At 39.5% G+C, this 60948-nt stretch overlaps 8 protein-coding genes across 12 annotated transcripts; 7 read left to right on the plus strand and 1 right to left on the minus strand.

The window, feature by feature from the left end:
- The first annotated feature begins 14248 nt into the window (after positions 1-14248).
- LOC112571217 (lazarillo protein-like) lies at positions 14249-18006 on the plus strand. Its single transcript, XM_025250072.1, has 7 exons — positions 14249-14568; positions 15510-15640; positions 15984-16078; positions 16211-16426; positions 16597-16617; positions 16920-16943; positions 17299-18006. The coding sequence occupies exons 1-7, from the start codon at positions 14443-14445 to the stop codon at positions 17385-17387; spliced, it is 702 nt and encodes a 233-aa protein (XP_025105857.1). The 5' UTR covers positions 14249-14442; the 3' UTR covers positions 17388-18006.
- Positions 18007-19433: 1427 nt separating this feature from the next.
- On the plus strand, positions 19434-22428 carry LOC112571314 (NPC intracellular cholesterol transporter 2-like). 2 transcript variants are annotated; one of them, XM_025250224.1, is made up of 5 exons: positions 19434-19721; positions 20077-20155; positions 20802-20909; positions 21413-21597; positions 22040-22428. In XM_025250224.1, the coding sequence occupies exons 2-5, from the start codon at positions 20077-20079 to the stop codon at positions 22124-22126; spliced, it is 459 nt and encodes a 152-aa protein (XP_025106009.1). In that variant the 5' UTR covers positions 19434-19721; the 3' UTR covers positions 22127-22428. The 2 variants fall into 2 exon arrangements, with proteins under 2 accessions (XP_025106009.1, XP_025106010.1); XM_025250225.1 differs by having other exon boundaries at positions 20123-20155.
- A 3425-nt stretch (positions 22429-25853) lies between these two features.
- On the plus strand, positions 25854-29020 carry LOC112571299 (NPC intracellular cholesterol transporter 2-like). The gene is made up of 5 exons (XM_025250189.1): positions 25854-26107; positions 26369-26514; positions 27507-27614; positions 27943-28127; positions 28640-29020. Exons 2-5 carry the CDS (start codon positions 26433-26435, stop codon positions 28724-28726), a joined length of 462 nt encoding a protein of 153 aa, XP_025105974.1. The 5' UTR covers positions 25854-26107; positions 26369-26432; the 3' UTR covers positions 28727-29020.
- Positions 29021-30425: 1405 nt separating this feature from the next.
- LOC112571342 (NPC intracellular cholesterol transporter 2-like) lies at positions 30426-32794 on the plus strand. 2 transcript variants are annotated; one of them, XM_025250271.1, is made up of 4 exons: positions 30426-30726; positions 31249-31361; positions 31548-31709; positions 32297-32794. In XM_025250271.1, exons 1-4 carry the CDS (start codon positions 30654-30656, stop codon positions 32384-32386), a joined length of 438 nt encoding a protein of 145 aa, XP_025106056.1. In that variant the 5' UTR covers positions 30426-30653; the 3' UTR covers positions 32387-32794. The 2 variants fall into 2 exon arrangements, with proteins under 2 accessions (XP_025106056.1, XP_025106055.1); XM_025250270.1 differs by having other exon boundaries at positions 30435-30726; positions 31249-31356; positions 31543-31709.
- A 2342-nt stretch (positions 32795-35136) lies between these two features.
- On the plus strand, positions 35137-37433 carry LOC112570612 (NPC intracellular cholesterol transporter 2-like). The gene is made up of 4 exons (XM_025249142.1): positions 35137-35365; positions 35816-35917; positions 36885-37060; positions 37314-37433. The coding sequence occupies exons 1-4, from the start codon at positions 35260-35262 to the stop codon at positions 37401-37403; spliced, it is 474 nt and encodes a 157-aa protein (XP_025104927.1). The 5' UTR covers positions 35137-35259; the 3' UTR covers positions 37404-37433.
- Positions 37434-38937: 1504 nt separating this feature from the next.
- On the plus strand, positions 38938-46200 carry LOC112571225 (triokinase/FMN cyclase-like). The gene is made up of 15 exons (XM_025250086.1): positions 38938-39070; positions 40237-40421; positions 40735-40813; positions 41387-41476; positions 41758-41792; positions 42222-42306; positions 42702-42791; positions 43064-43180; positions 43460-43612; positions 43924-44058; positions 44352-44470; positions 44832-44935; positions 45096-45129; positions 45292-45378; positions 45561-46200. The coding sequence occupies exons 1-15, from the start codon at positions 38977-38979 to the stop codon at positions 45708-45710; spliced, it is 1557 nt and encodes a 518-aa protein (XP_025105871.1). The 5' UTR covers positions 38938-38976; the 3' UTR covers positions 45711-46200.
- Positions 46201-47883: 1683 nt separating this feature from the next.
- LOC112571047 (triokinase/FMN cyclase-like) lies at positions 47884-55228 on the plus strand. Its single transcript, XM_025249838.1, has 16 exons — positions 47884-48600; positions 49637-49747; positions 50106-50290; positions 50536-50614; positions 50835-50924; positions 51460-51494; positions 51758-51842; positions 52095-52184; positions 52337-52453; positions 52647-52793; positions 53210-53344; positions 53472-53587; positions 53785-53885; positions 54328-54361; positions 54703-54786; positions 55025-55228. The coding sequence occupies exons 1-16, from the start codon at positions 48393-48395 to the stop codon at positions 55190-55192; spliced, it is 1785 nt and encodes a 594-aa protein (XP_025105623.1). The 5' UTR covers positions 47884-48392; the 3' UTR covers positions 55193-55228.
- A 379-nt stretch (positions 55229-55607) lies between these two features.
- On the minus strand, positions 55608-60596 carry LOC112571048 (myo-inositol 2-dehydrogenase-like). Of its 3 annotated transcripts, none has more exons than XM_025249841.1 (8): positions 60269-60595; positions 59306-59581; positions 58081-58151; positions 57676-57784; positions 57285-57409; positions 56608-56849; positions 56141-56297; positions 55608-55758 (listed from the first exon to the last, which is right to left on the minus strand). In XM_025249841.1, the coding sequence occupies exons 2-8, from the start codon at positions 59515-59517 to the stop codon at positions 55643-55645; spliced, it is 1032 nt and encodes a 343-aa protein (XP_025105626.1). In that variant the 5' UTR covers positions 59518-59581; positions 60269-60595; the 3' UTR covers positions 55608-55642. The 3 variants fall into 3 exon arrangements, with proteins under 3 accessions (XP_025105626.1, XP_025105624.1, XP_025105625.1); XM_025249839.1 differs by having other exon boundaries at positions 55622-55758; positions 59306-59569; positions 60269-60596; XM_025249840.1 differs by having other exon boundaries at positions 55622-55758; positions 59306-59573; positions 60269-60596.
- Between the last annotated feature and the right edge of the window lie 352 nt (positions 60597-60948).

Genomic DNA, 60948 nt, shown 5'->3' on the forward strand with positions numbered 1-60948 from the left:
ATGCAATGGGTTAAAACTGGTGCTTGCTGATTACACTTTTATTTCGTGGACCTGAAAAAGAATTGTTTTGTCATGAAACGGCTATCAGTGACTGTGAGATAACGGAGAACCACTTTTGTTCTCGCTGCAGACCTGGACATCTTGGGTTCCTGAACTTTCACGCCCTACCTGGGCTTCACAAGAAATGTTTGTTCCTTCTCATTCATAAAACTGTCCGTAAAATGTTTTGCCTGTATTCTACTAAAAAAAAAAAAAAAAAGAAACTGTTACCTAACACAGTCCGTTAGTGTGGACCAACCTGTCTTTAAAATGTCTTTGTTAAAAATACTTGCTTAAAATCGTAGACAAAAATCCTCGATTTGACAAAAAAAAAGTGTGGGTCTGCTTTTTGGGAACAATTGTTACCGAACAAAGGCGAAACATTCATCAGAATAAATAGCGAAAACGCAGATTTTAATTTTTAACTTCAGCAAGGTGCAACGACAAAGAGTTTTAGTGCTTTGCGGTAAAAAATTGATGCGGAGCAACATTTCAGCTTTCTCCATTGACAGCCGGCCATTATTGTTTGACCTTAGCTTTAACTGGAGACGTAGAGCAGATAGGCTTGTATTTGCTTTTCAGCAGCCCAAAAGGTAAAGGAGAGGTTTTCAAAACACATGCATCGTAGCTACAGAGCCAATCACAACACCAGCGTTTGGCGACTCTGATGGCAGGCAACAGAGAGCGCTGGCTGGTCGAGACGGCTTCGCTTCTTTCTTGTTTGAAGACAAAAGTCCCAAACCTTTGGGAGCGCGTGTCGAGAAAGTACAAAATCGCTAGTTGTCACGTTTCGCGTGTTTGCAGATTGTTTACACACCGAAATATAATGGGGTTGACACATTTGGAGAGCAAACATCGGAAGGTCGCCTTATAAACATGGATATGAGCTAAATGGAATGGGTAAAGCCTGCCTTCGATCGCCCCTGCCCCGTGAACAGATTGCAAATGGCGGTACTTCCGGTTCAGAGCCAGGGTCGGAACTGTACGCGATCATATCATATTTTCAAAGCTTTCAAATCGAAGCTCTATCGGTTTTGTCAACACGGTCAGAGCAGAGTTTCATTCTGGCAAACATTTCCACTGGCGACACGTATCTGAGAGAGCCGTCTCCAGAGAATGAGGTATTAATCGGGTGGGAAGAAGGGTGGTGGGGGAATTAAACATGAGGCGAGCTTGTGGGTAAGTGCACATACAAAGCAACCAAAATATAAATCAGAATGTCTAAACACAAAAGGAAAAAAGGATGGTTAACTTGATGGAATGGAAAGACTGATTGGCATTGCAATAATCAAACGGGACAGCAAAAAAAAAGAAAAAAATGTAAGGGCGCACAAATTAACTTTGACTCTAATAATAGAAAGTGGATTGATTTTGTATAGTCTGCGTGTTTACATGTGTATGTGTGCGTGACTGCTTGCCTGCCAGTGGGCATGACAACGAGCTTAGACTGACAGAGACTTGGACACGGCAGAGAGAATTTGGAAAAGGACAATGAGGAGGAGGTAAAAGGTGGACATATGTTCACATGCACGAACCCTCCCATGATGGGCGCTTTCACGCCCACACACACACACCACACGTAGGAGCACATCCACACGCATTTGAACACACATAAATACATCAACACCCAACATCCGGAGGAACAGACTGACATCCAAAAGAGAGGGGGTGGTAGTGTGATACTCAATAGGAAGAGGAAGCCTTGACATGGCCGGAATAACCATGCAGACCTTTCAAAAGAGATCGTCGGGAGAGAACACGCATAAGCTGGTCGTAGTGCTCGCTGCCCTGATCGATGACACACTCAATGTGTGTGGCGATGGCAGAGTTTGCAGTGTTCTCCATCGCGTGCTTTCTACGACAAGTGTTAATTACTGCGCCGCCTGACTCCACGATTCTCCACAGCTCTCTAGCTAATCCTTAAGCTCATACTTTACCCAAGTCCAGAATAAAATTAACAATAATGGGGCTTTTGTATCTATTTCTGTGCCTAGCGTTTCCTTTAAAGTTCCGTATGTTCCCCCAAGGGATTCCATGTCCTCGCCCACCAACCTGTCAAGTCTGACAGTCAAATATCAGCGGTCCGACATTATCAATAAGTAAGTTCAAACATGTAATATTCTTTTTTTCTGCGTTGTGTGGGCTGTCATGTGATAATAAGTCATCAGATATTATTAGCTGAAAATTCTTTAAATCATTCTCTTACAGTTAATCTACTCAGGTAAGATGTATTGCGATAGGACACAACGCTTGTCCCTGAAATGTAAAGACTTTTTTTTTCAGTCTGGATGTCTAATTTTACACGATAAAAAAGCATCCAACAGATTCTGTATATCTGAAAATAGTTTCTATTTTCGGATATGTATTTATTCTGGTCCAAATTAGAACGTATGACTGTACATGCGCGTGTTTGTATGAGAGAGAGAGAGACCATAGGTTTTGGTTCCTTTGCATGATATGGTCTCATTATCCAGGATAATTTCTTTTGGATAGTCCAAAGGGATCAATCTACAATCTAAGGAAGTTTCCATAATCAATCTGTAGTACTGCAAGGATATCATAAATATTCAGTTTCTAATCAAACATCGCTTTTTCACTCCCACAAGGAGTCTAACTGTTGGATATCTCAGTCTCTCTCTTCCTCTCTCTCGGGACACACACACACACATACAGACCCACTGCTCCATCTATACCATTACAATTCTCACCATTCCTCACCTTTCGACGATAAAGAAAACAAAATAAATACGAAGACCGACCACATTCAGGCTGCTCCACCGAGATACAGCAAGACATCCACAACATGCTCTCTGTAGTGCTCAACACGTATCGCTCGTCGGCGAAAAGACAAGTCAACAGTCTGAGCTCTGAAGCTGTATTGAAAATCTCTTCTGCCACTTGATTCTCCGGAGTCAGCGGAGTGGGCCGCTACACACGAGTTCAAACAGTCGGCCCCGTCTGCTCTTTTCACCGCCGGCCATCGTGCGTGGGGCGGCTTGTCCGGGGCTCGAGCGGTGGAGAGGCGTTTGAACGTGTCCTCCATGCCCCGCTCTTTAAGATGGAGAGCATGTTGTTGAAATGGGCGGGAATATCAACACATTTATCCTTCAAGGCAAGATTATCGGGCGAGTGCGGGCCGAGCTTTCTGCGCCTAAAGAGAAAGCAAGGGACAGAGAGAGAGAGAAGGAAAAAAAAAAACGATTACACAAAATGTTTAAAACGATTGACTATTTCAAGAGTGAATAGCATGCTCAATGGAACACAAGTCTCCGACTTAAGTATAAGCTTCGTTTGAGAACCTGTGAGGATACCTCTTGAGGAAATCACGTGTTTTTAAACGATTTTCAAAAGGTCTGTAAGATGACAGGATGAAATAAAATGTCAAAGGACACTTTTAAGACCCTAAACATGTGTCTGGGATGGGGTAGTGATCTCTTTTCAAAATCAAAATGGCGCATTTAAATATCATGTATCTATTTAAAGCATGTATACTTCAGTATTAAGTGCACAAAGGGAATGAAATTAGGGCAAGAAGTGTACTTGTGTATTGATGTACATGCTCTGTGTGTGTTTGAGAGAAAGACCTTTTACTGTTTTACAAATTTGACAAGCGTGGATCGCACACATCTCTAACAGGAAAATGACTGAACCTCATTGCACTTTGTTCCTTCGCAGCTTATCAGGTTCCGAAACGCACGCAAATAAAATATTTCCTGCTTAAGCCCGCTTAAACATTCATTTTCGCCGCGTAAATTCTCGGCCTGCAATCCGCTGCACGACATCCGCGAGGCCAAAGAAATCCAAAAGGGAGAGATAATGAATCCTTCTGACATCTTTATGGCCACCTACATTGTTTTCTCTTTGAACCCGAACCTCGGTACGGTGACCAGCCCGTTTAAGTGGTTTAATTTTTCGTATCATCTGCAGGATATTCGTGAGCCTGTTGTATGTTGACAGAGATTTTGCACAAACACCTGCTGCAAAGAAGTAGTATCTGTTCCCGAAAGAAAAACGAAATTACAGCAGTACCTGTCGGCCATCGTCGTCTGCATCTTATGGCGCTTACGAACCGAGGTCTTCTCGAAGGGATAAGTCAAGAAAGTATTACCCACGACAAATACAGCCATCGAGAGATAACATTTTCACAGCTTACTGCATGGTTACGAAATCTGTCCTCGACTATATCGCGGCGATAAGTAAGACACAAGGGTGTATGGGGCCACCTTCTTAGAGGAAATGCTTGCCGATTTCTTCGATACAGTACCCGGGCAGCTGTAGCGAGGGGTGTAAACTTGCAGACGGTGGACATAATGATACAATTTTACGCCCAGCAGCTCAAGACCTTGCTGCCAGATCAACACCATTAAGCTGAAGCAGAAAGCAGGCAGGTCACAAAAATACAATCAGTTAAAAACACCCGGCAAGGAACAGTCAATGGCAAGCAGTGTACAAACTCTCTCCTGTGTCCTGGTAAAGGCAATAGAGCAGTGACTGAGGCAAAGCAGGTTATAAATCAAGACATGAACAAGGCTTTGGACGCCATCATGTCAGCTTAGACTCCATCTCTCGGCTAACTCTTGCCAAACTTTCTGCACCTACCAACATCTACGCAAAAGCAAGCCAGGCACGGTAAATTACATTGAATGTTTTTAAGGAAACTGAACATAAATTTTTGTTGTGCAATTTCTTGGAAATCTTGTCTCGATAAGAACATAAATACTGAATTTATCTCCTCCCATACCCCAAAACATATTCATTCTTTTTTGTTTGTCTTAGGCGAAGGATGTACAAGAGGCCTGCTTTTAAGAAAATGTTTTTCATGTGTAACCATTAAAAAAGTACTGTTTACAAGAATTGATGCAAAACATTTGTCAGTGTTTTGTACAGAAGATAAACCAGAAGAAATACAGTGTGTCTACCGTTCAACTCGGCTCCATTGAGTGTGGTTCTTGTTAGACCAGCTGAGTTGTGAAAAGATACATTTACAGAATCCATCTTGTGAAGCTGCTTGTTTTCAGGCTAAGGTTATAAGTTATGTTTCCCTCGGCGTGAGGAGCTATTGCCGAGGTTATGCTCCCGTGGAAAATATGAGTAATGTTGCATAATTTATGCTGCCGTCTTTTAAAATGTCATCCAATATATCCCTCCGCGAGGGCACTGGGTGTAGGTGTCTCTAACGGACAAGATATCTACATTTCTTCTTCTTGCTTTCTTGATGTCGAACTGTAAATGCTACGCCCTCGTAGATGATGAATAGGACGTTTTAAATTTTTAACAGAAAGTAAGAGATTTAATAAGTTTTTAAAAGAAAGGAAAAATGTCTCGACATCTTCACGTCTATTTGTGGATGCCGCCGGTTACAGACATAGACGGAGGAGAAAGAAGCTGAATGAGGGTGTGACTATATAGACATGAAGGCAAAATGGAATGTGGAAAATAGAAGTAGAAGAATATAAGAAATTGGAACTTTCTACCGTTTTTTAATGCATGCTTCTCTTTTTGTGTAAATGGAATACTTTGTGTCATATTTCCAAACTCAGACCGACTTACAAAATATCTTTTACCTGACACAGAACAACCTGCCTTTTGCATAGTCTTGCTAACTCTCCCATGTGAAATAATCCAGACACTAGCACGGTGATTCCATCACTATCGAGTCTATTTTTAACGACAGGTAGAAAAGATGACAAGAGTATTGTCGGGGTTAGCTTCTGTGGTGTAGAGAATGACAGTTACTGACATCGATAAAAAATTATTGCTTCTGATTATTTACACACCTACGCCTTTAACTCAGCTGTTTGCTTGTTTTTAACAGCGTGTAAAATTCGCATGTGTTTTATTTTCTGTCGTATCTCAACTTACTGACCTGCATTCTGTCACGTCTGCTGTCGGGACACTAGTCTCTCATGAAGGGTGGGGTGGTTTTACCAGCTACTAAGGTTTATATCACGGCAAGACAGCCAGCCCTGTAAAGGGATCCTATATGAAGAGAATGAACAGAGTGTCCGAGACTAGATTCGAACCCAGGACACCCAACCCTCACTGTATTGGTGACAGGCGCTAACCATTGCGCCACCGGACCGCCCCAAGTCTCTCATGAGACAAACCTTCCATGATTGTGATGGTTGTGATGCTCTCAAAGAGGTGATCACCAGGGTCACTTTAGCATGATCTCAGAGTAGATGAATAATAAATTGTTCTTCTAGAAGCCTGTCAGTTTCTGAGCGCTGCTGCTGGGTATTGTTGCTACGAACAGCTTGAGACAGTCCCAAGCTACAAACAGGTGTCGCAAAGACTTAGAACTAGAAATGATGTATAAAGGGTAGCGTACGCAAGAGCAGTTAACCTATAATTTTTAAAAAATCACGATAAACTTACCTGTCACTTTTACGCCACGTCCGTGAAAGGTAAGTGTTAGTAAACAGGAGAGTCGTGCCAAGGGCTGACAATCGACTTTTTTTTTTTCACCGGTTAGTCCAGTTTCTTCCCTTTGCATTATCTCCCATTATTCCTCTCCCACACCCCACACCCCCATCAATTACCGTCTTTTGAGTGCAATTAAAACTCCACATCTTGGTGGAGAGCAGGTACTGTGTGAACTGTTAGGCTGAGAGATTTCCACATGAGGCTGAATACAAAATGAATATTACAAAACCACTTTGACATCCTCATCATCGTCATTATAATCATTAATATCATCAGCAATTTCTTTTAAATGTATTCTTTCCAGCAAAGTGTTCTGAAGCTTCTGGCGGAGTTAGATGGTATTCCCTACTCTTGCCTATGAAACTTTGTCATGACAATACGGCTTGGGTACGAGAGGTAACTAAGTTAAATTTTCAAGAAAAAAAGGTAAAACAGAAATGTACCGTGTGGAGGGAGGGGTAGGAGGAGGAGGAGTGGGCAACGAGAATGTGAAACGTCTGTGTCAGATCGTGGTTGGCGTTCACAAAAATTAGTGAGCAAGCGAACTCCCTATTTTTTGGCCATTACAAAATGAGCACTAGAACACCTGACATTATTTATTGCCGCCATTGAAAAGGTTCTATGGAGTGCAAACTATAGTTACGTAACATTTACGACCCCACACGTCACGTGCGAGGGCTGCTGCTGCTCAGCGTCTGAAGGCGGCCATCAGAGGAGAAGTAGACGCACCCAGTCATCAGATGTACCCGGGGTTTTCTTTTAGCACTTCACTTCAAAATATGTGCCGTCACATAAACAATTATTAATGCCGTTAGCAAATGTCATTTTGCGGAGAAGGGTGGGGCATAGAAGTAATTGTGTGGTAAGATGCGTCTATATTTTTATACGACGATAGATGACGATAGATAATGACAAGTAAAAAAAAAGATTTACGCCAGTGTACTGCCTGTCCTTTGAGTGATGGACAGTTCTCGAGTGTGCTAACTGCAGGTGGGTTTGCCTCAACAACAACAACAACGACGACGACGACGACGATGAATAATTATATCTTGGATGAAATGGGAATATCTGAAATCAATAAAACAGATGAATGTATATGAAGATATGTTTTTCATCAACAGACTACTTTAAATTATCATCGAAAAGAAACATCAACACCTAAAATCTCTTCTTGTCTCTAGCTTTAAAACATGGTAAGGTTATAGGACGACAGGCCGAAAAAAAATCTATGTATATGAAACAGGTATGCAGACAAACAAAATAATAAGAACAAATGAAAAAACATTCATGGTTCAAAGAAGAAATAGTGTCAGAATCAGTATAAACAACCGCAGTACCAATGTAAGTTAGAAGAACAACTAAACTCAAGGCGGGAGGCAAGCTCATGGACAATTCTTTTTTCGACGAGAGTTTTTTTTTTTCCTACGGCTAAGGGGCAAGCGCACCCTGAAAACTGGTAAAAGAAACACAAAAGACAAAAGAACTGTTTCCTGCTGGGTCGCACACCTGACCAAGTTGAAACAAACTGCTGCACAGCCGCCGGCTCTAAGCTCCTCATCAAAAGAGCATTTCTACAAAAATGCGATGAGTTGTATCTGAGCATTACACGGATTACAGAAATAACACGGATTAATAATAAAAAAAATACAATATAATTACCTAATTTTAATATTAGGATGGAACATAAGCATTGAATATGAGCATATTAGAGCTCGCTGCTAAAGGTGGTCCTTGATAATTATTATATTGTAATTCTATTCGTGTATTTGCTCGTGTACGTTGGTCAATTTTCCCGATGTTAGGTGCATGGGGAGACAGAATGTCGGACAAAGTGCACGGCGCATGTGCAGAGCTGGGCGGGGCCAGAAGCTGGAGTGTGGGCGATGCCGAAATGCCGGGTCTGTGAGGTATTGCTTGCCATCAGGTCGATTGGTGCCGTTCTCCAGGCACGTGGTGCCCTCTACACGGCCTCCACACTTGGTCTGTGATGTCTGCCCGAACCTTCTGGTCCTCCAGGCTCAGCATCATGCTGGGACAAACTTCAGGCCCCTGTTACACAATACGACAACTCTAAGAAAATCTTACACATCCCGCCATCAGAGGACCAATGGGAGTTTTGTTCCATTCAAGAAATTATTGTTTTCTCCCAAACCTAATATTATTGCTAGATTCGGCTTCAAAAAAAGGAAGGATGTAGGATGTGCCTAGTATTAAAAAGTACGCTGTATACAAATGTTTGGCAGCAACTAAAACATTAAGAGAGTGAAACACTGCGCAGCCTCAACCCCGACTTCCGGTTACATCTTTGTGTAAAACTCTTACAAACACGTGAGGCGGTCATTTAGCATTCGGTCTGTTTCTGACTTTTGACATTTATCTGCTAGAGACCATGCTCGTGCGCATGACACTGAAATCCTGAAGTGAACATTTTCTATGGTCAGAGTCGAAAATGAAGCAACAAAAAAGACTATCACTTGACTGAAATAATTCAGTGTCCACGAAGAACTTCAGGCAGTGAAATGTTCCCAACTGCGAGTACTGCCCTCTTAGTGTCGACAATAGTTGTGTAAAAACAAAGTAAGAGAAAAATATTAAATGTACTGAAACTTTAAGCTTCAAACTAGACCAATAAAACTTCAACAAAAATCTGCGCTACTTTCCGAAAAAGTGCCAGCAAAAAAGCCACTTCTCTATATTATATCACAACGATGAGTTTTAATTAGAGAGCTTTTCGTCGCAGCCCTTGAAGGAACATCCCTGTTCACATCAAAAACATTCTGTCAGGAAACTGACTGCATGACCAGTCAACACTCATGATCGTTGCACGTGCTGTGACGGCTGCAGCTTCCAGACAACGCCAAAGCATGGCTGACGGATCACCTGCCCTGCCGGAAGTCATGCAATGAACCTCACATCCTTTGATCGTGCAGGTGAATAGAGTGTCGGGCCAGCGCCTTTTGGGATGCTGCTTCGTCGGTCTTTTCCAGTAAAAGTGTTGTATTGTCCATGTAAAAAAAAAAAATTACAATTGTTTATTGAAAGGTGAACTTTAGTCAATAATGAACTGAATCGGTTTGTTCTGAATCAGTTGGCAAATTGAGAGGAAATAATTTAAGACAATAGCCTGTCTTTCGTGTCAAAAAAAGTGCTAAAATCCTGGAAATGGATTTTTTTTGGTAGTTTTCCTGTCCGTCTTCGTTTGTCTCGAATTTTGGTTGTCTACTTCTCTGTCCAGTTCTATTTTTTCCATTCTCAAACTAACCATGCAGCTATGACATTTTTAAAATTCAGAATCGCACCTGACTTCGATTAGTATGTTTTACGTGTCTGCATTACTCTGAAGCCGATTTTTTTTTTTTTTTTTGTAAACCCCGAGTCTTGTGTCCCTTTACCGGTGCTAATAGCATCGACGACAAAGACGACGATGATTGCCGTGTCAGTTGCTGTCCCACGTCACTGAGGTTCATCGACGTTCAGCGCGCGGTGAGGCGCACGACAAAGTGTGGCCGTCGGCTGGCTTTTTAGTCGCTGAATTATCTGTACAAATACTCGCTATCCACGCTGCTTAATGCATGTTTGCCCATTTGTACCTGCAAAATGCAAAACACAGCCTCTCGTCCATCTATCGTCCTCCCCACCTTCTCTCTCTCTCTCACAAGCGAGGAAAGGCACAAAGTCACTCTTCCCCTCTCTTGCTCCCTCCATGAAGCGTGGAGTCTTTCTGTTACTCTCTTTCTCAACCCAGATGTCCCCACATTTCTCTCATGGAGGGCTTTGTCTACATGACCTCCCAAGAACCGAGTCCTTTGTCCTACAAGCACATTGTCCTTCGCTTGCAGAGCACAGGTCTATGGAAGGTCTATTAAACAAAGACTGGACTCTCACTTCACCAATGACTCTCGTGCCAATGCCGTCGTGGTCCTTTTGTAGTTTTTTACATAATCTAATTCCCTTTAATTCTTAATCCATTATTTAATAGTATCTAATACTTAATTCCCGGCTTAATACTGTATAATACTAAATGCACTACGCAATGTGCTGTAAAATGTTATTTCGGTATCGCCTGGGGTAAATTTTAATTTAAGGGGTTTGGGGGATTGTTGCTGCCTGTAACTAATGGGATATCACGGGGAAGCTGGTGATCTTGCACGCAGGTGCCCTTATGCAGAGAAAGAACAGAGTAAGGAGGTATAAAACTAGCAGCCAATCCTCATCATGTTGATGACAAGGGGCTTAGCCGTTACACTTCAGAACCATCCTAAACGTTTGGCTAACCAAATGTCTGAAATTTGTGGTATTATCGTTAGATGTTTCTTATGGTCAATGATGATGATGATGATGATGATGATGATGATGATGATGAGGAGGAGGAGGAGGAGGAGGATGTGATTAAAACATCGAGAAAAATGTATTTACCAGATGTGTGTATAAATATACCTTATAAATGAAACAAAATATTTAAACTTAATGATGTTGACGTAACCGTATGCCAGAAATGACCAAATAACAGCAAATAACAATTCAATGATGAATCGTTCAATGTTTGTTGAAGCGTGAGTCAAGTTATAGAACAGATTCATTTCCCCGTATAATAATAATCGCAGGTAATAATTGTTTCAACAACGAGTACCTGACAAACGTAGTTAACTCGTTTTTCTGTTGAGGTGGAACGTAGTGTACATCCACAGACTCACAATTAACACTAATCAAACCGTTTTACTCAAACCCAGAGGTCGTGACTGTCGGGTGTTCCCTCACTCTCAGCAATGTGCACCAAACGTGATGAAACAATAGAGAGACACTGCCACTCGGCGAACAAGATGACAAATGTTCACATTCATGACGAAAGTCGATTTTTAGCACCTGAGAGTTGTTTGTGAAGGGAAAGAAATTGTAATTGATGGCAGTGTGAGCACGACACGAGAATCATGAGAGTTCAAAGCTTTTTTTTTTATCTCGACAGAGACAGACATAAAGGTCTGCTGCAGTGCACGATATTTTAAGACTAGGTTGTGTACAAAATAGTATTTCCACAAATCTGAGGAAACAACCTTTGGACTGAAGTCAACAAAAATTCGGTTCATGGTGTATACACAAACATTGGCTAAAAGCAATCTGTTCATCACGGCTGCTATTTTTAAATCAAATTCTAACTTCAGACGACTGTAATTAATTCCCTTTTCAAAGTGGGGAAAACAGTTTCTTTTTTCAATTGCTTCGGATCAGGTTTATTTATCTTGCAATGGACCTAAATGTAAGTGGTAAGCAGATGGTATAGACAGAAAAAAAATCAAACTGTCTAGCAGCAGCTTCAGTATAATAAATCATCTCCATATTAATCTCGAAATCGCTTATTGAAGCCACTCCCTTTCCTCCCAACAACATGACAACCACCCGACGAAGACCATCATAAAATGTTTACTATTTATTTTTTATGTTCATTACGAGGGAAAGAGCAGATCTCGCCTACTGCCATCTCTCCACCTGTAGTAATCCAGCTGTGACCAAAACTGTAACGGAACTGAGCGTCAAATGAAAAGGACATCAATCGAGTGTTAATGCGGAGGGCGGGCAGACAAAAGAATCGACGATCTCCATCCCTGTTTGTCAATATTTGTTTCTCGGGCAAAATAACCCTCCTTTGTAGCCTTGCGGTCCCCATTTCACGAAAGCCGTTGAGTGGAAGCGAACTCGTTACCTTTTGGAACAGAGGCCTCCGTTCGTCCCTCTTCGCATCCCCCGCCACAGTGTTAAACTCCGACCTTACGAGCTGATCTCTGACCCTCAGAGGTCACGGCTCGTCGGTGAGGTCACAAGGTCCGACACTTCGTTCCGATACGGCCTTCCTGGAAGTGTCGGTCATTTTTCTTGGCTCAGAGGACGGTCAAGCTTGTCCTGGGGACTGTTTGTCGCCGATACAATGGCCTTTGGCCGATATTATCTTTTCTTTCTCCCCTCCGCGGCTATTTCTTCCACTCGGATGCGTTTCCCCCTGCACTTGCTTTGAGGATTGTTCATTTGGGACTGAGTGTGGGTTTGAAAGAGGCAATTAAAAGCATGTCTTAATGGAACGGGACATTTCTCACACTGAAGTTCCTCGCTGGCTATTCATCTACGATGTGACAAGTGGAGGAACTCGAATATGCCAGAACATGATGAATTTCCATTGTCTTGGGGGAGACTAGTTCTGACCATTGCTGGGGATCTCAAGCTGATTCCAGTGAAAAATCATTTAAAGGGCAAGCACACCGATTGTGACAGCGTTAATTGAAATGCAGATGCAGTACTTGAAACTTTCTCTGCCTTTTGGTGGCAGGACAAATATATCGCTTTTTCACATCTGTCGGAGGTTCGGCTGTGTACAGGGATATTTGGGGGGATCGGTCATGTGACCACTTCGTCATGTCTGTCAACATCTTCCCTGTAAATGTCACCTGCTACACTCTAAGGAATTCTTTCCCTTACTTTTAATAACAATGTTTTTTTTCCCCTATAAATACGACGCACTCGTTGTTTTTTCTTATCGAACTCATAAAAGTTTTTATTCTGTCTCGATGTTTCAAGACCTTGTTTGAACTTGTGTGATGCGTTGTGACTGGTTCTTATTAACACTAAGCAACATAAGTCGTGATTGTGTAAGAAAACTCAGAACACTAAGTTTTCTCGGGTAAACATTCTGGAATACTCTTTGCTATGTTGTCAGAATAGCTGATAATTCAGTTATCATCATAACAATAATAGATAATAATAAATAAATGTCCTGTAGGTTTAAACAATACACCTAGGAATAATCATCAAAATAGCAGGTTTATGTCCTTATATGATTTCATTAAGTCTGTTTATGTTCCTCAGCTATTTACCATGGATACAATATACGAATGATTGCATCTTCAACATAAACAGAGGTCAGTGTTTTTTTAATTGTTTAAAATCACACCCGTTAATAGGAAAAAGTTGTGAATGATTTGGTGTCGAGTCTTTTAGAACTAAATTCTAGGACCCAGTGGTCACCGAAATAGGCAACACTTGAAAACAATAGAAGACCTAAGTTAGGAAGGTTTTAATATAAACTGATTTGGTTTACAGACTGCATCAAACACCGTAATACTATCATGTCTTCATGGAAAGGTTAACTTGTGCGTACACATGATCTGGTAATGTGTGTTGACTGTAGTACTAACATGCGTAAAGAAAACCCTTCATGAATTTTGTTTGGCCCCAGGACACGAGACGAATTACCCACGGTACAAGAGAGGCAATCCATGATCGACAGAAACACCAAGTGTAATAACCTACCTTGCTTCTCGCTGCAGCTTCTTCAACGGTCTGGGCAAAATATTATGTAACAAATGTGTAGCTTGAGTCTTATTTCAACATTCCGTGTTTACTATTTAGCATCCCTCCCCTATTAATATGTGTGTGTGTGATCAGATACCATTGCTTTATTCCTTGTGGAAGGTTTGACCTTTTGTACAGACATTTTTGAATATTGCTTCACGCCCAAAACTTCTAAACATTGTAGCAGGTAAAATCGTGAAAAGACGAAGTCGTAAGAAAAAAAAAATTATTTTTTTTTTTTTGTCATCGATTGATAAAATCTTTACAGTCTGTAAAATGTAATTTTAATAAAATGTAATTTTACTAACTGCTATTTTCAGAACTCCATAAACATGGGACAACATCTACCAGCCAATATAGTATATACTATGATTCTGGACCACATCAATCCACTAAGCTTATACTACAATGTCAAACTAAAGTCAGAAACAGGAACATAAATATCCAGTTGGTGGTCTTGTGGATTACGTCTATTCATTTAATGTTTGAAGAACAAGTCATTCACCGGTGAAATGCCCTTACATTCGCGTTTGAGAAATTAAATACCTTTGTGGGTCAGTTATTTTTAGCATGCGAACGTTAGGTGGGCATGAGACACAGTGACACACGTTGGCACTTGGTGGCGGTGCGTCCATCCTGATGGCTGTCCTACGAGTTGTGTCGATGTTGGTCCTGTTGTGGTCACCGGTGTTGCAGAAAGTGGGATGCCAGGCGCCGTGTACATTAGAGGATGTTGTCACTTTGTCCGACTTCAACTTGACGAGGGTAGGTTGCCCATATGACCTCTCTTTCGCACGTTTGGTTTTAAGATCAGGTACATTGCTGAACTTACAAGGACTTTTTTTTTTTTGCTTCTTATATTTCATATTTCTCAAGCCAGACTCTACACATTACTGCAGACATTGCACAACAAAGTAAGACAATATTTAGCTAATGCTCGGATAGGTCTACGAATAGCAATATGCTGCCAAATGTCCATTTTTTTAAAAAAATGTAAATAACCGAGAGAAATACAAGCTGTTAAACGGGTGAAGCTGAGTCTCGTCAACCAGACCTGACGACCATTGAGCTCACCTGACCTCTTCAAATAAAAAGTAAATACGGAATTCTAAAGATCTTTGCTTCAAGAGCCAGGAGCTCGCTCTTGATATTTCTTTCGGTGCGGCGACACTCGCTTTTCTTCTTTCAATCATTTTAAATTTATACTTTCAGTAATCGTGTTGCTCTTCATTTGAATCACGTGATTTCTGACATAATATATCTACCGAGTACTAAAGCCTTGAAAAATGATATGGAAGCGATTCCGAAATTTTGATGTGTACTTGTGTCATTGCTCACTGACCTGTGTCACATTCATTGTGGCACGTGACTAGGACACTTATAGACCTGTAGCCTTTAGTATTAAATTACTACGACTTATTCGTTAACAAATACATCCTTCAGGTCTTTAAAAAAGGTTACAAAGTTTGAGGTGAGAAAGGCACCTTTACTGACTCCGCGACGCAAGATCTTTGTCCTGGTGCGATGGTACCCTGGGTCGGTTCACTTCTCTTTAAATAATCTGGATCTTTCCGATTCTCCAGAGATACCCATACTAATCATTTGATTGCTAGTTTCTGCACGAACATTGTTTCATTGTTTCTTTCAAGGCATGTCTTCGGATGAATTCAGTTCCGCTCTTCAAAGATCGCAATGTTGTCTGTCAGTTCTTAGGCAAATGGAATGAGGTCCAGTGGATTGCCCCTGCTTTTGAAGATCAGGCCTCGATGTGGACCGACTATTACCACGAGTACAACTCTGACGACTACGGTCAAGTCACGGGCTACTACTCTGGCAAGTGAGTACCATGAAAGGGAAGGTAAGATGAATGCATCTTTGGGACCACCAGTACTTTGATGACTAATATACTGAACGTAAATTTTATCAACCACACCATGAAGGTGTATTCAATGTGATTTTGAGATGTTAGTTCTTTTTCGTCATTACTCAGCTACAACCCTCGGAATTAGCGCTATATTAAATAATTATTATTATTATTATTATTATTATTATTATTATTATTATTATTATTATTATTATTATTATTATTATTATTATTATTATTATTATTATTATTATTATTAAGCCACATCAATAATTTCATAAATAAATCTAGCAAGTGCTGATATATTATACCACAGGAGCCCCAGTACAGGCCAGTGTTTCATCAACGGTGTAATGCTGCTACCGACAAATAACCCTGGAAAACTATTTCTCTATCAGATCGGTTCCAAAAGTAAGTATAAAGAAGCCTTATTAACTAACACCCGACATTTGTTAACAATCCGTTATTTGTGCTTCCGTAGCCACTGCTAACATCTTAGAATGGAGAAAAACATAAAAAATAGACAGATGGACATTGTTTCAGGCATGATCGACTACTGGGTGCTGAACACGGACTACACGAGCTACGCCATTGTGTACAGCTGTGTAGCCCGCACTAACAACACATGCGACACGGCGAGGTCCTGGTTGTGGGGCAGAATGACATCACTTCCGGAGCAAGTGAAGGAGAATGCAAAGACTGTTTTCCAAAATCTGTGTATGAATCTTACCCTTCTCTACTCCACTACGTTTTCCACCAGTAAGTATTATGTTTATTTATTTCATCTAAGTATTTTTTATTTCTTAAATTTCTGCACAATGATCAGTGTAATATAAGATACTTAAGTATCTTGTGAAAGTGCCTTTTATACAAAAACGAATTTTTTTAGTTTCTGTTTAAAAGAAACATACTCTGGAAATATGTTTCAGGCTGCGTCCCACAGAATAAAGGTAAGACTTCTGAGAGACTTTTGTTGGCTTCATTATTTATCTAACCATTCAATTAGTGGAAATGCCAATGGCGTTGCATCTCATGGTTCATTTATTCTTTTGAGTTACCGAGTGTCGTAGTCAATGTTTACAGTCCAATTATCTTGTAACCAGTAAATGGTCGCGGAGGTTTCTGAGGACCCATGTGGAATATACGTGTTAGACAAAATGTCTGCTAACAATCCTGTTAATTCTTACCTATCTACCGTTATACTTTTGATGTCTTAAATAAATAATTTGTGAATTTTTTACCCCTTTTCCAGATCCATGTGCGTCGGGAAGCCCAGGTAAAGTAACTTACAGTCCGCTGTACAAGTTGAACAACACAGCTAAGGGCAGAACTTAAAATTTTTCTTTATGATTCTTAGAAGAAGACTGTGTTGTTGTGTTTACTGAGTCTAACCAGTAGTTTTTGGCTCGTATGGAAGGATATGTTTAAATAAGTAGTTATAACAGTTCAACAATTCAGCTGCATTCACTGATAACAGAATAATAAATAAATAAATAAATAAAAAGCAAGAAATGGAAATATAACGTTAGATACCATAAATACAAGACAAACATAAAAATATTGGAAAATGCAAAGACACACACATTCAAAAAAATAATCACATTATTTTACTGACTTTTTGTCGATTGCAGGATTGGCACAAAATGGAAGACATACATGGCCGACATGGATAATATTTTTTAATCATCTTGCTGTCTTTACTTGCCTTCATCTGAACTGACAGCATACGTTGATTATTCATTTGCATGTGTTAGAACACATACTGACAGTTTCTCTCTCTCTCACACACACACACACACACACATAAATAAAGTTTAGTCTTATACTCAGCTTTAAACAAGAAAGACGAAAATGTCAAAAAACTCCTAAACAGCTATCAATACGAGTGTAGTACAACATTAAAGTATCTTATACAAGACTAATACAGACTTTGAGGTGCGCAATTCAGACACAAGGTTCACGAAGTTTGAACAACCCACTGATCCTCAAAAACCGATGTCGGGTCATTCTTTGAAACTGGTAATGTCAGCATTTGATTTTAAACAATACTCCACGTGCATATAAATTCAGACCACTCTACAAGTCACTATGGGTATTTCCCTAACTGTGGCCAATGGAACACCTGCTGTTTGTGAGCCTGTGTACCTGGAACATAGATAAGACACGTCCTTCTGATGTTGTTTCAAGTTGCACCGACCAAGGTTAAAGGTTACAAGAAGTGCCGATGACCGAACGAGCAAAGTTATAGTGAACCTTAAGAAGCCATGTTGAGGAAGTGTGTAAGGAAAACGAGCATGGAAGACACAAAAAAAAAAAAAATAAATAAAAAAGAACTTTGATATTAGGAAGTTATTTAAACTGTTTTCAAAGACAGAGCGAGAGAGAGAGAAAGACAGAGAGACTCTTCAGTTTTTATTTTATTTTTCTGCATCAGTAATGATTTAATGTGGTTCTTTTAAAAAAAAAAGATAAATACACGTTCGAACTCTAAAGAGTAGTAACAGTAAGAAAGGGGCGGTTGGTGCTTTACAGTTTACACCAAACCAACAGGTAAACCTACATCACGACACAGCAGACGGGCCTGAAAGCACGTGTCATATCCAGATAAGTCCTCTTATAAGAGGCAAAATAAACGAATATGTAGATCAAAATGTATTTATGAAGCAGCGGATGACATCACAGAAATTTAAATGATTCACACAACCTCTTAGTAAAACATTTTCCAATTTTAGTTAGAAAGTTGACTAAATCATGATTAATAACGGCAACCTGTATTATTTAATGAAATATTCTTGTTACGCCCCCACATCTCTCCGCTTCCTTTTCCCAAAATAACCAGTAAAATAAATGATCTGCGGACACATACTTTTAACATTGATGCATGTTTTGATGATGATGACGATGCAAGACGTGTTGTGTTTAACGCCTCAAGGGAAGTAACCAGAAAATACGACTCACCCCTTTGAAAAGTTGTCTTCCCTGAACAGTTCTTAGAGGAAACTATAGATTGTGCAAAGAAGTTATTTTTTCGTTCCTTTTAACGCACAAAAACACACACGCCCGCCCGCATGCACACATTCATTGAAGGCACCGCCATAAAGAAGTGTTCACTTTCCTGTCCAAGTACAGATACGTGAATAAATATGAATTTGTATGCACTTGTATTCGCTGTTACCAACCCCAGCGGAACCTTCGTTCAGCAGCACACTTCAGACTTGAACGACCGAGTGTTCAGTCAGGGAATGCGAACAAGAAGACTGCGGGTTTCAGATCCTTCTCCAATGTAGCCCCGCTTTTGTGGAACTCGCTTCCCCTCTCAACCAAGGAGTCTGATAGTATTGCATCTTTCAAGAAAAATCTTAAGACTCACTTGTTTAAACTTTTTTGAAGTTTTCATTTGACCTGCAGTTTGGTGGCTGCTGGGATCACCGCGCATTGAGCGCATCTTTGTGATGCGGATACTAGCGCGCTACAAAACTACATCATCATCATCATCATCATCACTTAGTTGGGATGTTTGTGTGTTTTAGAGTGAGAGAGGAATGTTATGCAGTAAGTTTTATGAGCTGCTTGTAAGCTGCAGATGCGTTTTCTGAATGGTTTGTTTGTTTGTTTTCAAGTACTTGATATACTTTAAATAACTTCCGACTTTTTATTCGATCTGGAACGATATATTACTTATTTTGCAGATCACACCACACATCACAACGGACCTGCTCATCAAACTGAGTTCAACGGTCTCCTGTGTGTTTTCTGTGTCAGTGGATGTGTGGAAAGGAAAAACACAAAATAACTAGAAATTGTAAACATTGTCGCAACATGGATGGAAACAAACGGCAATCAGCAGACGAAGAATCTGTGAATGGCGGGAAAGCGCTGCACAGATCTGGTGATGAGTGAGCGCGTGTCACGCCACAGCGCCGTCTGACGTCGTCTCGGGCCTTATCTCCCCCTGACTCACTTCGCTGCTCACAGGAAAAAAAGTATTTTAACAAGTTTATCGTATTTTTCTATCATCAAGGAGTTTTTTCAAAGAAAATAGAAAGCTTAGAAGGTAAACTGTTTTAGCTTTATATTATATATATATGTGTGTATACTTTAACTAGATCTGAAAAATCTACGACTTGAAAATGAGATCTTTTGTGTCCAATGTGACACTCTCAAATCACGAACTTATATCCCCATATATATAAATTATTATATAAATTACATATTATATATTATATTCCATTATAATATTATTATATTATAATTATATATTACATTATATAAATACACGTCCATGCTCAAATGTATTTATCTTTATAGAAATGTAAACGTTATAAAATAAAAGATTTAAATTATTGTATTTGAATTTTTCATTTTTGGTATCGTTGAACACTGAGAACAGTCTTCGCTTTTGTGGTTAGATGAAGATGAAAGTTCTGCTACTTCTGCCCGTTCTGACCGTTTCAGAGATGGTCAGCATATACAGGGAGTGTGCAGGCGGTAACGTAGAGTTTTAATTTCTTAATTTTTGTTTCTTGATTGGGTAGTTGTAAAATAACGTAATTAGATTTCTCATGGCATATTGACATCTTCCTTTCTCTCTCATTTAGTTTAAGCCTCTTCCAATTGCTTTCTTTATTTGCTGTCCTTTATTAGAATTTATTTTATGTCTAATTGCATACTTTGTCTTGTTTTAGGAGCACTCTATTGTTTGTAGTTAATATTATTAGTATCTCTTGTTATAAATTAATATTTATAGGCATATATGTGTGTTTGTTTGCTTCCGCTCTAGCTGCAAAAAAAAAAAAAAAAAAAATGAAGGTGGCTTGTCTGTGTTTGCAGCTGTATACCCAGAAAGAATCTTGCGTACATATGCAAATTATCTGTGTATATATTACGTTTTATTTTCATAAGCTTTTGCTAAGTCGATAGAAGCTTTCGTCTTACGACGGAAAAAGAAAATCTTACAACTCTTACTGATGAAAATGAGTGTTTATCAAAATACATGATAATTTTTAACTCCTTTAAATCTGCGGGGGTCTTCTACTACACTCTACAATAATGTTTTTATTCAGCTTATAATTTGAGGGGAGCTCACAGCACTGCGCACAAAATACTTGCAAATGCCGCTTTTTTTGTGTTATAGGTCCTTTGGGTGCAGTTCAGTCTTTGGATATAAATGTTGATTGTTCTAGCGGCGTCTGTCGTCTGCAGCACAATCACAACGTCACTCTGTCCGTCACCTTCCAACCTCGTGAGTAGTGAGGGAGCCGTCAAGAAAGTAACACATGAATAACAACAGTCAGTAGAACATAACATGTCAGTAATAAAAGAGTCATTAACAATGCAGCGCGGTTTTCGTCAGCCTGTTCCTGGATGACGCAAGATATCATGATATTGTTATTGTCTGTCAGTATGTATATTTTATGCCATTAACCAAACGATTTAGACGACAGTTTTTAACGAGTCTTTGGGTTTAGTGTCTTGTATAGACGTAATGTAAATAGGACATGTCTAACGTACCGATACATAGTCGTGTCTTAGTTTAATTAATATAAAAGAAGAAGGAAAATAATACATTATTTTCTCACATCCCAGAAGACTGAACTGAAACTAATATTTTCAGAATTTTTTTATTGTCCACACAGTCTCTCTCCATTGTATGAAATCAGATAGAATGTCCTAGACTTTACCTGTGTGTGTGTGTGTGTGTGCGCGCGCGCGCGTATGCGTATATTTGCGGATTGGTTTTTTCAGAGAAAGACATCACAGAAGCAAAGAGCTTACTGTTCGGCATTATAGCGAATACTCTCAAAGTACCAGGTCCTTTTCCCGGCATGCCCATCAACGCCTGCCAGAACATCGTTGGTGGCTGCCCTGTGACAGCTGGCACTACGCGCACCTACATCTCCACGGTCTTTATAAAGCCCTCGTATCCAAAGGTATTTATGTTTGTTAGACATTAAATACTGTGTGTGGGCTTATATATCTACAACTCATCTATATCCTTAGTAGATTCTGTACTCTCATATTTCGACATTTCTAAATATTAGCACTAAGAACTAATTTTTGCAAATAATTTTTGCAAATATCTAGCGTTCCTTTAAAATTAAATCTGTAATTAAATTATTTGATTTTGATGAACTGCGCAGGTTTGTCGTTAGAAAAAATAATATGCTTCATCAAAATAACATGCTTTTTCCCTTTCTGCTAGCTTCAAAACAAATGAATCTTTCCCACCCTCTCCGGGTTCCTACTTCACTGATTCTCTAAATATTTTGTCATTATTTTAAAACTTAATACTCGTTTACATCAGTGACTTCTTTCTGGTTTTAATTGTTAATATATTATTTTTTCTACAAAGTGTATTTTGTTGCTTTCCAGATTCGCCTGGTGGTTCAGTGGGAGCTGCGCGATCAAGCTGATCAAAAGGTTTTCTGTTTCGCTGTTCCGGTCGAGATAGCAGCCTAAAGACACGTTTCTCACAAGAAGTTCACACTTATGCATCATGTTTATAAACAGTTGTTGCTTCGTTAGCATGGCTTAGTGTTGTGTCTCCCTTTTTCAGAACATCGGCAGCAACTGATTTTTCAGTTACATAGCAAACCATACAGTGTTGAAAAGTAATCCTTCTGAAGATATTTAAGGATAAATGTAAGGAGAATATGTCATGGTTAAAGCAAATTGCTCATTGTTTCAACGTTGTGAAATCATAACATTTTCATTATATATTTAGAATTCAGAATAATAAATCTTGCAAACACGCAAAAGAAGTTACGGGTTAATCAGAAAAGTGTTTGCATGTACGGCTGCTGCTGGTGCTGCTGGTGGTGGTGGTGCTGCTGCTGCTGGTGGTGGTGGTGGTGGTGCTGATGCTGCTGGTGATGGTGCTGCTGCTGGTGGTGGTGGTGCTGCTGCTGGTGGTGGTGGTGATGCTGGTGCTGCTGCTGGTGGTGGTGGTGCTGGTGGTGATGCTGCTGCTGCTGGTGGTGGTGCTGGTGGTGATGCTGGTGCTGCTGCTGGTGGTGGTGGTGGTGGTATGTTAGAATTTGTATGATGTTATTTAGAACTCTGTTGTGAGCAGACATTGTCAATGTGGTCTATCCATACCACATGTAGAGCTTGCTTCCATGTCTCTTGTTTTTCAAGACCACATCAGGGGTTGTATCTGTCTCATCCTCATTCTGTAAGGGAATGTTTAGACTGTAAACATGTCTGACAGGCGACAATCACATCTATGCATGTCAGCAAAACTTCATGGACAGAGAGGCGAACACAGTTCTTGATAGCAGTGTGTGCGTGCCTGTGTGTGTGTAGAGTAATAAGCTTCGCAAAAGGACCGAAAAAATAATTTCCTTCCACGATCTTTATAATGTATACGAAAAATATACATCTACTTGCACAGCTTGTATTATAAGAAGGTGGCATATATTACAAGGGTTTCTCATTTTGTCGTATATACAAATAACTAATTTTAGCGCAATACCGATCACTGTCAAACTCGTCATTTTATCTACATCTATGGCTCTGACAAATTATTCAATAATCTTTAAAACTATTTCTTTTTGCTGATTCCCGATGTATATTTTCAGCATGACAAACAAGATGATACCATGAGATTACTGTTACTAGTAGACGAAGCACTGATTTCTTAAAAAGAAATTCAGCTCCAAAGGACAGCCCTGAACTTTTTGTTGAACTTACCAAGGACGTGATCGGGAGATGTGTCGACATCACTTTGTTAGGCGATGACTGGTCGTACTTAAAGTGGGGTATGGTTTGAGATTACAGAGCAGCAGACATGAGGTCTCAGACCATTTTTCCTCGTTTCGTATCGCGAATCGAACAAATGCCAAAGAATTTTTGTGGAGTGTTCCTGGCGTGATTAGCGAACTCTGTAGCTTTGGATGCACCGGTAATAGAAAGGCCGCTTACAGCAGACGACACATGACGTCAGAGTCAATGCTATTTTTATCCGGATAGTCGAGGCTTTTTATTTCGCTGATTGTAGCGACGCCTGACGTCATGCCCTAGCTACGTCGTGTCGTCTGCTTGAGTGCTGAGTCTGCTGCTTGTTGTAGCAATGGGGGTGCGCTGTTCTTTGCCACCTCCCCACCCTGACTCGCGACAAGGTGAGTAGAGAGTTGTAAGGTTAGGTGACTGAGAAATGTGTTCTTGTGGTAATAAAAATATTCGTGCACAAAGTGTGTGTTTGTGTAAATCGTTGGTTTGATTTAATTTAGTTTATCTACCTAATGTTCATTTTACTTAGAATGATGATAAATGACTTAAAATTTCATCTTGTCGTATGTGTCTGACATAAAACTCAATTGTTTATCTGTACAGAAGTGCTAACATTTTAAGAAACGGAACTCTTTTTAATTATTGTCTTTCTATTTTTGTGTGTCGTCGATTACTATTTACTTGTTTGGCTTCATTCTGGTTTTCGTTGTTAATATATTTTCTTTCTCCAAAGTGCGCTTTTGTTGCTTTCCAGATTTGCTTACACAATCTTTCACGATCAAGCTGATGAAAAGGTTTTCTGCTTTGGTTTGTCGTTGAGGTCGAGACAGAAGTCTAAAGACACGTTTGTGCGAGGCCTTTTCTTGTTCATGCCTCAAGTTTTCAGTCGTTGGTTGTCTCGTTAATCGGTATGGCTTAACGATATTAGTTTCTCCACTTAACAAAAAGATAATATTACCAGCTGAGGCAACTGATATTCTAATCACAAAGCAAACAAATATTGAAAAGTAACGCATTTTTCACAGGATGTTAGCGTTTAAGGAGGAATAGATAAAAGAGTTTCTCTGAATGTTTTATATGGTTGATTGTTAATAGTTTTTATGTTCTGACACCACAACATTGCCACGTTTATTTAGTTTTTTTTCAAACTTCCTCAGGAAGACATGTGTCACATTTTCGTTCAGAATTAAAACAAATCTACAAAACACCTATAAAATATTGGAATAGTATGAATATACGTATTTGCGTGTGCAACTGATGCGCATGGACATAATAGCTTGATAGATACAGTCTTGGGTTGGTAGACGCTGTACATGTGAGTTTGCCTATACCATGTGTCTCGCCTGCATGCAGCATGTCTCCTGTTTCTTAAGGCCTAATCAAGCATTTTATTTCCAGACCATCCGCATTCTGTGGAAGAAGGAACACAAGCACGCCACAAAGTCTCTTACAACTGCTCGTTCTCCGATACCAAGCAAAGAATAAATTCCCTTAGAGCTCTGTATCTGCTGTTTTCTTATCTCTTATCTCAGAGGTTAACCCGCGGTTCAACACGATCAGGCACCGCCTGACTAAGTGAGATCGTCACGCAAACATCACCCCACCATGTCTTTGGACATTTCAAGTCAGAAATCAGGATTATTCTCCTTTAATGAAAGAGGTCTTTTTGGGAAATGGCTTTAAGTGCTAGTAATAGTACTTTCTCCACTTTTTCTTGTAGTGCCTTGCTTGTTTCACCACTGAAATACTGCCTCTAAAAGTAACAAATAAGTTCTAAATGTAACTTGCTTCCTTGTCCAAAGCCAAAGTTCTGTCCAGAATGTTAAGGCTACTGGTAGTCATTGGTGGTCTGTGTGTTTTGTTTGCTTAGGTTTTGGTTTGTTTGTTTGTTTGTTTGTTTGTTTGTTTGTTTGTTTGTTTGTTTGTTTGTTTGTTTGTTTGTCTGTCTGTCACTTGCTTGGACTATGTTTCGTATAAGTTCATTTTGTTTGTTTTTTGTGATGTCACTCCTACAAACCACTGTCTATTGTGGTGTTACATCCCTTGAATAGGTTCTGCCGTTCATACCCATAAACAGTGGACGAAACACAAGTAATTTTTCTTTTAGGCTTGTAAAGGGATTTTTTAATTTCTAAAACTTACACACGCACGCTCGAACGATTGTTATTTTTTTTTATTTTGTTGTTGTTGTTGTTGTTCTTTTGTATTTTTGTTTGTTTTGGGGGTTTTCTTTTTTTGTGTGTGTGTGTGTGTTTTGCTTGCAGGATCTGGGTAAGGTGCATTTTCTCCTTCCCAGTCTAATGCCTATATTATCTCCTCTTCATATGTGTATGTGTGCGTGCACATGGAACGGTTTGTGTGCGCACACAGATGTGCATGTGTGAGTAGAAAAAACTCGGAATAATTGCACATCTCAATCACAATGTCTAGGACTAGAATGGAAACAATGCTCACGCAGAAGACGACCAATCTGCGAGGCTCCTAAAGGCTGCAAGCTCTCCTGTCTGACGATCCTCCATCAACTCAGCTTCCATTTCAAAACCTCAGTCTGCGTCACCAGGAACACCAGCATGATTCGCAAGGGAAAAAAAACGGATGCCAAAGTTCAGATAGGAGACGCACTATCTCGCACATCTCACACGCTTTGCATAAAAGTATATAAAGCTCAGTGGAGGGAGAGTCAGAAGACAGTGTGCTGGCTGAATTCCTGTAAGTCCTAGTATATATTCCTGAAGTTGATTTAGGTCTTTTGATTGGTAACAACTTAAAAATTCATAGTTCAGGTTTGTTAAGTGTATAATCCATATGACATTCTCAAACTTGCTGTGTTTAACTTTACGCAAATGTAAAAGTTTAAAGAAAAATTGTGAGAAAAAGAAAAGAGAATTATTTGTATGTTTAATTTTCCTTTTTATGTTAATGTAATGTCTTTGTTGTTTATTTTGTTCTCATTTTATTTGTCTTGTACAGGGGCACTTCTCCATCGAACTAAATCTTTTTCATCAGTCACTCTAAACAGATTCTTAGAACGGAAATGAAAGCTTTGCTATTATTGTCACTTCTTGTGACTCTGGCAGCTACAACGACTGTCACTACATTCAAGGAATGTACTGATGGTAATGGACATTTGTACTATTGTGGCTATGATGTTTACGGTCGGTCCGAATTAACAATTGAAGGAATATGTGGACGCTTCCCTGTACCTCACTGAGTTCCACCTTCTGTCTGGTTCTCCCTTTTTTTTCTTTTTTTTTCTTCTTTTTTTTTGCCAACTTTTGTGAACCTTTCTGCAGTTCACTATTTTCAGTAAACATAATGACTGTCAGTATTTTAACCTTCTCTTGTTTTTGCATCTGCCCCATTTACCTCTAGTGTAGTTATCATCTGTGATGATAGAGACAAAGATTAATACTTTATTTTGATAAGCTTTAAGATTAAGTTTTTGTCATTTCTTCCGTCCAAGAGACGTTTTATTGTACCCAGAGCTTCCACTGCCCGTTCTCGGAATAGTTTTATACACCAGTCTGTTGTCTTACTGAATAAGTGTTGGAAGGATTTGTGAGTGTGAGGGTGTGGGTGTGTGGTTTTGGGAATACAGTTTTAGTGTTGTTTCTTATTTAGTCGGGTATTTACATGGACTGTAGGTGTTTGTGTGAGATGATAGTTTGAGTGGAATTTAAGTTGTTTTTATTCTAAGTTTTATTATCAGCCAGTTGTTTTACCACGTCTTTTAATTTCTCCTAGTGAGATAATAAAGTTAAATTGAATTGAATTGAATTGAATTGATGGTAATTTTTTCTACAAAATCTTTAGTTTACGTGATACATAAAGACTAGACAGATGAGCTAGTGCTAGATTACCGAAACAATTTATTAGCATTTTTTAATTGTTTTTAGTCTCTGTCAGTGTCAGACAACTCTAGCAACATTCCACACTATTCGTGCGACCCGTCTTCAAAACTGCAATGTTTCGTCGGTTATTTCTACCTATTGAAATCATCACTTTCCGTTAAAATGATTCCAAATGTCTTTAAACCATTGTTTTTATGTTTTTAAAAAACTCACAGCCTTATATAAAACGCAAACATTTTCCTGATATTTTGTTTCAGGTCCCTCGGGTGTAGTAAAATCCTTGGATGTAACTGCCGACTGTTCAAGCGGAGCCTGTCATATGCAGCACAATCACAACGTCACTTTGTCAGTCACCTTCCAGTCAGGTCAGTAGTTAGAATGCCGTTACGAACATAGCATGTCGTCTTCATCAGCCCTGTCCCCAGCTAGACGAGATATCCAACAGCTGTTTAACCTAATACTTCTGGCTGGGCCTGAAGTACTTTTATCTTCAAATAATCTAGGTAGTCTTTGGTAGTCCAATATTTTATATTTTCACTATCCCGAGACTAACGCTCTTTTCAGGCTTTTGAATTAAATGTTTATTTTGAGAGCTAGAGGTAGTAGCGAATATTAATAGTAGTTTTGAATGTGCATGTGTGTGTGTGTGGGTTGGTGACTGGGTATATTTCTTGTTTGTTCCGGATTTTTAAGGAAGTGACATCACTGAAGCAAAGACTGTGGTGTACGGTATTATATTTGGTGCTTTAAAAGTACCCGATCCCTTTCCCGGCATGCCCCCCAACGCCTGCCAGAACATCGTTGGCGGCTGCCCTGTGACGGCTGGCACCACGCGCACCTATAACGCCACTGTCTTTGTGCAACCCTTCTACCCAAAGGTAAATAATCCACGACATACAATATTACCAGACTTTGCGTTTGCCATTTCTGACACAAACATTGTGCTACTCACTGGTGGCTCTCAAACAACTCTCCTTTTGCTTACTTTTGTGACCTTACTGAAAGTTAGCCCTGATTACCCGACCTTTTATAAATATTGTTTTTTTTTTTAGCCTAGACTAATTTCCTAATTTCTATCAGTAAGTATTAATAAGATATCTTACTGAATTACTAAGTATCTGTCTGTGCTGAAGTACAAGATGTACATATTAATAAGCTTCCCTCCCCAGAGAAAAAAGTAGCATGCCTTTTTTGTCCCTGAAAAAAGAAAGAAATGTGGTTAAAAAATAGAGAGATGGTAAACATTTCAGAAATCAGAAATTGCTTGCTTACATCACTGCGTCCATTCTGATTTTCATTGTTATAAAGCATGCATACGTACGTACTTACATACACAAAGACATGCATATCTTTCTTTAAAGTGCAGATCTGCTTTTTTTATCGCTTACAGTTGCGCCTGGCAGCTCAGTGGGAGCTTCACGATCAAGCTAATCATAAAGTTTTCTGCTTTGTCGTTCCGGTAGAGGTCGTCGACTGAAAATGTATTTTTCTAAGGACTTGACGAATAAGTGTGTTTTAGTAATTTGGTTTTGTTTTATTTAGTTGACATGCTTCATCCTGGAGTTACTACTTACGAACACTGTAATTTTAATAGCTAAAGGAACTGATGCTTGAATTATGCTATGAAAGATTGACATTTCTAAGCTGTTTTTTGGCTGTTTACGTGTGCTTACCTACCCAATTGATTTTTGTATATTAATCCATTTTTAGTGCATTTTGGAACGATATATGTCACATTTTAACCTTGAAATAAAAATCATCGAAACATCCAGAAGAATATGTGGGTTTACCAAAATGAGAGTGACTATAAGAATGTCCGTAACTCTGTGTGTGTGATCGAGGACACAAGCTGTTATACTCGGTATTCTAAAATCTCTGATCCATACCCTACAGTTTAAATACATTTAAACCCTACAGTTTAAATACATTTAAATACATACTAATTTCTGTAATGTCAAAAGCGCTGACACTCACGCAGTCACCTGGACATTTGCACGTTCTTTTCTTTAGTTGTAAACAGAACAACTAAATCTGCCTTTGGAGGCCCTGTATACAATTAATTACATTTTTAATTATATGGTACAATATTTACGAAAGCTATACAGTAATTGTTGTAAAAAAACTAATTTTTAGTGCACATGCAGAAACTTACTAATTAGTCAACAATTCTAATTATTAAATATTCCAATAGAAAGTTTCTTTTTCTCAGTTTAATTGTCAATAAAAGTATACTAGCTTTTATAGTTTGGAACAAGGTCACTTAATACCATTGTTAAAAACTTTATTCTATTAACGGCAGTCACTGGATCCTGATATATATATATGTGTGTACATATAATCCACAAATATCTGAAGACTCACTGACGTCTCCACTAGGGTCAGACACTTAAATAAATCGGCGCTGCCTCTTGGGGAAGAGCGACCACAACGTCCCTGGGCCAAATACTCCAGGATAAATACTTCAGGGAAAAAAATTGCGCTTATGACAGTTACAAAGAAAACAACATTACTTATACATATCTATATTAAAAAGTATGACGGAAATTCAAATGTTACTAAAAACGCAGCTCAAAGAAAGAGCAGAAAAATGTTAATGGTAGAAAATTTTAAAGAATCACAGTATACACTGTTCATGTCTGCATCATTCAGATTACTTTTTTTCAAGGACCTATTGACGGGAGGTGTGGGAACAAGCAGGCTTTTTATCTTTCTTATCTCTATAACTGTTTTTAGGTTCCAGGCGATTTCTACTGATTTGGTTTCCGATTTTACTGTCTCTCTCTTGGATGAAATGTTTGTTTTATGTACCTCCTGTTTATACACACTTTAGAGAAAAATATTGAAGGAGGGGCTTCTAGTTCTCAATCAATGTACTCTAGCACCAATGTGTCAGTAATTAGCCAGTTGACAATAAGATGGTAATTTGTGTGTCCTCTGGCCAAGAGTTAAAAAATGACGAATGTTTAGAACTTTCCTACGGTTACTAATCAAGTCACAGAACATCCGCAATAACTTTTTTCCCCTACAAAATATTTGAATCTGTTTTTGTTTGTTAATGCTGCACAAGAAAAAAGGTCATAAATACACGTATATCTTGCATTTTTATCTCTTATCTGGGAAGTATCCCGACTCTTAAACACGGTCAGGCATTGGCTGAAGAAGCGATATCGTCAGATGTCACCCCACCATGTCTTTGGAACTTTCAAGTCAGAAATCAGGTTATTTGTCCTTTCTTATCCTGCCAGGTTTTTTACGAAATAAGGGCTTGACTTACTAGTAACAGTACTCTACACGACTTTAGGGAGCTGCTTGCTTGTGCCACTGGTTAGAACCTACATCTTAAAACAAAAAGGATAATAAAACTCCATAACCTGCTGATTTCTCCAAAACATCAGTGAGACAGAATGTTGAGGTTAACGGTAATCAGTGTGATTCTGTGTTTCGCTGCTGCCGATAATGTGGTCTTCAAGGACTGTGGTTTGTATCCTCTTGCTATTATTTGATATTTTGTGTGTGTGTGAGAGAGAGAAAGAGAGAGAGAAAAAATCGCTCTCCTTGTAGTGCAAGTCACTCTCTGAATGTATTTTCTGGGGTAGATGTTTCGTCTGCACGGATGTCGGTCACAAGATGGCGTTTTGTTGATAACAGTGTCCGTGTGTGGGAATCAAAACATGGTGATGGGATTTCGATCACAAAATGTTAGTCTATTTTGATGAAACTGTACCCTGTCCAGAAAAATCATTTCACGAAATATCACGTGAGCAAAGACATAAAGAATCAGTCTATTCCCAATCATGGCGTCAAGACTAAATAAAAACATTTAATTAATGATACACTTCGTTGAAAATGTCTCGAAGCAAACACAACCTTGAAGAAAAAGCTAATAATTTCAAGTTATATGGATTTTTTTACAATAAAGTATATCCTGTATAATTCAAGCCGTTAGAAATCCTTCCTGATATCAAGCATAGTCTGTTAAGCATGTCTATAATGTTTCAGGATCCAAAGGCGGTACCATCAACTCGGTTGATGTCACCCCATGTCCCACCGAGCCTTGTCAGTTCCCACGCAACAAGAATATCACCGTTGCTATTACCTTTACAGCCAGTGAGAGCAAAACGTGAATGTCTGTGTTTTTTCACATTTACTTGTAAAAAAGTGGAAATTGGTGACATCAAAATCTTCTCGCAATAATGTCCGACTTAATGAACAAAATAAACTAAAATGAATAAGCCTGTTTTCATAGTTTAGTCCTCGCGGAACCTAGATTATTTTAAATGTTAAATTATCCAGGTGAAAGCATTACTTCTGCAAAGACGAAAGTGTACGGCTACATCCTTGGCATCAAGACGCCATTTCCTGTCCCTGACGACGCATGTCAGGATATGCCATGCCCTGTACAAAGTGGAACGACTGTAATCTACAGAAATGCTGTTTTTGTTGAGCCCGTATATCCCCAGGTAATGTAACTTGCCTAGGCTTGTGTTTTTACTTAAACTTAGGTCTAATTTTCACCTGGGTTGTTCTGGTTGTTCTTCCTTATTTCTTTACCTCCTTATTCTCTTAGCTTTAATCATTCCTTTCTTTTGTTAAATCTCACAACTACAAATCTTGTCTAAAGTGAGTCATGGGAGAAAACTAAAGTGTTGTTTTAGGTTAACACCTTAAAATTGTTTATTTTCTAACTACTGAGAAAGCCAGGATTTAAGAAGCTGTTCTCTTCGATGAATGTACATCACCAAACTGTCCTAGAAGCTGTTTCTGCCTGTATGTCCTTTCTTAACCAGTGTACCAGTCTTCCAATGTTTGACCAAGTTTGGCAGAGTTTTGGCGTGACATATAAAAACTGTGCCGAACTTGGTCAAATATTCGTCCATATTTGTCCGGTTAAGCAGAGTCTTATCACATATACTTTTAGCAAAATCCCTATTAAAATGTAAGAATACTATACATTTTAACTCTGTTTTTAACATTTTATCTTTACTTTGTCTTTGCTGTTGATTGCTTGTTTATTTTGCTGTAGCAGTGTCACTTGGTGTTTTCACAGATCAGTTTGGTGGTGCAGTGGGAGATACATGACCAGAACGACGCTACCGTCCTCTGCTTCGATGTCCCAGCGCAGATTGTCTCTGGTTAATGCTGCTGACCTCACCTGGCTGCTGACCACACCTCCCTGCTGACCACACCTACCTGTTGACTATACCTCCCTGCTGACCACACCTACCTGTTGACTATACCTCCCTGCTGACCACACCTCCCTGTTGACTATACCTCCCTGCTGACCACACCTCCCTGTTGACTATACCTCCCTGCTGACCACACCTCCTTGTTGACTACACCACACTGCTGACCGACCACACCACCTCAAGGCAAAAGGGGAAATTTTGTTTCCATGCCGTTTAAGACTTCTTGAAACAATATGTGCGCTTATTTACTTAATTAGTGGGATGGAGCAGTGTCACGGACTCCGTGCTGTTGTGAGTTTACGTTTCATTAGTATTTACAAAGACAATAAAATAATAAGAATAAACATTTTACCTAGTTCTTTCCGTTGTGTGTGTGTGTGTGTGAGAGAGAGAGAGAGAGAGAGAGAGAGAGAGAGAGAGAGAAAGAGAAATAATTTCCAGTCCCATGAAGTTTTCAAGAGCCTATCTAAGCACAAATATATTTTAAAAAAAACAAAAGATTAACAAATTTGAGGACATCGTGAACGGGTTGGTGAAAGAGTGGGCGGCAGTTGAGCGAGTGAGTGAACGAGTAAAAGATATATGGGTATGATTTAACTGCGGCCGCAAAACAGGAAAGCAGAAGTGATGACAAAATAAAAAAAATTATTTCACATGACAAACACGTACTGAGTTTATTTTAAAGAATTCGTTACTAAACAAAACTGTAAATACAAACTATCCATACATGAATATACAAATCTCATTCCAAAACACGTTAAGGGTCTTACTCTAAGCTTCTTCCTCTCGTTGTTACAGCCTTTATTTTAATAACAGCAGCGACAGTTTTGCGAAAAGTCATGAACCCGCACAACAATGAGATGTTATCTCCGTCCGTACAGAAAGGTCACGATAAACAAGTGGATTAAAAGAGCCACCGACTGCATGTGATAAACACTGAAATATATCAGACCGTTTGATGTTAGATAGTGGTAACTAGAGTAGATGTCTAATGTCCTGTAAAGTACATGTCTAATGTCATGTAAAGGTTATTGTGTCTCGTGAAGAGCAAAACAAAGATATGAGAAAGATTCAGTTTCTTTTTGCTTAATTTCAAACGTCTGAAAGGATCTTTAAAAAAAACTTTGCCTGTGGAATTGTTTTCCGCATAAGCAGGATGCACAGAACTTTTATATAATATTTAATATCCCAAATAATCTTAAATCCCTGCCGAATCCATAGATTGTTGACTTTCGTTTAAAAAAAAAAAAAACCACACACACAAAGAAGACGCATAAGCACTCGAGAATACATTCTGGTTAATATGTGCGAAAATGATCATTTATAATTCACCAGATCTTGTGCTCTATGCAGGTGACTGTTTCGATATATATATTTTTTTTTATAGTATTGCTTTCATGTTGACTGACCAGTAACTTCTTAGAATAAAGAAAATAAACATGCTTCCGGACAACATACATCAGTCAAATGATCAAACCATAGACGACAGAAATACTCCTGCCAGACTTGGTGAGGATCGAACAGTGTGGATTTTCGTAGGTTTCAACCACAGCAACAAACAAACAAACAAACAAACAAACAAAATACACATTCACAAATCTCACTTTTATTGCAAGTATATTCGTGTACTGCAGCGTATTTATTGATGTTTTCGAATATCCTTGTATCAGGGGACGTCACTGATGTATAAACAACTTTTAAGTGACTTTATTTATAAATCCTAAGAGCCATTTTCATGCAACTCACTTTTCTCTCATTTCACTGCTTGTCCATTTAAGACAAATGGTGGATTTGACTATTTCCTTCACATAGGTCAAAAGGCCGGTGCAGTTGTTTTTATGTATTACTTATCCACACAACGTACGTTATACAATAAACACGGAATAATTAAGTATCACAGAATGATTAGAACACTTTTGCTTGCAAACGATTCTCGAAAGACGTTAGGAAGGTCGTTTCCACTGGCGGTAATTGAGTGAATGTCACGTGCCATGGTCGTGACGTCACTTCGCCCTCCATCTGATAGTGTGATGGTGTCCAGGATCAAAAACTAGTTGATCCATCGACTTCTTTTTCGACCCTGTCCTCGTTATAGCCCACGGATGCTGCAAGTTTTTGTCGTTACTTTTGCAACAAGCATTTCTTTAAAAAAAAAAAAAAAAAAAGAAACCTCTTTGACATAACGTGTTTGTATGTGTGAGAGAGAGAGAGATCCTCCTCGCCCGCCTGACCCATGTCTCATTGCTTTCTGCACATTAGTTATACACTGAAAAAAAAGGATGTTCTAATGCGATTTTCCTGTCAATTGTGGATTTAAATGTTTTGTTTATCTTCTAATTATTACCCTAAAACTGTTAGATATATGAATGTTCTCTTTGTCAGTCTACAACAGGTAAAGACCTGTACAACAACGATCTGTGTTTTAGCTGTTAGAGTACAATAGGTAAAAATTCAAGTGTTCCAGTTGCTGGCTTACCACAGGTAAATATTTCTGATATTATTATAACTCTGACGTATGCAGATGGAGTATTATCTTCCCTCCCCCAGTCCCTTCCCGCTACATCCCATCATCGCCTTGGTCCGCGTGTGTATCGGTTGATACCCATCACGAGATGTAAGGACGTCATCGGGAGGTTGTAAACACCACTTAAGATTCCCACTGAACGATAACATATCAACGAGGTTCTTTAAAAGGTCAAATGCGACATCGTTTTTTCGCAGACCGCATCTCATTCGAGCTTACAGTGCATGTGATTCTTATTTCCTCCACCCTGCAGCTGTTTCCAAAACACATCAGTCTTCTCACCAAAACCTGAACGGCATCATGCCTCGCAGCACCCTCTTAACTTTGGAGTGGGCAGTCATAGCTGTTGCGTCCACTCTATTACTTCACACCCTGTCCGAACCAGTGACGGTCAAAGATTGTTCAGGTAAGAGCCACCTGAAAGAAAGACAAATAAATAGGCATTCTACTTATCATACGTCTTGTAATAATACGTGTAGAATATGAACAACATACTGCATTATAAAAGCTCCTAAGAAGGAAATTAATGTTTTCCATAATATCATTTGAAAAGGCAATTGAAAAGAAAAGACAACACGATGTAAGCGAAAAACTCAATATTCAAAATATTGATATATACTGAAAAAATACTGAAAATAGTTAGTATACAAGTCAAAAAGACGAGGGTTAAGTCTTGAAGTAACTTTATAACGGCATGGGTATTTAGCTATAAAAATGCATGAATGTTTTCTTGCGATCAAGATCAATTCCTTGTTTTCTACTTTGTTTTCCTGCTTCAGAGGGCAGTAACAGTCACTACTAAAAGCAATGTGATTAACACGCACTAGTGTAAGTCCCAGATTGTGTTCCTGTGCAGGTCGAGGCGAGACTCCAGTGGTGGACATCTCTCCGTGTCCGTCAGAGCCCTGCGTCTTCCCGCGAGGCATAACTGCCAACGTCAGCGTTGTATTCACAGCACGTGAGTCGTGTCTACAATTCTTGACAACCGGTGAAGTGTGTACAACACAATGAGTGGGCGGAATTTTAGTGCATCCAGCTCTCCCTCAGCTCATTAGCAGTCCCGGCTCTATTTTTGTTCGTTTGTTTTCGGGATAGACTACTAAAGGGAAGGTGTACAGGTTTGAGGGACGTTAATGACTTTAACCAGTCAGTAAGCACCACACAAGTTGTGAAGCATGTTTCATTAATGCTTCTCAACAGGACCAAATCAATGGAATTTCTTATCTCAACATAACGTGCAGCACACACAAAATCAAATGGACTTCCCCATTGAAATCCTACTGCTCCTCAAATCATACTTTTCATGAAGCAGTTGCATAGGTTGACCAGTGCTTTCAGCAATCTCCATTATATAATAGCTGTAATAGAACTTTCAGATATATCCCATATACAATGTTGAACAGAGCTTTCAGAAATATCCTCTATATAGTAGTTGTCTCACAGCTTTCCTCAATCTCCGCTATATTCTGTGTACCAAAAGTTAGAGAAGTCGTCAACAAGGTAGCACGGAATTCTAAGGGCTTTGTGTATGTGAGTGTGCTCATATATCTTTATGTGTCCGGTAATGTAAAATATAGAATTATATACTGATTACTTATGTTACTCAGTTTCTCGACACAGTTGATTTATCAATATCGGATGGTTGAAGCGAAAAACTTGTTGCCAAGCCAGGTAAATGGTTTTAGCCAGACACGTTGCAGAAGTGATTATGGAAAAAAAATCTCATTAAAGTCATAAAAAGTTCCCAAAGAGACAAATATTTGATAAAGAAAATATGCTGGATTAAGAATTTACTTAGTTTCCTCGTAAATGAGAAAGCTGAAAAAACCACTTTGTGCCATGTATGCTGTAGACTACGCTGAGTGTTAATAAAAGACTTGCCACATTTTCCTGAAATCAGTGAAATGATGATTTTCCCCCCCTAGCGGCAGATTCATCGACATTAACGTCACACATCTACGGGTACGTAGCAGGGATAAAGGTACCTTGGTCGATGCCCAATCCAGACGGGTGTAAGGACAGCGGCCTCACCTGTCCAATCAAAGGTGGCTTCAAGTACACGTACCTGAGCACGCTCTCCGCGCCACGCGACGCACCCCAGGTAAGGATTGTTTCGCCACCATTTTCCGCTTCGACTCTGGAAAAAAAAATTACCTTATACCTTTCAATAATAAGCAATTTCTAATACGCTTTTGCGAATCCTGTTTGGAATATTTTGAGGATCCATCGGAGGAAACATATAAATATATAAGCATCAGGCCAGACAATCAGACACGTCAGTCTTTACTTCACGGGAGACCAAATGTCTTTGAAGTGAAATATAGTTATACATAGTTTTTGTTGTTATGTTTCAGGTTGCTATTGTTGTGGAGTGGGATCTTATAGGCTCAAATGGCGAAAAGTTTTTTTGTTTTGATTTTCCTTTGGAAATTGTTGGCAACTAATTACAAGAACAATGACAATAAAATACATCACAAAAAGCTTTTTTTTTCTTGATTGCTTGTGCACCGTCATTCAATTGCTGCTGCTGCTGCTGCTGCTGCTGCCGCTGCCGCTGCTGCTGCTGCTGCTGCTGAGGATGATGATGACGACGATGATGATGACGATGACGACGACGACGACGACGATGATGATGATGATGATGATGATGCAAGACTTTTCTTAAAGAAATTAGTTTTGATGCCGGATTTGAAGACATTGACACGACAAGGAGAAAGGGTCACAGAATTCCAATCGCTGGGACCCGAGAAGATGATCTTAATTCATCTTTCATCACCTAATCGTACTTTTTTTCGCTGTCTCCTTCTCTGTCGTTCTATCTATAAAAAAAAGTAAGTAATAAATCAATAATTAATTCTCAAAGTGCAAAGAAGTCTTCAATAAACTGATCGATTATCCCATGGCAAGACACAGAGATCCAAGGCTCAAAACAATTTCAACAGCACTAAAGAATTTCTGTACCCCAACTTTTTGAAGCACAAGCAGTTCCATTCGCTTGGAAAAAGAGGTGTACAAAATCGTCAACAGATCAGTCAATAACTGATATGGAATAAAAGGACACTTTGTGCATCCGGCGAAACATCATGAACTTTACCTTTTACCTTTCACCACCGTCAACGTAACCTCTCCCCCATGTGTGAGTAGGACCAAAGACTTTATATATCATCTTTGGTGGGACTTCTGATTGGTGAGTCAACAGTGTACAGTCAGCTCTGCCCTATTTAAAAAAAAAAAAAAAAACAACAACTCTGGGCAGTTAAATAACAAAATTTAATTTCCTGTATAAGAATTGCAGTTAAGCTAAACCGTGAAGGACTATACAGGTCTGTCAGCATCATATCAAGGAAGCTATGTCAATCAATCCTGATTCAGCTCTGATGTGCCCAGATGACCGGGTGAAGAAGGAAGCCTTCCAGGGGCAATGACACTGAGTCAGTGGAAGCAGTTTTTGCGGTCTGTCTGCGCATGTTTATCGTAGAACCGATAAAGGCGCTCGACCGGCGGTGGAAACTAGCAAAGAGCACAATGAACATGATACTTCACACGTTCAGCCTTGATAACCATCTGTGATCTTGCGATATAGTCCTTTCTATCCCGTAAGTAGGTCTCGTAAGCAATGGTGTCTGGATAACAACAAAATCTCTGACCTGACCAACAGACTGTGGCTTTCTTTTGTTGAGACACAATTATAAAATCTTGTGAGACCCTAACAACACCTATATAGGTCTAGTGAAAAATATTGAATTCTGCTACAGTATTGACAAGCTGCAGGGAAAACTGTGGATTGTCGTCTGTGTATGTACATATAATTGTTAAAGAAAGATTAAAAGACATACAGTCTCATGGCATAACAGAGACACTAAACTCAAATGTAAAAGGGAACCCTAGTCAAGTTTTGCACCCATATGGCAATTACCATTTTTGATAAAAGCAGGCTACTATGTTTCTCTTATATATATATTCATCTGGACTCAGTGTATTTTATAATGTATTGTAACAGGTTATATTGGGCAAGGTATGTTGAGTGCAGCAGTAGCAGGTTCTGTGTTCACCTCACCCCCACCTGCAAGTATCCTTGCTGCCATCAGAGCTATTGGCCAGGGAAACCCAGGTAAATCAACTTTCTGAAGTTTGATAAAATGAAAAGAATTAATGAAGGTACCAGTCACAGTTGTTTGGAAAAATGAAGAAGGCATATGAGCCATGATTTCTCTACATTAGCTATTTTTGGTACACTTCCATCAGTCAGAACTGGATCAACAGTCTCGTGACCCTTGTTTTGATGTTTTCTCTGGAACACCTTTAATAAAGTTCCAGTTACTGATTCCCTGGTCAGGTAGATCATCATAAGTTTTTCAAAGAAATCCTGTTCCCTTGACTTATCTCCTGCTTGAGTAACTTGACTTTAGTTATCACTCGCATTATTAATCACTCGTTGTGAACTTGTCCTGTTCCCCCTTATTTACACGTGCTGTTTTCACTCCACATTTAAAAAAGCTCAGCCTCCACCCTAATAACCTCAAAAACTATTGCCCTGTTTCTGGTCACCGTTTTCTGTAAAAGTACTTTTAAAAAGTTATGAATATCCAGCACTTAAAAGATCTGTTCTTTTTGGCAGTTTCTGCCACAAAAAAGCTCATCATTTTGTGGATTACTGCAATTCTCGGTTCATCCTTTTCCCTAACCACCTTGACATGGATTGCAAGATGGCCACACTATGCCACCATTGTCTTCACAGCCTAGCCTCATCATATCTGTCTCACCTTACTACCCAAATCGGTCTCTTAAGTCTGCTTGTATTACCCTCATCTCTGTACCCCACATCAGACTGTAGAAATTCAGTAGACACTCCATTTCCTTCTCTGTTTGGAATTCTCCTCCCTTTTGTCTCCAAACTGTATCAACATTTGAAGCCAAGACTTATATCTGTAGGAAGTATCCTGCATAACCTTCATAATCCCAAAATTAATATTTCTTCACCTATTCTTTTAGTTTCTCTTTAACACCATAACATCTCTTTTTCTCTATGCATTTTTTGTTGATGCTCATTTTTTTGTGTGATTTACTGTCAGTTTATTTGTGGCTTTTCATCCACAAGAGATTAAGCTCGATCGTGCCCATATGGGGAATTATTCTTCTTATTTCATTACAGCCTGACAAATATTTTAGCATACAAGTCACTTCAAATTTATCCTTACTACATACAATAAGTTGTTCAGTAATATAAATTCATTTAAAAGAAATTGATAATATCCTTTATATAAACACATTTTGCAGGGGGAGTGCTTGTAGTGGTGAAAAATTATACAGGTGATCGTCTCAACTTTGGCCTCTCTGTTGAGCGAGCCAAAGCTGAAGGGATCAAAGTGGATATGGTGATTATTGGAGAAGACTGTGCTTTAGCCTCCATTGACAAAACTGCCGGGCGCCGAGGCCTTTGTGGAACTGTGCTGATACATAAGGTTTATTCATACAAATAGACCTAAATCATCATAAGAGCACATTTGTTTTGACAAATGTGAGGTTAGCTGTTACTTGTACAACTTATTTTTCATTTTTGTGGGTTTTTATGTACTTTTTAGGTGTACAGCACAACTTTTTTCTGATCACTCATTTGTTAAGGTCATCTTAGAAAGTACATGCATCGCAAGGAAAGCACTAAACAGACACTAGTTAATGTTTCAAAGGCATTTTGTATTTTCAAATTTATCCTCTTATTAAACTGTACATACTTTATGCAGTTCTCTTACCTTAAAATGGTATATATTCTGTTAGATTGCAGGGGCGCTGGCAGAAAAAGGATACTCTTTGGACAAAATTTCCAACATTGTGAGGAATGTAACAACCAAGATGGGTACAAAATTGACATTTACTTTGGGTTTTTTAATAATATATGCGGCACAGAACTTCATTATAACTTATGAATCAAACCTGCTAGCTACTTTTGTCATCAGGCTCCACTCTCTGATGTTGTGTCAATTTACAGACTGTGTTAACTTATATGATCATTCCATTTTGTTGTTGTTGTTGTTGTTGTTGTTGTTGTTGTTGTTGTTGTTGTTTTGTTGTTGTTGTTGTTGTTGTTGTTGTTGTTTCTTTCCTTGCAAGTAATGAAGTAACAGGTTTGAGGAACTGTAGTAATAAATCCACTCAGTTGGCATGATTGATGGCATGGTGGCTAACACCCCCGTCAAAGAAACAATGAGAATTGGTGTAGTAGGTTTGGAGTTTGGCTCCAATACTCCTGCTCTGCAAGCCTGACAGTTGATGATTTTCACTGGATGCTCTGGTTTTATCCACTCTGTGTATGCATGTGTGTGTGTGAGAAAGAGAAGATTGTGTGTGTGATTAAGTGCATAACAAATAAACAGATTTAATTTAAAACGTGCATGATTTTAATAATAGAGATGAATGCCTACCTGTTCAGGAACTATGGGACTATCGCTGACACCTTGTAGTGTACCTGGATCTGGGCCATCGTTTCACCTTGGAACTGATGAAATGGAACTAGGACTTGGTGAGGATAATTATTGGATTTACATTTTATACTGAAAAATCAACTTCTCAGCCCTTTAAAACCATGTTAATGTTTACCCTAACCCCGACAAATTAATTCACCTTCCTATTGCATTTGTAAATAGTATCATTCAAATGGATTAGTTGATGTTTTCTGTCTGATTTGAACAATGTCATCCAAGTGGAGAGAATTCAAGTGTTATTGAATAATGGAATCAGATTTCTTCTCTGTGTATCCCTGTGTGCACATGTTGTGACCAGCAAGTATTTCTCTTTTTATAGGAATACATGGGGAGGCTGGAGTGAAGCGAATGAAGGTAAAAGGGCAAACATTGGTACTTTACTAACTTCACATTTGTTGGTTTTGGGAATGATAAAGCAGAACAGATTTTCATTTTCTTCTAGGAAGATGATTGGTGTGGTACTTTGTTTTAAGTCGACATCACCAAAAAGTCACTTATTTTAATATTAGTTAAATAAAACATAATTACAGAAATTTAATAGCATGCATGGGTCAGTGAGAAAATTACTAAAAGTCATTTAATGTCCTGGAAAAATCCTAGTTAAAATTTACTTTTTGACAAGGTTGATTACTGACAGTTAGTGTAAATTTCATTGTTTTATAACAAATTTTAATCCATTGATCATGGAAACTATTGGTTTTATATATACAGTATTTACCAATAATTTTTTTTTCCTCTCTTTATGTGCCATGTGATTGTATATGTTCTTTTGACTCCAAACAGCTTCTGAGTGCCAAGGAAGCTATAAAGGAAGTTTTAGACCACCTGACAAACCCACAGACTGAAACTCACTTGCTACTAGAAAAAGGTGGAGATGCTATTTTAATACTACTCAGCATTTTAAACATATTATTGCCATTGCTTACTTATATTTAAAATGATGCAAATGTCTTTTCTATTAATTTCAAATTATAGTCATGAATTTCAATCCCTTTATAAACTGTTTCTGTATTATCTGGATATTTTCTTCTGAGAAAAGTTGCTCCAATGTATGAAAGACTGAAAACATCCACTTAGGTATCGTTCCATTTCTAAATTTTATCAGAAACTATTACTGTTTATCTTTAACATCTGATTGTGAAAAGAAATGTTAAGAACTGAGATAAATGCCTCCATTTCCTTAGAAAAAATACAATTTTCGTCGAGATATTTTACTGATGAATAATATAATGATTTCAATAACTGTAATGGATAAAATGGCAGGTGACAGCGTGGCAGTGATGATCAACAACCTTGGAGGCACATCTGTACTGGAACTTAACATTGTGGCTAAGGAAGTTATTGCTTATTTAGGTGACTGCAAGTCTCACTCTGTGTAATACCAAATGAAAACGCTTATAATTGTCAGCATGGTTAATGAAAGGAAAACTGCATCAAGTTCTGCACACTAATTGGAGTTTTTTTAATTATTTTTTGGTATTTTTTATGAATTGCACACTAAATAAATTATTACCTTTTTTAAGCTATCCACTACAAATATCTGAAAAAAAAATACACTGACTGTTTTTGTACAAGGTTATATACTCTGCATCATGTATGAATATTACGTGTACTTTTGATTTCAGAAGCTAAAGGTGTGTTGGTTGATCGCGCATACTGTGGTACATACATGACCTCACTTGAGATGGCAGGAATCTCGATCACAGTGCTGAGACTGGACACTACTCTTAAGGACTGCTTAGGTATGGTGCTGCTTTAAGTACCCAACAACATGAGTAATTTGAAACACTTTACACTTCTGGATACAAGCGCAAATATGTGGTGAATCCATGTGCAACATTCCCACACTTTTGTTTTCCTTTGGGTAGTCAAGTTGCTTAATGCTAACAAAACTTGCATGTGCATCTGACTAGCACTTACGTGAGCATTTGTTGGTTTTGTTGCCAGTACTGACAAATGGTAGTTGTAACATAAATATGTGCAAAATTTCACCTGAGGTTTTTATTTAATATCTCTTGCAGACAGTTTAACGAATGCTCCTGCATGGAAACAACCTTTGTTAACTCCCAATCAAAAAGACAGACGTACACCTGATGTAATGAAGGTTAAGACTTCAAGTGCTGCAAATGTAATGAGTTCTGCTCACATTGAAAATTTCATCTCTCTTCCACAAGGTAAGCAGCTGGGGATGTTTTCTCATGTTTTTCAAAATGTTGTGAATTCACTACCTAAAAAAATCTCATTTTCTACATGCTTAAAAAATGTTTAATGTAAATTGTTCAATTTTAAACTTGAAATGTGATCATACAAAGATGTATGTTTGTTATTAATTAAAAACAAAAATCTGGTAATTGACTAAGTATTTGATTACTTAATTTTATCATGAATTCAACAAGTGACCATTTAAGCACTTTATTTATAGCAGATGCATTTCACAGGAAGAATGTTCATCATGAAAATCTCAAGTAAAACACTTTTTTTTCAGAAACTGCTGACTTGGTATATGATATTGTTCAAAATGTTTCTGAGGCCTTGTTAGCAGCTGAACAGCATCTGAATAGTTTAGACACACAGGCAGGAGATGGAGACTGTGGCAGCACCTTGGCACGTGGTGCCAGAGGTTGGTGTTATCAGCTATTTGATGAAGGCCTCATAACAGAACACATCATGCCATAAAGTTCATATCAAATTAACAGCTTCATCACTGCAGTTGTACAGTCCAATAATTTTCATCTCTTGCTGCTTACTTAGATGAATGAATGATGAAAATTAATAAAAATGCTACATTATATTATAATGCCTTACCCAATTGTTAGAAATATTGTTCATAATACTTCGTTGTTGAAATGCTGCTCATCTGTTTGAGCTCTTGTGGTTGCATATTACTTGAGTCTTTTTTATTCTTTTTTATAGCAATCTTAGACCAGCTGGGTCCTAAGGAAAAGCCCAGTTTGCCTGTTGGTTGTCCCGCCCTTCTTGCTGCCGCGCTAGCTAATATTGCTGAAAATGTCATGGGTGGTTCATCAGGAGCAGTAAGCATTTTATACATTTTAGGATCTGCATCTATGTTTGTTTAAAGTTATTTCTGTTGTGGCATTTGCATCATGTCTTCCTGGACACAAGACCTTTTAAAATTTCCCTTAATATGCAAAGAATTAACTTTTACTGATTGTGTATTATTCTCTTTTTGAAGCAATAGGACAGTTTATTACACTATACAAAGTTTTTTTTTCGACATATTCAGGTCAATGACTTTTTATTTAATCATAAATCTGGTGTTTGAGATGTTTAACTCATTAGAGCATCATCTGAATTCTGACTGATGCTATTTATCACTTTGTCTTATAAGAGATGTGTAGTGATTTGACTGTAAAAGATAATTCTGGGTTTCAGCTATACAGCTTATTTCTCACAGCTGCATCATCACCACTTCAGACAGGGACCGAGGCTAAGGACTGGTGTGTGGCGTTACAAACTGGAATACAAGCCATGATGAAGTGGGTTCTAAAGTATTGCACATATCTGGGCCCAGAATTATGTCATTTTATGATAAAAGCTGCTCATTATTTTGCTGAAGTATAAACCAAATTTTACAAATTGTAAACTTTTCAAAAAAGTATTTGTATTTCTATTGTTTTGTTGCCATATCTTTTCCAGGTATGGAGGTGCAGAACCTGGGCAGAGGACTATGGTAATCATTTCATTCTTTACTGTACTTTCAGTTCAGGAAATGTACTTGAGCACATACACATTTACACGCACGCACTTTTCATACAAACACCACACACACACTTTCTATTTCTATATATATTCATAGATGCAAGTACAATATATGATGTGTGCATGATTCCAGCTGGACCCACTTCATGCTGCCGCAACTAATTTCAGTGCACAGCTGACACAAACTAATGGTATTTCAGCCTTTGCTTCAGCTGCACAGGTAATTGACATCTCAAGGTGTTGATCACTTTTGTAATAAGGATGAAATGTTACTTTTCCAGTTTTCAAAACTGACATGATTGATTCCTTGTGAGATTATTCAGGATGAAAGATGTTAAGTTAAACAAAGTGTTTACAAATTTTAAGAAAAAAATTGCATCGGTTGATTTTTCTGTTCATCAGGCAGCAGAAACTGCAGCACAAAACACAGCCCAAATGAAAGCCCAGGCAGGTCGTGCCAGTTATGTCAACTCTGACATCTTAAACCAGCCTGATGCCGGGGCAGTTGCTGTCACAATCTGGATGAAAGCAATAGCTGCTAAACTTCTGTAAAACAAATCTCAGGATATATTTTTATATGTAAAAAAACTAACAACAGCTATCACCAGCATAGAGTATCATTCCTGAAATAATATTCTGTTAGATTCTATTGGAATTCTGTGGAAGTAAGTATGCGGGCCAAAATGAAAGTTGCAAGAAGGTTTAAAGATTGTATGAATTGCTTACTGTGTCCACGATAAATGAATCTTCCAATGACCAGTTCTTAAATAATACTGTTTGGGAAGTTAATCAGATACACAAGGTACACTGCCATTTAAGGTGGCAATAAATGCACATAATTTTTCCATCTGATACCAGTTAAGTTAAACTTCACCAACTTGTAAAACCTATATGCATTTATATGGCATTCAGATGCAAACATTACATTTTCTGTAAACTTAAAACCTTAAATGGTAAAGAAGTTAGAATTGCAAAAAAAAAAAAGAAATAATTTATCTTAACATGATCTACACACAAGCACATAATACAGAGTCAAAATTGTTTTGTGATGCACTTTTTTTGGCGGGGAATTTCAGGATTTCAATCATACACATGCATGCACATGGATTTATGGGAATATTTTAAGAAGTCAGGTTTAATGCTCAATGTCACTTCCATGCATTAAGATGCATTTCTGGTTACTTTTGAACTATGGTATATAACCATTTAAAAAAAGCATATATTGAGCTACATGCAAACTCTCTGGCCATCTACCATGTCAGTTTTACCATTCATCTTTTATATATATTTATATGCCCATACACAAAGTGATTCACTGTGGAAGACACAGCCCAACTCTCTCCATCTGCTATCTTTACTTTCCCTTATCAGTAAGATCCCACACATTTCTATCAGACAACTGGGTAGACATGGTAAAGTCAGGAGTACGTTGTACTCTTCCAGCAACAGGCCTAATAAAGCCTCAAGTCAAACCTATGACCTTCTATACCACAGTCAAGCTGACTGACCAACAGGTAAAGAGCCTCTCCATTGAAAATCAAAGGATTTTTAAATCCTCACTATGAAACGCTTCTACACAGTGCATTGAGTCCTCACTCTATTAAACTCTCCTTAACATATTGAAACCTTGCTCTAAGAAACTTTTCTTTACAACATATTAAATCTTCACTCTATGATTGAAACTCTTCTATGCAACTCATTTACAGTTGACCATAAACTATACCCTTCACCATGTAGGACTCGACTAGGGAGTCTCAATGACCCAGTGTTCAATGAAGAGGAACTTAAACAGCACCAAATACAAAATGGAATGTGAAGAGTATTCTTTAGGAATACAGCTGTTAAAATACTGCAGCAGACTGAAAAATAAGAAATTTACTTATATCAACACATCAAATTGTAAACTTTCTGCTCTACTTTCTCCACACAAAAAATAATAATAATAATAAGCCCTCGAGGGATAGGAAACTCTTAGGTCGCTCCCCGTAACTCAGAAACGGATAACACTCCAAGACCGTACACAATGGCGGTGTCTGGTGTTGGACCGAAGGTGATCGAGGAATGGTCTAGGGAGATGATTCTTCCTCCTTCAGAAGGCTGCAGCTCAATTAGCCCATACAGGGAATAAACCTCGTCTAGGGTCAGTATCGTGCCGCATCCAGCGTCGATGGACACTACCCTACCACGAACTTACTGGACTGCTGGCAGACGATTTTTTTTTTTTTTTTTTTTTTTTTTTTTTTTTTGCTAAAACGAGGCATGATACTACAAAGCTTCCGGTTTAGTCACATTCTTTGTTTAGGCTCGCCGAGACTAACAGCGGAGAACTTCGCAAGAGGCTAAGAGTTGGTCGTGGCAGACAGACAGCAGTCCACCTGTATACATCTTTCACCCTACTCTACTATGTAATCTCAACTCGGGAGATTTACAAATCGTGACTCAGGCACGTCTTCTTCCTTCACTATCCCGAGCCTGAGTACTTTTTCAACCTCGTTCACGCCAAAAATTCTACTGCTGAACCGTGTTCACCAAGTGCTCCGTGTCACGGTTAACCCTTTCCTCGAAAAGTAGCGAAGGGGTTAAAATAACCTAAAAACATGGAGGCAGGGACTGGTCCGTGACACAGATGCTGCCTCATCCTATATGCTTCTAAGCATGGAATAACCAACCCTGTTATAGGCACTCTATAACAATGACTTCTGCAAAAATAGACCAAGGCGAAGGAACTCACCATGAGAAAGTGTCTTGACTTTTTACTAAACTGACAGCAAAGAGTGTGTACTACTTACACTGGTGTCATCTGCCACTCCATTAAGTGACACTACTTTCACTGGTATCGTCTGCCAGTGTGTGCACTACTTACACTGGTGTCGTCTGCCAGTGTGTGCACTACTTACACTGGTGTCGTCTGCCAGTGTGTGCACTACTTACACTGGTGTCGTCTGCCAGTGTGTGCACTACAGTTACACAGTGTTATCGTCTGCCGAGGGAGTGAACCTTGCAGGGTCACAAAGTCAGTCCACACAGGAGGGCGGCGTGTATGTGCTTTTTGTCTGTTAGATAATATTCTCATCTCTCATTGCTCTATCACTACAGTACTACGACTTGTGTGCCAACATTCCACACTGACATCTGCTTCAACCTGTCATCTGGGACAGAAATTCGTTTGTCAAGAAAAAAATATAGTTGCTCAAGTACGATAGTAATTAAACTGCACAAACTATTTTGTGAAAGATGTCAACTAAAGCAAATAAGAAACTCATCAATTGCGTCGAGACGTGTGTGGAGGACAACTTAGAAGGCTATGTGGCTTTGAACCCAGGGGTCAGACTTCTGAAAGGTCACCGTATTGCTGTACGAGCTGACATCGAGGAATATCAGACGACAGGGAAGGTTGCGGTGCTCTGCGGAGGGGGCTCTGGCCATGAACCAGCCTTCGCAGGTAAGCATGAGGGTTTCTTTATTTGGTTTTTGTATAGATGGCAAAGATTTTGATATGCCAAAGTTTGGATTAAAGCAGATTCAGTGTCCATTCAACTCCATAACTTTTCGGGAACATCAAATCTCGGACTATCAACATAGTAAAGGTCCAAATATTAAAAGGTTGCAAAATTGACTAAACTACCGATATGTGGATAGAAAGAAATACAGAAAAAAAATACAGGAATGCACATTGTTACACATCTGCAGTAAAGGCTACAATCTCCGTAACTGCGAGTACTTGGAACAACTGTTAATCAAGCGCTTGCGAGGTTTTTAATGCGTGATGATGTATATCAAGTATCTCGAGGAAGAATGTGTGTGCTTACAAAATAATGGAGATGGTACTGAGCTCAAAAACAAGTTCTTGTAGACCCTTATACTGAGAATGGATTGAGCCAGTGAGACAAAATACGAAACAATTGTTATTGTGAGACTAAAGAACAATAGAGCGATATTGGTACCTATCACAAGTCTCTGTCTCCTCCATAAGTGATGATATAGTCGCGTGTATTTAGATGGCCGTCATTATAAAATTATCGATGCTAACCCAAGCGTGAAATAATTGTAAGTTGTGAAAAACAACACCGGGGCACCACGTTTTTCATGTGGATGATGTTCCAGAAAAGAGAAAATTTTCGATGAAGATCCCGTCATAGCGTGTAGTTTTCCAGTTATGCCAATCCACTTTTTTGTTTTGCATTTCCTGTATATGGCCTTGTTTTGTTTCATAAATGAAAACATACCATCATATAGACTATAGCTACTGCAGAGACAGCAATATAATGAAGAACCACTTCTAAAACGGTCCTTACTTACCATCTAGACTTACTTCAAAGCTGGGTCAAGACTATCTACAAGAACACAAAGTTATCGTTTTCTAGGCAAAACTGATGGTACAAAAAAAAGATGAAAGTACTAAGAGTGTTGTCTATTATATGCTAGTGCGATGTATATTAGTCTGATATATTAACGAGTGCTGGTTGTTGTTGTTTCAGGCTATGTGGGACAAGGTATGCTGACAGGCGCCGTTATGGGATCCGTCTTTGCGGCTCCACCGTCAACGGAGGTCCTGGTCGCCATCCGTGCTCTGTCAAGACATAATGCAGGCTCGTTGGTGGCAGTTGTATGATTGGTATAGTTACACCTGCACACCTGTGCCCTTCTTCATTTTTTTTTTTTCAAATTGATCCACATTCTCATAACTGTATGCCGTTTGGCTGCTGATGTGACGAGCGCACACACCTTCCTACTTAATGTCCAGTCCACATCCAAGATACTGTGACAACAAAAATCTCATTTGCTTTTTAATATAGATATCCGTATTTTGAATGAATAGAAAAAGAACTGTGAAATGCATGTTGCCAGTAATCAAGCCCTTAATTTGATGAACAAAGGTGTAAATTCGTATTCGTGAATTGTTGATGTACCTGTAGTTGTAATTTTTGTGACATTTTTAATTAACAGCTGGATGTTTTTTCCTCATTCCCAACTACACCGGGGACCGCCTCAACTTTGGTCTGGCGGCCGAGCGTGCGCGGGAGGAGGGGCTGAGGGTCGAGACACAGGTGACAGGGGAGGATCGGGCTGTGAACTCTGCCGACAGGACCTCCAACAGACGCGGTGTGACAGGAATCGTCGTCACCATCAAGGTTTCTGGATATTGGTCTGCTTGGACCCTTCTCTTCCTTTATTATTTCTTCCTTATATACCTGCCACTGCTCCACACTCAGTACAATAAGGAGGAAGTGCTTTTCATACATCACCATGAACACCATATATTCTGATGTAGGTGACGTTTATCGTTGTTGAAGAATTTTTATTTGATGTTTAGGCCATTTCTGTTCCTCAGGTAATGGGGACACTACCTGTGATCTGAGTGATTTTTGTGCTGCAGATAGCGGGGTCACTGGCGGAGGAGGGGCGAGGGGCTGAGGAGATAAAGCAAGTTGTTTGTCAGGCATTGGACAACATGGGTGAGCTATATACTCCCAGGGAGTCACCTTTGTCACCTTTTTTCTTTCGTTCTTAAGGCCCTCGATCATGGAAGGATCGAAGTTCCTAACGACAGTTTTATTATTTATTTGTTGTTGTTGGTATCGTCAATAGTAGAAACATTCATTTAAATTAAGACGCCTAAAGCCTTTTTCAATTGCAATAATGTACTTGTAATGATAGCAGTGACTTTGGTTGCAGGCACAATCGGCATCGCTCTCACTCCCTGCGTCTTGCCGGGTGGAGGCCCCACTTTCCACTTGGAGGATGATGAGATGGAGCTCGGGCTTGGTATGTCGCATGGACAAATGACAAATCTTTATTTAAGAGAGTAACAGGATGAGCAAAGGTATGGTTTTTTTTACATCGAGCCCTCGATCTAAGAAAATTAAACTGAAATACTACTTAACGATAAAGCAAAGTCATTCAAGGGGGAAAATTAGAATATATACAAAGATTAGGGTTGGTGTCTAATTTGATTTTTTTAACTAGTAAATGAGGGTGTATGTTTAGTTTACAGAGCACCGATTTGGTAGCTCTTCGTTTGGAGAGCTGGATGATGGTAAATAAAGTAACTGGTCATTGTCGCCGACATCTGCACACCGGATCTGATTCTCCTCATCTGAGACGTGCAGGCTGTGCTGTTGCTGATATATCTATATCTGTATCTATATTTGTGCATATCGTTTTCTTTACTAATCGTGAAAATAATGGTAATAGTAAGAAGATGAAGAGAAGACTTTGTAACAATGGGCTGCCTTCTAGAATCTAGAGTATATAGCCAGTCATCAATCATAAATTAAGTAGAACATTTCTTTCTTTTCAGGTGCGCATGGCGAAGCAGGAGTGCAACGGTTAAAGGTACATGAGACAAACGTATTAATTCACTGGAACAATTTGTGGCCCCTACAATGAGTGCCATTAACATGCCGCTGCTGTCATCATTGCTACTACTAGTATGTACTTACATGCAAGAACCTCTCCCCAACTCGCGCTACACGAATTGTGTAGCATTATGTCCGAACACCCCTCGTCTTTAGGTTTGTCTTCAGACCAAGATTATAACAGTTTGAGTACAGTGCGCACACTTCACTCATAATAAGAAACTAATACGTGTGTCACAGATAAAGTCTGCAAAAGATACTGTGGAACTTATGCTGAATCACTTGACCAGTCCGTCCAACGCCAACCGTCTGTCACTAACTAAAGGTATGGACTGTATTATATGGATATTTTCTAAAGGGAATAAATTCCATTGTTCATAAGAGTATAATGTTTCTAACAACAACAAAAAAATGATTACAAGGGAGGTTTCCAAAAGAGACCGAACAAAAATTATTTTATCATCATTTTCATTATTAGAGTAGAGTAAAACATTCTGTACAGACAGACTGTAAATAAACGTTTGGCGCCTCACACCTCTGACGTCACGAAGTTCTTCCAACGTTCAAACGTTTGCAGGTGACCGTGTGGCGCTGTTTGTGAACGACACTGGCGGCATCTCACAAATGGAACTGAACATCATGGCCAGGGAAGCCATCCTTTACCTCGGTACGTTTCGCACCCACAGGTCGCGTAATCTTTGAAAATATTCTTGAAACTTTTTCAAAGTATTTTCGAGTGGCGCTAGCCATGTTTAAACTTCAGACTATCTTTTTGTTGTATGCTTGGCTGCTTGTTTATGTTTATCCGTTTTTCTTAAGAGTCGAGGGACATCCGAGTCGTGCGCGCCTACTGTTCCAACTTCGTTACTTCTCTTGACATGGCGGGATTACATTTGACAGTCTTAGTTCTCGACGAAACGCTAACTCGCTGTCTCGGTGAGTAAGCTTTTATTCTTTCTTTTGCACACACACACACGCACGTGCACACACACACACAAAAAGACGCCAATGAACGAGGAGAGAAAGATGAAGGGAGCGGAAACGAGAGAGACTTTTAAATCGACAGCCATTAAATGAGAATTAAGAGGAGCTTAAAAGCTTCTTCTGAACTAAACATTTGATGTGGCAGATGCCCCGACTCAGGCCACAGGCTGGCCACGTGTCCTGCTAGGTCCCGGCATGACTGACCGGCTGACTTTACCTCCCCTGAAGCTGGACTACATCGACGATATCGTCTCAGATAACACGCAGGAAGCTGGCCTCACCTTGTCAACAGGTTTGTAGCAAGTGTCTCCCACCAGATGATCCATCGCTAATGAAACAGTTAAAATATGTTGTGAACTCCGATAGTAAGAGTAAAATACTTATTTCATGTTACTGTTGGAATTTCTATTAGTTTCTATTAATTACTGTTGGAGTTTCTATTAAACAGTCAAACAAACAGCCCCACCACAAGTATTAAAAGAAGCAGACGGGATTTTTTGTTTGATTATTCTTAGACTGTTTATTATTGATACCCGTTTTCTTAAATTGATTTTTACTGTGTGTTAGGATTTCAAAAACAATCCACGATCATTTATGTTCCCATCACGTCAACATAAGCTGAAACTTTTGCAATTCTTTGTTTCTGGTAAACACATTTGACGATCATTTGTGTTCCCATGTTCATTTTCTTCTCCACTCGCATCACAGATGAGGCTGAGAAGCTGCGCGCCGCCATAACCGCAGCTTGTCTGGCGCTGACAGAGGCGGAGTCGAACCTCAACCATCTGGACTCGGGTGCAGGGGACGGTGATTGCGGCAGCACGCTTGCCAGGGGGGCCAAAGGTGAGCATCATTTACATGGAATTATGTGGTAGTGTGATATCCTTACTGTGTACTTTCTGTGTAATGAGGCTGTTAATTCTTATTCGCATGCCTTCTTTGTTCTTACCGTCTTTCTGTCTTCGGTCAGCGGTGCTGAAGGAGCTGGAGAAGGACGAATGTGGCGAGTTGGTGTCCAGGCCAAGCCTACTGGCGCGGCGCCTGGCGGCCATTGCAGATGCAACTATGGGTGGAGCGTCTGGCGGGGTATGAGGACACCTCTTGTACCCTTCGATGTTTGTTGCCTAACATTATGTTAAATGATGGCCTTCACTTTATGCTCTGACAGCACAAAGTAAAATGCTCAAAACAATGCAAAATTAAAACAAATTAGTCAAAGATAATTGCTGTCTTTACCCTCAGACTGCGCACTGTGACATGTACACCTACAATTTTTGTAACAGCTTTATGGTCTCTTCTTCACTGGAGCGGCGTCAGCATTTACAGATGGCAGCGAAGACAGATGGCAGGAGGCAATTCGTCAAGGAATGGCCCTTATGAGGAGGTTGTCTTTTTGTTTTCTTTCGTTCATGAGACTTGGGCATAGCTCTCGACTGATAGGTTGCACGATAACGTCCAATCTATGTCTAGATCGCTCAGTCTAGATAACTTTGACCTCCCGCAGATGAATAAATGATATATGATGGTGAAATGATGGCGGAGAAGGGGGAAAAGAACTTCACATTAGCTGACCACAATATCTAAGTCACAACACCTATTTAAATATCTTCAAACCACTCTTAAATTTTTCCTTCTTTAGAAACACCCACGATACAAATACGTACTCACAGTTACGTGTACCTGTGTCTGCGAGTCTGTGCGTGCGTGCATCTTTACATCTTTTTGTCTATCGGCCTCACGTAGCATTTTGATTTACGTGATATCATAAATACAATGGTTACTTACAAACACACACAAGAGTGTCGCAATGATTTTTGTTGTTGCAGGTATGGCGGCGCTGAGCCTGGTGACAGAACAATGGTGAGTGTCATGTCAGTCGTGATTTCAGACATCTTGCACCAACGCTTGTTTCTTAAAGACTTTGTAGACTTGCCTTTTGTGATCCCCTACTAAGGTCTTTTCACAGCAGAAAAAAGCTGTTAATGATAAAGACCCCGAGGTTATGACAAACACAACACTGGCTCCCTGTATCCAGAATAGCCTGTGAGTGGGTGGACCAACCTCTCTGGAAAGCTATGGCAATTTTTAATGTAACATTGTGTTAGTATTGTATAATAAGTGCTCTTGCACAATTCAGCCCATTTATAAATTCGTTATTTCTGTCTTCTAAGAATTCAAAATTGTTTCTCAAACATTTGCAGCTTGATGCCCTAAATCCAGTTTGGGAGACGTTGTCGTTGACCCAACGTGAACCACCGTTGCTGCGTTTTGAAAAGGCTGTTCAGGCAAGTCATCGTCATTTACACTCTCTTTTCTTCCATTCAAACGCACGCTAAATATTTACAGGTACAAAACCTACATATACCTCGATACCTTTGGTTTTAGTGACATCTTCGCTAGTACATCCATGCAGTTTGAAAGCGAGAGGGTGTGTGTGTACGTGAGCTGAATTTAAAACATTAACCTTCTATCAGTGTGTTCGTGAGTACAATTAACCTTCTCGCACTGTACACACTGGCACAGGCGGCTGAACGTGGAGCAGACAACACAAAGGAGATGACTGCACGTGCAGGACGGGCGTGCAACGTCAGCGCCTCCATCTTGCAGCACCCGGACCCCGGGGCGGTGGGGGTGGCTGTGTGGCTGCGTGCGGCCTACACCGCGTACACTGCCTGTGGGGCCAGCCCCTGAGTACACCCTTCATACCCCTATATCATTGTCACTCTACCTGCACTTTGAGATATTTACAGGACGCAAATCGGCAGTTCAAGCACGCACACATGCGCGAAGTCGTGTATCATGAGAAAGTTCTCCGACTCGTATCCTTTTGGCAGGGTAGTGAAATTAAATTGTTGTAAAATCAAGATGAATAGAAATGGAACTCAAAGTTATGGATATATATTTTTTTTAATTTGACATATTTAATTTGTGCACACCAAAACGCGGCAGAATAAACCCGATTTTCCAACACTTCTTTCCTGAATTTTGACAATGTCCTTTAAATAACTTAGCAGGATTATGATAATTCGTCAAAATAGCATCCTGATTGAAAATCTGTAACTTAATAAAAATTGAGTTTATTTATCGTTGATGTTGTGATTTTAGTCCCAAGTGTATTCAGGAAGCTAATGTGGGGCAAGTTTATCCCATGTCTTCAGCGCTGACAAAGCGTTGCTCCTTGAGTGATGTACGACACAGTTCCGCCAGAGCGTGCGCCTGAATAACGCTTTCAGGGGTCAAAGGACATTCTTCTAGTCCTGCAGACACGACGGACCAAGATTATAACTGGCAATTATAACCTACAGAGAGACAAGTATAGCCAGCAAGAGAACATTAGTTATACTGAGATTGCAACAAATTCACATACGCAGATGTTAAGTTTGCAGCAAAGTGATTAGACAGCGAGCTTTCCTGACTCCACAGATGGTTGAAGATGTCATCGAGGGCGATGAGACGGAAACCAGATTCAAAAAAAGCCCTCCAAGAAAAGTTCAGCATCTAACACCTTACTCTCCAGTGACCAAAAAATTACTGGTTACCTCTGTGTGAGAGAGAGATAGAGAATAGTGCATAAAGTTTCAAACATTATAAACAGGTTTAGGATGGTATGAAATACCACAGACAAGTTGCCCTGCATACCTTGCACAACTCGAATGAAGCAGTCCATCTCCATCTTGTAGCTGCACCAGTAGGATGGTGTGGCCTGCTCCTGCCTGTCGCTACCATCCATGGCAAAGCTAATCAAAGTGTTGTCGTTCGTTTTGTGCATCAATATACAATCCTCCGTACCCACCACCTGTGGCAAGAAGAAAGAACATCCTCTTAACATTTTAATACGGACACTCTAGATCGCCTGTTTACACCAACCGTCTTATTTTCAATTACATAGAAACAACGAACAAATTCTATTTTGATCATCAGTTAATCCTTAATAATTCATCAGTCCTTATTTCTATTTTTATTCCAAAGTCAGTGATATACTAAGTTATTGAAAATTTTACCATAACTTGATTCAGTCTAATTTGTGGGCAGCTTAAAAATGTCCCTCGGTCCTCGAGGGGCTTAATCAGCAAACGTTCCACAAAGGGAGATTACAGGTCAAGTACCTCGTAACGATGATAACAGCTCACGAAATGCGCCGGAAGTTCTCGCGTTATCTCTAACACAGCATAACACCCACTAGGAAACTGTAGGTTGATGATTGTGGAATCTACGTCATCAACCTGTTCGTAGACGGCAGCAACTGATGACGTGCAGCTTCCTGTCACAACCAGTGACGACGGCTTCTCTCCAACCAACCAGGGGACATAATCCAGCATGTGAATGGCAGAGTCGATGAAGATGCCCCCTTAATTTCAATAAAAAGTTCGAATTATCGGACAGAAAACATCTGCTTCTTGTGAGAATCTACAATTAACTGAATCAACCTAAAGATAGACATTTGCAATATATCGAGTGAAAGAATAAAATATAGCAAATATCATTTGTCTCACGATATGGGAAGTAATGCGTGTTCTGTACTGCATGTTAGACTCTGTAATCAGAATATAACAGAAGAACTATTGTAGGAGCACACGTTTCCATATTACTTTTCAAATATTGCACGCACGAGTTAATTTTCAATGTGATCGACCATAATAAAGCCCCAAGTATGTCTCGTTTGTCTTCTTTAAAGCATAAATATGTGGAAAGCACAGGATCTTAATGCCACCTCTCCCATTCCGAAGATCCATGAAAGTTTTAATTTTTTAAAATGAGCCAGTGTAGGGCGGCCTGGACTGACCTGATGTCCTGATGTAATCAGAAACCTGTTTACAGTCACGAGCCATATAATGCACAAAGCGGAGATTGCCGAGCTGTCCTGACTGGACCTTCTCACGTAGCCGTATGTGGTCGGCGTCAAACCTCCTGCACAGACACAGGGAATCACAATTACTATTATTAAAACATAATATAATTATAACAACAATAAAAGCTGACTTTTAAAATCACATTCACAGAAAGCTCCACGCATAAATCTACATACGTGTCAATACATAGCATCTAAGAATATATCTACTCGTACACACACTCCTACTCATGCATCATCACCACAGACTTCAAACACATGACAAAGGAAATCTTGAAGGAGAAAACATCCTCAAGGCCTATTCAGCACCATGCTGTTCTCTTACCTGTTAAAACCGCAAAACAAAATCCTTCCATACTTTTGTGCTTCTGCATAACATGAGACCACAGCGTCGGTGGAGAAGGTGATTGGTTTCTCGCAAAACACATCTTTACCTGAACACAACCACACGAGTGCAGGTAACAATCTGTTAGACATCTTCACAGTCAGAAACTAACACAGAAAGAGGACTCTAATTAACAGCTGTTGGAACTCTTACTGTCTGTGCATATTCTTAACAAGAATTGGCTTTATGTATATTGTTTCCTCTCTTTGTTTACACCATCACTGTACCATCTTAGCTCTTGCTGTAGTGTTGTCCTTCATAACCATCCGACTTTTGTCGGGATTCCTTTGACGGCGAAAAATGCCTATTCCACACCTGAGATCACAAGGAAAGAGCTGTTCTCACCTGCCCTGACGGCTCTTTTGATCAGCTCTTCGTGAAAACGGGTGGGCGTTCCTATGATGACAGCGTGCGTTCTGACACAGGGAGAAAAGGAATCAGTCAAAAAATGTTGTCCTTTGTCACATCAAACAAACGCCACTTTCAGAAACCGATTTGTTTTTCTTACCTCCGAATACTCTCTCATTTATGAAAGACGACGACCACGACGATGATGATGATGGGTTGGAGAAAGTACGTGCAGTTTAGAATGTATTAAGAAAACTGGAGTTCAACGGTACTCAAGACAAATGTAGCATTTTAAAAATTGATACTGTCAACAAAAATTTTCAGTCGTGATAATGCTTAGTTCAAGAACTGAAGACAGTACTATCTACAGTCGTTTGTGGCAGTGTTGAGAGGAGTATCATCAAGAAGAAGAAAAAAAAGAAAATCCAGGGTTCAGTGCTTGGCTGTGGGTGTGTCGTCCGTTCTAAGTTCGTGTTTTGTTTATAGCAGCGCAACCTCTTTAGACAATCACTCAACCTACTTAACTTGGGTCTCATAACAAACGAAAACTTCTTTTTAAGTTCACTGTGTAATGTGTTGTGTTGACACAACAGTAATTACTCAGCGTCTTCTGTCGGCGGGATGTTGGTTACTAGCACCAAACTATTCCTCTGAATGAGTCAGCCTCTGTTATACATCCTTTTAGTCAGCGAGATAGAGATGAAAATTTATTCGCTATTAAAAGAAGAAAGACATTTCTTCCAGAAATGGTTTCCCACTCCTCGCTTCCTGTTATTTAATGCTAAAGGATCCTCATAAATAGAATAGGCAGGTACAAACGTTTAGCAAAGGTTTTCATGATGGTTATGTAAAACTCGGTCAAACGTTTGTCGGTTAAGAAGGTCCGAAAGGCAAGAGTCCACCTATGAACGCCTTACGGTTCACTCCAAAGTATAATTATGTTGAGGATTAGAGTTTGGATAATATGCGCAAAACTCTGACTTCTAAGTGACTGCCTCGAAGTTCTGCCACTGGCCTGTTCTACACATGAGTAAACTAACGCGATTGCCAACTACCGAACTTTGATCTCTGCTCAGTTGTTTTGCCAAAACAAAAACACGCACCTCAGTCATCACCCACACCCTAGCCCTAACCTAACCTCCAACTCTGTCTCATGCACACTTCTCAATCAACAAGTCAGAAAACACACATACATATAAAGGTCACGCGGACTCGTACTTACTCCTCGTCGTCGAACACCTTCTGGCTGTCCTCCACAGACAGGAAGCGGGCGGTGTCCACGCCGTACTTGGTGCAGAGCATCAGAGCCTTGTCCTTCATCGCCGTCACGTCCACCAACCAGCGAATGCTGACGTCGTTGTTGGACGCCAGGTTGGGAAAGTGGATGCCGCCGGCACGACCCACACCGAACAACGCCACTCCGACCGTCGGCATCCTTTCGAGATGACCTTTAATTTCCTCTTCTTGGTCCTCGTTGCCGTGTGCTCTGTCTCAAACACTAAGAGAACGGCACGTGTCTGACGTAACGAGGGTACAAATGAAATGTACTGGTGCGCCAGATGGCGCCATGAATGAACACGTGCAATTCCTGGTTGAGTCTCTTTGTTTTAATGTATGCATCCGATGCTTTGCAGTCTTATTGACCTCGCGTGTGTGTGCACGTGTGCGGGGGGGGCAACCACGTGACTGGAATATTGGGTATGCTCAGGTGTGGGCAGGCGTGAAAACCACAGGTTATTTGAAATGAAGGCCTCTAAGGGTGGGCCGTAAAGAAAGCTCAATAAACAAGACCAACCGATTTCTTGTACTCAAATGTTAAAGCGAGATAAAACAGTGTAAACAGAATATAACGCATGGTAACTAAAAATAGAAGAAGTATTCACTGAGATCACCTTAAAAAGGTTTACTAAACTACCTCTTCATTTAGGAAAAGTGTTTCGTAGGCTAATTTTAAAAAAAACATGCTGACTTACAAAGCACTAAATTCACAGGTATGAAAAGGAAGAAAAAAAATATATATATACAAGTTTTGTACAAACTGAACACAGGGGTTGATATGAGTTTTTAAGAAAACTTTTGAAACTGCAGCTGCAAGACAAATAATAGCATACTGAATGATGTATCTAAATGTCCTCTGACCCTTACAAATCATAATATTCTTACTAAGCGATGTATTCAGCCTTACCTAGTCAATCGAAGTCAGTACACAGCGAGACGACAACAGCTGGGATTGATTATATATAACGATCGACTGTCTCCGATCTTCTCTGAGCCGTCATTAGTCTGCCACCGACAGTCAACCAGGCCTCGAAAAATATTTAAAATGATAGTTAACGAAGATTTTGGGTGTCTACACTGAGATACGGGACTGGACACCCCACACAACGCCGGTCACTGAAGCAACTACGACTTCCACACCTGTGGGTGGCACCGCCGGCAGCCAACTGCTCGTCACAAACAATTCGCGGACTGCCTGGGCCCCAGAACGTTCTCCAGTCTTCTGTCAGCGGCTGGTAGCGTGGACACATCCTGTTTGTTATCGGAAGCGTGCGAACTGCCAGCGGTGTTTGCTGCTGCTGCTATATTTAAAAACAATTATTTATTTAATACCACGAAGTATAAGGTCAGGAAAAGGCCATACGTGAGTGCGTCAAGTGATGCGCAGCACAGAGAGAGAGGGAGGAGGAGGAAGATGACCGTTGCTTTTCATGTTAACTGCGCATTAAGAATAACGCGAGACCTTACCTGACAACGTAGCCAACCATCAGGCCTGACGAGAGGAGGGATGGAATTGGGGTGGGATGCTGTACCCTTTGGTCAGTGTATTTTTTCCTTCTTCTTTTCTTGAGGAACATGTCTTCCTCA

The sequence above is a fragment of the Pomacea canaliculata genome, linkage group LG8, assembly GCF_003073045.1.
Source record: "Pomacea canaliculata isolate SZHN2017 linkage group LG8, ASM307304v1, whole genome shotgun sequence".
In the NCBI taxonomy this organism is placed as follows: Eukaryota; Metazoa; Mollusca; class Gastropoda; order Architaenioglossa; family Ampullariidae; genus Pomacea; species Pomacea canaliculata.

Coding starts and splice junctions, on each gene's coding strand:
- LOC112571217 (XM_025250072.1), top strand. CDS start 14,443: ATGGCTGTCCTACGAGTTGTGTCGATGTTGGTCCTGTTGTGGTCACCG. Junction 14,569..15,509: donor CCGACTTCAACTTGACGAGG/GTAGGTTGCCCA, acceptor GTTGTCTGTCAG/TTCTTAGGCAAATGGAATGA. Junction 16,944..17,298: donor ATGTGCGTCGGGAAGCCCAG/GTAAAGTAACTT, acceptor TGTCGATTGCAG/GATTGGCACAAAATGGAAGA.
- LOC112571314 (XM_025250224.1), top strand. CDS start 20,077: ATGAAGATGAAAGTTCTGCTACTTCTGCCCGTTCTGACCGTTTCAGAG. Junction 20,156..20,801: donor ATACAGGGAGTGTGCAGGCG/GTAACGTAGAGT, acceptor TTTGTGTTATAG/GTCCTTTGGGTGCAGTTCAG. Junction 21,598..22,039: donor TAAAGCCCTCGTATCCAAAG/GTATTTATGTTT, acceptor GTTGCTTTCCAG/ATTCGCCTGGTGGTTCAGTG.
- LOC112571299 (XM_025250189.1), top strand. CDS start 26,433: ATGAAAGCTTTGCTATTATTGTCACTTCTTGTGACTCTGGCAGCTACA. Junction 26,515..27,506: donor ATTCAAGGAATGTACTGATG/GTAATGGACATT, acceptor ATTTTGTTTCAG/GTCCCTCGGGTGTAGTAAAA. Junction 28,128..28,639: donor TGCAACCCTTCTACCCAAAG/GTAAATAATCCA, acceptor TATCGCTTACAG/TTGCGCCTGGCAGCTCAGTG.
- LOC112571342 (XM_025250271.1), top strand. CDS start 30,654: ATGTTGAGGTTAACGGTAATCAGTGTGATTCTGTGTTTCGCTGCTGCC. Junction 31,362..31,547: donor TTACCTTTACAGCCAGTGAG/AGCAAAACGTGA, acceptor TATCCAGGTGAA/AGCATTACTTCTGCAAAGAC. Junction 31,710..32,296: donor TTGAGCCCGTATATCCCCAG/GTAATGTAACTT, acceptor GTGTTTTCACAG/ATCAGTTTGGTGGTGCAGTG.
- LOC112570612 (XM_025249142.1), top strand. CDS start 35,260: ATGCCTCGCAGCACCCTCTTAACTTTGGAGTGGGCAGTCATAGCTGTT. Junction 35,366..35,815: donor GACGGTCAAAGATTGTTCAG/GTAAGAGCCACC, acceptor GTTCCTGTGCAG/GTCGAGGCGAGACTCCAGTG. Junction 37,061..37,313: donor CGCCACGCGACGCACCCCAG/GTAAGGATTGTT, acceptor GTTATGTTTCAG/GTTGCTATTGTTGTGGAGTG.
- LOC112571225 (XM_025250086.1), top strand. CDS start 38,977: ATGTTGAGTGCAGCAGTAGCAGGTTCTGTGTTCACCTCACCCCCACCT. Junction 40,422..40,734: donor GAACTGTGCTGATACATAAG/GTTTATTCATAC, acceptor ATATTCTGTTAG/ATTGCAGGGGCGCTGGCAGA. Junction 43,181..43,459: donor TACTCTTAAGGACTGCTTAG/GTATGGTGCTGC, acceptor TATCTCTTGCAG/ACAGTTTAACGAATGCTCCT.
- LOC112571047 (XM_025249838.1), top strand. CDS start 48,393: ATGTCAACTAAAGCAAATAAGAAACTCATCAATTGCGTCGAGACGTGT. Junction 50,291..50,535: donor GAATCGTCGTCACCATCAAG/GTTTCTGGATAT, acceptor TTTGTGCTGCAG/ATAGCGGGGTCACTGGCGGA. Junction 52,454..52,646: donor AACGCTAACTCGCTGTCTCG/GTGAGTAAGCTT, acceptor TTGATGTGGCAG/ATGCCCCGACTCAGGCCACA.
- LOC112571048 (XM_025249841.1), bottom strand. CDS start 59,517: ATGCCGACGGTCGGAGTGGCGTTGTTCGGTGTGGGTCGTGCCGGCGGC. Junction 58,152..59,305: donor AAGGTGTTCGACGACGAGGA/GTAAGTACGAGT, acceptor TCCCTGTGTCAG/AACGCACGCTGTCATCATAG. Junction 56,850..57,284: donor TGATTACATCAGGACATCAG/GTCAGTCCAGGC, acceptor ATTGAAATTAAG/GGGGCATCTTCATCGACTCT.